This window comes from Pyrus communis, chromosome 14 (genome assembly GCF_963583255.1).
Source record: "Pyrus communis chromosome 14, drPyrComm1.1, whole genome shotgun sequence".
Taxonomy (NCBI): Eukaryota; Viridiplantae; Streptophyta; class Magnoliopsida; order Rosales; family Rosaceae; genus Pyrus; species Pyrus communis.
In genome coordinates, this window is record NC_084816.1 from 15269589 (window position 1) to 15334352 (window position 64764).

Genomic DNA, 64764 nt, shown 5'->3' on the forward strand with positions numbered 1-64764 from the left:
AACTTGACTATTACAGAGTTTGATAGCAGATTTCGGCAGTTGGCGAAACACCACCCCGTGGTCTATAATAACCTTTAGGAGATGATGGTACAGCTAGGGATTGCTTTGAACAATGAAATCTACGAGCTTTTGGCACCACAAACTTATGCATCCTATGAGGAGATGATTGAGACGACTTTAAGGTTCGAACAGTCACAATAGAATAGACTTAATCGAAACCAGCACTGAAATCAGAACCAACCTCGAAACCAGAATCAGCGGGGTTGTGGATTTCGATCTTAGAGCATGAGGAAGCCTTCTACTTCTTCTTCTTCTTCCTTCCACCCTAGACACTCTCAATCGTTCAAATGACGTGGTTAGGATTCTAGATCTTCCAGTGAGGGCTCAGGCAGTGAGATGGTGAGGCAATCTTTCAACCATTTTAATCCAGCAATCATGGATTGTGCGTATTGTGGTAGACATCATCGGGGTGAATGCATTGCAAATTTTGGCCCGTGTTTCAGGTGTGGTGGCATAGGACACTATGCCCGTGATTACCCTTTTGTGTGCCCAGCGGAGGATTATGCTTCTGGTTCAAGTTATGGTGGGAATAATAATCCGAATACTCAAAGTTATGGCAGGAGTATTAATACAAGTACTCAGGTTTCTGCTCAGATATAGCCGCTGTATACTGGTGTAGCTACAGGCAGTCGTGCTTAGGGGAATTGAGCAGGCCGTAATAGCCAAGGTGCTAGGACTCGTGGAGCCCGTAGCAATGGTTCTGGACGTTAGGCCCATGGACGTATCAATGCCATGACTCAGCACGAGGCAGAGCAAGATCCCAGAGTTATCACTTGTACGTTACTTGTTTTTGGTAATTGGGATCATGTTCTTATTGATCCGGGTCCTACTTATTCATTCATATTTCCAAAATTTGCACGGGTTGTGAACCCGCAACCTACATCACTTGGATTTGATATGTTCATACAATTGCCCCCTGTAGATTTATTTTGTGCACAATGGGAGTTTAGGGATTGCCCGGTTATGGTTGAAAGGGAATTCATGGAGGCCAATTTGATTCCCTTCAAACTTGTGGAGTTCGATATCATTCTGGGAATGGATTGGCTTTCTAAGCACAAAGTTTATGTTGGATGTAGAGAGAAACTGGTGACATTTGATCGGCCTGGATGACCAGTGATCACGTTTCAGGGTGGAGCGACAAATCCTTCATAGTAGTATTATTTCCACCGTCCGGACGACGAAGTTACTACATAAAGGTTGTGTTAGATTTTTAGCTCATGTGGTCACACTAGGTGAACCTTCCAGTGGTGAATGAATTCACTGATGCATTTCTTGAGGATTTGTTGGGGTTACCACCTGCTCGGGAAGTTGAATTCACTATTGACTTACTTCCAGGAACTAACTCTATTTCCTTGGCACCATACCGAATAGCACCAGTTGAGTTTAGGGAATTGAAGATTCAACTTCCTGAGCTTGTGGATAAAGGCTACATCCAACCCAGCATATCTCCTTGGGACACTCCTGTATTATTTGTGAGAAAGAATGATGGGTCGACGAGACTCTACATCTACTATAGGCAACTTAATCGGGTGACAGTGAAGAACAATTATTCCCTGCCTCGGATTGATGACTTGTTTGATCAATTGAGGAGTGTTCAGGTATCTTCAAAGATCAATCTTCGTTCGGGTTACCATCAGCTGCTAATTTAGGATAAAGATATATCAAAGACTACTTTTCGCACTAGGTATGGACACTATGAATTCTGTGTCATGCCTTTTGGGTTAACAAATGCACCTACAACTTTCATGGATCTGATGAATAGAGTCTTCAGACCATATCTTGATCGGTTTGTGATTGTATTCATTGATGACATATTGATCTACTCCCAGAGTAATGTTGAGCATGTGAAACATTTGAAGTTGGTGTTGGAAAGGTTGAGGAAGCATTAGTTGTATGCGAAGTTTAGTAAGTGTCAATTTTGGCTAAACTAGATCAGTTTCCTTAGGCATGTCGTTTCCTCTATGTGAATTTGTGTGGACCCACAGAAGATTTCTACAGTGTCCATTTGAACAATTGAGGAATGTTATTGAAGTGAGGAATTTTCTAAGGGTGGTTGGTTATCACCAACACTTTATGCAGGATTTCTTGGTGGTTGCCTTGCCTCTTACTAAATTGACCCCGAATGAGGTCAAATTCGACTGGCATGGGAATTACGAATGGAGTTTTCAGGAGCTTAAACATCATCTTACTCATACCCCTGTCCTTGCTTTTCCGGACGATGGTGATGAATTTGAAATTTATAGTGATGCATCCTTGTTAGGATTGGGTTATGTTCTGATACAGCATGGGAAAGTCATTGCCTATGCTTCTAGGCAACTCAAACTCATGAGAGAAATTACCCCACTAATGATCTGGAACTCGGAGCAGTAGTCTTTGCCTTGAAAATTTGGTGACATTACTTATACGGTAGGAAGTGCCGCATCTTTATTGATCACAAGAGTTTGAAGTATGTCTTTACCCAGAAGGAGTTGAATTTGAGGTAGAGAAGCTGGATGGAACTCATTAGTGACTACGATTGCACTATTATGTACCATCCTGGTCACGCAAATGTCGTAGCGAACGTAGTTAGCCGAAAATCCTATGGACAGCTCACCTCCCTTTGAGCTATCCATGTTCCGCTATTGTTTTCTCTTCGAGAAACCATAGTTGCAGTAATGCCAGATTCACAGGAAGCATTATTGGCGCACTTCTACATTAGGCCTGTTTTGGTGGATCTGGTTCATGAAGCCCAAGAGCTCGACCAACAGTGTGCAGACTTAAAGGAACAGGTGTAGAATGGTTTAAGGCGAGATGAAGATCCAGAGAGATGGAACCTTGATGATGGGAAATAGCTTGTTTGTGCCTAAGGACAATGAAGTGGTGAAAAAGGAAATTCTTGATGAAGCCCACATTTCAACATATGCCATGCGTCCGGGGAGTACTAAATTGTATCACACCATTCGTCCGTTCTACTATTGATATGGGATGAAACAGGATATGGTGAAGTATGTGAAGAGATGTATAATTTGCCAGTAGGTGAAAGCGGACAGACATAAACCTAAAGGGCTAATGCAAAATCTCTCTATACCAGCTTGGAAGTATAAGGGTATCACTATAGATTTCGAGTATGGTTTGTCGAGCATGCGGTCAAGGTTTGATGGAATTTCGATGATTGTGGATAGACTCACTAAGACTTCTCATTTCTTACCTATTCGACAAACTTACACATTGGAGAGCATTCCATGACACCATGAATACTTAATTGTTGTACATCACTACCTATAACCCACAGACTGATGGTCAATCTAAAGAGACGATTCACACTTTGGAAGACATGTTGAGGGTGTGTGTTCTCTAATGGAAGGGTAGTTGGGATAGTTATTTGCCATTGATCGAGTTTGCCTACAATAACAGTTACCACTTCAGTATCGGCATTACACCGTTTGAGGCACCGTAGGGGAAGCGTGCTGAACACCGTTGTGTTGGACTGAAGTTAGTGAACGGGTGTTAGTGGGACCCGAAATTGTTGACACCACTAACACTAACATCCAGTTGATAAGGAGGAATTTGAAGACGGATCAAGATCGACAAAAGAGCATTACTGACCGACATTGTAAGGATTGTGAGTATGAGATTAGTGATTTTGCCTTTTTGAAGTTGTCGCCCTGGAAGGGTGTGGTTCGTTTTGTTAAGCGAGGGAAGTTGAGCCATCGATATGTTGATCCCTACAGAATCAAGGAGAGAGTTAGTGCGGTTGCTTATAGACTGGAGTTACCACTAGAGCTGTCACAGATACATAACATATTTCATGCTTCCATGCTTCGGAAGTATATACCGGATCCCTCTCACATCAATCAGCTACAACCGTTAGAAATGAGTCATGATGTGGATTATGTTGAAGAACCAGTGGCAATTATTGACTGACAGGATAAAACGTTGAGAAACAAAATCATTCCGTTAGTAAAAGTGTTGTGGAGGAACCACGCAGTCGAGGAAACGACATGGGAAACGGAAGAACTGATGAGGAGTCGGTATCTGTACTTGTTTATTTGAGGTTGTAAATTTCGGGGACAAAATTCTCTTAAGGGGGTTAGATTGTGAAACCTCGTCCCTGATTTATCATATTTTGTATTATCAAACTTATGAAATTACCAAATTACCCTTATGTTAACATTCATTGATCATCTTATACGTTCTCAAATTGTGAACCAAGAAGACCCACTTAGGATTTTTATCCCTTTTCCCTATCCGGATATCCCTTTCCATTTTGGAGATTTCCCTAATCTCTCTTTTTCTCTCTATCCTTCACTTTTTCCCTTTCTTCCTTAAGGCTCTCCCGAGCCCTTTATCTTCTACAAACCTTCCCTCATCTCTCTCTCTCTGAGTTCACTAACACAACAACAACCCCAAAACTCATCACTTGGACCCAAAGATCTCGAACCTTAAGTCAAACGTGGTACCTCAACCGTGACAATCACCATACACACCTTCCCCGACAAACTCCAACGACTTTCGTGAATTTTCCAACATTGGTAAGCTCCTAGAAACCCTTCGGATGTGTTTTAAGGTTAGATTGAAGCTTGTTGTAAGTTTTTTAAGCTTGTTGGACGTTGAAATAACTCGGAATAAGTTTTTTCCAGATTTCAGGGATAGCCCATCCATTCCAATATATTTTTTGGCCAACTTTGGCCACCACATGTCTTGAAAGTGGTACAAACTCCTTCCTCTCATCCTAAGCTTCATTTCCATAGCTTGTACGTTGAAAATGGTGAAGAAATGAGCTCGAATGGAGCTCTACCCATTTTTCGGTCGACTCACAGCTTGATATCGGGTTGACCTGACCCGATAAGCTTAAACCGGATCCAAACCCAACTTGCTACCCTGCCTAATTATGTTACTCGACCTAAACTGATAACCTTTGGCCCAAGCCCAACTACCTAACCTAGCCTAGAAATAGGCCCAACCCAATTTCCAGTCATTGTGTGGGTCCTTGCATGGGCACCTATCTTGGTTGGCGTGTGCCTCACACACGCCTTCGCCGTCCACGAGGGCACCGGTGACTTTTCAGGGACCCAACTCGATGGGTAACAGCTCGTGCGGTGGCGCATAGCCTTCCTGGTACGTAGGGATACCCGAGGTTCCCTTTTAGGTTTTTTGACGTCCTGAATCCATTTATGACGTCCATTTTTTTTTTCAAATTCAATCATTTTAGTATAGTTTTGTTAATTGGTCCTTTTATTTGCTTAGTTGCATTTGTTAGCGGCATTTCTGTTCTTCCTAGTTTGCACGGCTCTTCGACAACGGAGTATCTATGAGTGGACCCTTTCCAAATGACTATTTTGATTGCTAGAAATGCATACATGAAAAGCATGATTTTATGACTACATTTTATGAAACGTTTATGAGTAAATCATTTTTACGCTTCATGAATTATCATGCTTTATCGAATTTACATTACTGAGATAGTTATGAATATGATTTATGATATAATGTTTGAGCTATTGAGCTCTGATGAGATATATATTTTGGAAATATTATGTTCATGATTTTACATGCTTACTTAGTGGTTATTCATACTATGTGCCTATGGGTGAATGATACTTATATATGGCTTCAACCGGGAGATGTAGTACCTACGGGTGGAAAATACTTATATTTGGCTTCAGCTGGGAGATGTAGTGCCTACGGGCGAAAGATATTTATATATGGCTTCGGTTGGGAGATGTAGGAGATGCAGTGCCTACAGGCAAAAGATATTTATATATGGCTTCAGTCAGGAGATGTAATGCCTACGGGCGATTGTGATACCACTAATAAGCACACTATATGATATATGTTTTACGAAGGTTTTATGGCATGCTAGGGTTTTCGGAAAACCTATGACTTATTATGTTGTTTGAGTTTTTAAAACTAGGGGTTAGAACGTTGATATATAACTGTTTTAGTATTACTATATATATAAAAACTTGGTCCACTCATGTTTTGTTTTACACCCACTTAGGATGTAGGAACGAGGCATACGATCCGAGCTATGAGGCATTGCCATATTAGTGAGCTTGTGTCATTTTCTCTGCTTTGGACATCTCTTGTAATAGCACATTCTATTATACCTTCCGATTGTATTCTGAATTAGTAGTATACTCTGAACATGTCATAAATTATCACTATTATTTTGTTGGTATTTGAATATTATTATTATTATATTATTTTAGAAGGTTTGTATTTGAATATTATATTGCATAGTTACGCACGAAAGTTTTATGCATGTTTCACATGTTCTCGATATGTGCATTCATGAAATAGCTTGCGTCACCTTCAGGTGTCGGCCAGCACGTGGCCATCCCGTTGTCCTTCGAACATCAGGATCGGGGCGTGTCACGTCTACTGAACCCCCAATTGGGGAAGGGCGTTTAGAAGAGGTCGAGACTTTTTTTAGGTTGCTTGAAGAGGCAAATTAAGATTTGTGGCTAGGTTGTAAGGAGTTTAAGAAATTGGAAGCGGTTGTAAGACTGTATCAGATCAAGTGTTTAGCGGGAAAGCCAAACAAGATCTTCACCACATTACTCGAGTTAATTAAAAGAATGTTGCCCGATGGGATTGTTTACCCAAATCTTGTTATAAGGCAAAAAATCTTATAAATGACTTGGGTCTGACGTATGTGAAGATTAATACGTGTCTCAATGATTGCATGAACGATTGGAAATACACTTCGGAGTTGACTGTGTGCTCAATTTGTGGTAAATCAAGATATGAAATTACCAACACAGAGGATAGCTCGAGGAAAAAAATCGCAACTAAGGTTATGTGGTATTTTCCTTTAAAAGCGTGATTGCTGTGGTTTTTTATGTGGAAGCATACAGTTGAACATATGAGGTGGCATGCAACTGAATGTCCTAAGGATGAGTTTATAAGGCATCCTTCAAATTCTCCAGAATGGAGCATTTGGATAATTTATTCGGAGTTTGGGTCAAAAATTCGAAATGTTTGATTAGGGTTGGCCAGTGATGGATTTAATCCTTTTGGGAAAATGAGGCATGACTATAGCACATGGCCTATGGTGCTTTCTGTTTATAATTTACCGCCCTGAATATGTATGAAGCAACCGAATTTGTTGTTGTCTCTGTTAATACCAAGGCTGCGCAATCCTGGCAAAGAGATTGATGTGTACATGCGTCCATTGATTGACGAGTTAAATGAGTTGTGGGAGGTAGGCACTCCCACTTATGATGCGTATTCCAACCAAAATTTTATGATGAAGGCTACCATCTTATGGACCATAAGTGATTTTTGATAAGCTCATAGTTATATATATTTTACATCAAATTCACTTGTCTTTTCTTAGTTAGTTCCTTATATTTTTGAGCTATTTACTTTGTTTTTGTGTTTTGTAGGATTTGTCAAGTAAATAAGAGAAAAATAGCACAAGTGGAATTTTAAGTAACAAATTCGTCAAAACTGCCTGTGCAGATCAGCTGACTTTGGAAGCAAGTTGCAAATAGCTCAGAATGAATTAGAGAATGAACCTTATATGCTTGGAAAGCTACAGATGTCTATTTTCTGGAGCATTTCATGGATTGCTAATACCATGCTTCTAGAAGAAGTTATGGCCGTTTTAACACTAAAAGATTCCCAAGAGACTGAACAGTTTGTAACTGTCAAGAAAGTATTGAAAGCAATAAATCCAATTAATATAGCAGCCAAGAACAAGCCAGCTGACACCTATTTAAATATCAAAGGAAATGGAAAATTAAGTGGGAGTAATTGGCATAAAGGCTACCCAAAGAGTTACAATTGTTTACCATTTCCTCTCACTTATTGTCATCACTAAATGGCTATTAGTGGGTGAGTTAAGGAGAAGAAAATGATGCAGCAAGAATTGATTTAAAAGCAGCGTTGGGGATGGAAGGAAAGGGGGGAGGCCTCAGTCGATTTCTTTCGGTTGTACCTTCTCAAACTCATGTCTATCTTTTGTTTTAACTGAAAGATTGTGTGTAACTAAATTTTTAGTAGTTAGGGGTTGTTTTGAAGCCCCAAATATGATTGCAAGTTTGTTATGACATTTCGTTGAATTACTTTTATGAAAGGATGAAAATTGCTTCACTACTTGTCTCATTGATGAATTCTTTATGTGTTTTCTATGGATGCATACGTAGTAAGCATATCTAGGATTCTAACGCTATGAATATGTGTGTGCCTACCCTTGTTGAATGAGGACCTAAATATGTTCTAGAGTAGTACTTGTTAATTGCGATTAGCATGTGAACCAATTTCTAGGATAAGTAAGACAACGCCAATACTTACGATGCCTTGTGATAACTCAAACTCTTTTCGTTCTTAATGATTTCTACTTGTTAAATCTATGAAAACGCCATTCTAGATTGCATGCTAGGGAGTAAGTTAAGTTGAAAACGTCATTCTCTTAACATACTACATAAGAATGAGTAATAGGTTGAGTTCAAACATTGAGCCAACTTGAGCATCTTCATCCGGAAATAAAAGGAATTTGAATGAAACATAACATGTTTGCATGATTATTGGTGGTGGATAGCAATTCCCCTAACTCATTTTTCTTAATTTGTGAACTACTTAAAATCTGTTTCTATTATATTTTTGTTCGATTTAATTTAAATAGCAAATCAACTCCAAAAATTCCAAACATTTGTGTGAGTGTAGATCTTTGTTTCTACTATCTTCATATAAAATTTTGTAGAATTTAGATAAGTATAAGTTGGTCTAATAATTATTTTTTGGTGGCAGGTCAGTAGGGACAGTAATCCAGTTGTTGTGACATTTTAAGTAGTTGGATAAAACAATCTTCTGCGGGAAAGACGCTTATTTTCATATGTTACAATTGACAAACCTTAGTGTTAATAAGGAAAATCAATAGGACATTTGTGTGCCACTTTGTGGTGTGCTTTTAATCCTATCAATTTTCCGGCTTATGAAATGTTGTCAGGATGGAGTACACATGGCTATAAAGCCTATCCACATTGCATGCATGATATATAATCTATTTACTTGTCGGTGAGTCGTAGGATTTGTTATTTGGGGCATCAACACTTTCTTGCAGATAATCATAGGTTTCGAAGGCAAACCACAACTTTTAATGGTTGGCGAAAGCATTGTAGTGCACCAAGGCAGTTGATTGGCTTACCATGTCTTGAAGAACTTTGTACATTGAGATTTACTTTTGGAAAACCAAACAAAGATGCTTCAGTTGTGCAACGTAGAAAAAGAACTTCCAGCAATAGAAGTAGTAACAGTCAATGGAAAAAGAAATCTATTTTTTATGAACTACCTTATTGGAGGCATCTGTTGATTAGACATAATCTTGATGTTATGCATATCGAGAAGAATATATGTGACAATGTGGTGGGAACATTGTTAGATATAGAAAAGTCTAAATATGGATTGGCTGCATGTGCATATCTTGAAGACTTAAACATAAGACGTAGTCAACACCCACGTAGAGAATGAAATAGAACATTTCGACCTCCAGCATTGTTCACATTGAAAAGAGAAGAAAAAACTGCATTTTGCATAGTGTTATCTACTATTCAGGTCCCCGATGAATATTCATCAAATTTGTCGCAATGTGTGCACGTGAAGGAATGAAAATACATGGGTTGAAAAGTCACAATTGCCATGTTTTAATGCAGTAGTTACTCCCGCTTACAATACGTCTGATTTTGCCTAAAGCTGTTGTCATGGTATTATTAGAGTTAAGTGTAATTTTCAGACAGTTGTGTAGTAAGAAGGAGTTTGAGGAAGGATTCAAGCAATTGAATTCAAGAATTGCCTTGACGTTATGTCGACTTGAAAAAATATTCCCTCCTGCATTTTTTGATATAATGGTGCACCTCCCAGGTCACTTGGCAGATGAAGCAGCTCTTGCAGGGCTTGTTCAATATAAATGGATGTATCTAATTGAACGGTAATTAACAAATTTTTATAAATTTTTTACAATTATAGTCATAACTTTAATTAATAATAATAATAATTTGTGTATCGTTTTATAATTGTAGGTATTTGCCAACATTGAAACGTTGTGTTCGAAATAAAGGTCGTCCTGAAGGTTCTATTACTTAAACATATTTGGTGGATGAGTGCTTGTCCTTTTGTTCCATGTATCTTATAGATGTCGAGTCTTGTCGTACCTGTAGAGGCCGAAATGAAGATGGTATTGGACATGGAGTATCTAGTGAATTATTAATTTTTAACTCCAAGGGATGTTATATGGGTTCAGGAGAAAATGTGGAGCTCGACCTAAATGTTCTTGATCAGTGCCATAGATACATTCGAAATAATTGTGATGAAGTTTTCTTGAAAACTAAACATCGTCGAGAAAGGTTAACTATGCGACAAATCAAGGAGTTAAGCAAAAAAGAATTTCCAGAATGGTTCAAGCAACATGTGAGTTGATATAACAATCACATTATTATTATTATTTTTTTTACATTTTAATTATAACATGTTTATAGTTATCCTGTCAACTTTTATCTTTATACTTATTACAGTTGAATTCAAGATGTTATGCTAATGACCCGTTGATATCTCAAGACTTGCATTGGCTAGCTAATTATCCTAGTAGGGTTGTGAGTAGATATAAAAGTCATATTGTTCATAGGTTCAGACTTCATATAAAATATGTGGATGATAAACATAAGAATCAAAATTGTGGTGTCTTTGTACCTGCAAATGTTCCTAGTGCAATTAGGCAAGTGAATTGTTATGGCAGAGTTGTAGATATGTTCAAGGTTAAATATTGTGGTCTGACTCAGGCAAGAGATAGGGGTCGAGCTGTGATGTTATTTAAGTGCGAATAGGTTAATAGTGAAAGTCCACGAGGAATGAAAACCAATCAATATGGATTTACTATGGTGAACTTCAATCGATTAGGATTTAAAGAGGATCCTTTCATATTAGCATCACAAGCTTTACAAGTATTTTATGTGGAGGACACAATTGAAAAAGATTGGCACGTAGTTGTTTGAACACAGCCGAGGGATTTGTTTGACTTATTAGAGGACAGCGATGCAATTGATGATTATGCCATACCTAATTTGGATGATCGGATACTTGCCAATGAAATTTTCCATACAAGGGTTGGCATGGAAGAGACTCCTTTTCATAAATCATTACTGTTGCCTACCAAGTTTGTTAATTATGCCAATGCTGACGACGGCGTAACAGATGATGACACGAAATAAATATATTAATTATTTTATGTATTTTAAGTATTAATGAGACTATGTTTCAATTCGTGTGTGATGATATTTTTTCACAAAATTTTATTTTTGTTTTTTATTTAAGTTAAATTTTATTTATTAAAATATTAAAATGTTATATGACATAACACAAAAAAAAAAAAAAAAAAAAAAAAAAAAAAAAAAAAAACAACTTGTTTTTTTTTTTTTTCTTTGGGTTAAACCTTTTTTTTTTCTTTTTTTTTAAAGCTACTTTCTATCGTTTCTAGGCGACTACATTGGTCATCTGTGTCGGATAATTTAAAATATTTAGGCGGGAATTTTCTCACTTGTTTTGCATGCGAAATGGATTGAGAAGAGGATTTAACCGACACCAAGTTCATTTAATTCGACGTCGCAAAATGTCAGGTGAATAGTGTCGGTTGTAGCCGACGAGAATGTGAATAGGGAAGAGGGATGTCAAGTGTGTCAGATGTGGCATCAGTTATAACTGATGGGACGTTGACTTGGGAAGAGGAATTTCAGTCAGTCACTTAGGAAGGGGACAGTCAATCAGTCAATCAAGTGTGTCAGACATCGTGTCGGTTTTAACCGATGCAAACTCCATTTAATTCAACGCCATATGCATTTCAGTCAAGTATGTCAGACGTTGGTGTCAGTTAGAACCGACATCGAGCTTCATTTAATTCGACGCCACATGCATTTCAGTCAAGTATGTCAGACGTTGGTGTCAGTTAGAACTGACACCAAGCTTCATTTAATTCAACGCCACGTGCATTTCAGTCAAGTGTGTCAAACGTTGGTGTCGATTTTAACGGACACCAAGCTTCATTTAATTTGACGTGCATTTCAGTCAAGTGTGTCAAACATTGGTGTCGGTTGTAACCAACACCAAGCTTCATTTAATTCGACGCCAAGGGCATTTAATTCGACGTCAATGCAATCACTGTTGGTGTTAACCAATGCCAACTTATTATCCATATTTAAACCCCTTTCTTCCCCATTTCATCTGTGCTTTCATTTCCCTTTCTCTCGTTTAATTCATTCTTCCCCATGAGTCCCCTTCTTCCCCTATTTCAGTCTTTTTCCTTCTCCTTCCCTATTTCATCCGTGCTTTCATTTCCCTTTCTCTCGTTTAATTACTTCTTCCCCGTGTGTCCCTTTCTTCCCCCATTTTATTCTTTCTCATTCTCCTTCCACTAACTTTTGCTATGGATCAACATATCGAAGATCAACATTCTGAGGAACTCCAATTCGAAGAGGAAGAGGTCGAAGCTAGTTTATTTTTAAATTATTATTATTATTATCTTCATTTTGTATTTTGTATTTTAGCTAGTATTATGCTGAAATTGAAAATTGATTTTTGTTTCTTGGTTTTTAATTGTTTATTCTCTATTAATAAGGAATATCTCAACGAAGAACGCGTAGACCCATAATTCCCAAATAGAAGGAACAGTCTTGTTCATTTGATTCGTCTGGAAAATGCATTAATGAAAATTCTAGTGCTTTTTCAAAATATGTAGTGGCAGAGGTTAGAGATGACAGAAATCTTCCGTCGATGAGAGATTGGCGGTTGATTAAGGGACAAGACAAGGAAGTGTTCTGGAATAGAATAAAGGTATAGATATTTTTTTTTTTACTTGAAAATAGTAGAATAAGTCAATGATTGTAATAATAATTAATTAGTTTGAATTTTTTTTTATGAATTTAGGGAAGTGTTATTTTTCAAGAAGAAGATATAGTGAAAATGCCTATGAACCGCCATATGACGCTTCAGATTGCAGAGCATGCGCACAAAAAGCATAGAAATAGATTTAAAAAAAAAAAAAAAAAAAAAAAAAAAAAAAAAAAAAAAAGATATTATACTAATAGAGCAGTTGAGGAGCACTACAACCTTCATCCTGATGTGGATCATGCATAGTGGGTAGAGTTGGTGACATACTGGAATAAAGAAAGAACAAAGGTAAACCTTTTATGATTTATTTTGTAATACCTTTAAATTTGTCTAATAAATGCTCTTAATTTTTAGGCGATTGCTGAAAAAAAAAATAAGCATAATCGGGAGTTGAAAACAATGAACCATACAACCAGTTCAAAATCGTTTGCAAGAGTGCTGGAAGAATATGTATGGGTTGTACATTTAATAAATGTAGTTAATTTTAAATTTAATATATAGTTGTTAGAAATTTTATTTTTAATATGAAGATTGCTTAAAATTGTTTGTTTTTTTATTGACATATAATTAAAAAGAAATAAGCATGGGAAGGAGACGGACCTTGTTTTTTTTTTTTTTTTTTTTTTTTTTATCATTGTCACTGTTCTAAAAATCCCCGCCTAGTGCCACCTAGGTGCTAGGTGGTTTGCCCACCGCCCCGATTAATGGCTAGGCGTTTGAAAATTAAGAAATGGTGCATAGACCTATTGAGGCACCCACCCAGACCTGCCTAGACACCCATCTAAGTTGCGACTCACTTAGACAGAAAATAGATAACTTTCATTTTGCATTTTATTTTTTCAATAAATTGTAAGAGACTTGCTGAATACTTAAAGGAACACACATTATATACTTGTTCTCCATGTTCTCCATGTTTTCATTATATTCCAATAGCTCATAATATATATGTCATTCCATTTTGTAGTTTATGATGAAATCATATATATTTTAAGTATAAATAGACACATAATTATACGAAATATAATAGATTTAATTAAATCCGCCTAGTCCACCTAGGTGATTGCCTAGGCCCCTCCTAACTCCCTAGGCGCTAGGCACCAGCATGCCGCCCGACTAGCGTCTAGCATCTTTTAGAACATTGGTCATTATCATACATGAAAAGATAGAACTTGGATTGATGAATCATCTTAGCGCACATCGGTAATTGATTTTTTTCGTGTTAGTCTTTCATTGTTATTAATTTTTAATATCTATCATTTTATTTTTCTATTTTATGATTGTTGATTTTTTATTTTTAAATATTGTATTGCAAGGCAACCATGAAGAGCAATATTCGATCTTTGATTGAGTCTGGTCAAGAAGACAATGATGAACTTAGAACCTGAGTTTATGTTGAGACGATGGATCGTGAGAATCATAATAGAGTCCGACGATTTGGTCATGGGGTGGCTCCTGATATGGTGTCGTATGCATCTTCTTCAGCTTCTACTTCGAATTCTTGAGGAGATCATCTAGGAGTTCAGTAGCATTGCTGATGACTGAAAACAATGAATTAAGAAGGAAGGATGAAGCAAATGCTAAACGGTGGGCGAAGCTAGAGGCTAAGTTTCAACAATCAGACAACAGGTAGCAATAGATGTTCGATCAGCAGCATCAGTTGTTGATGATGTTCATGAAATAATTTTAGTAGCGACCACTGCATAGCCCGGGAACCTAACAATCAGGCCAGAGTCAGCCTCCTCATCCTGCATATCCGAGCTCCAACAGTCGGGCCAAAGTCATCCTCCTCCTGCATATCTGTATACAGGCCATAATCAGCAACCTCCTTTGTATCCTATGTATCAAACGCTTACACAGCCCATGTCATACATGTAGCAGCCACCATATCAAATGCCAGTATATCAACCCGAGATGCCTACTCCTGATTGATTTTCTCCGGATGTTCCAACTAGTGGGTTTTCTGGAATGCTCGCAGGTGTTGCATTTGATGTGGACGTGATGAGGGCTTTCGGATCACAAAGAGGATCTCAAGAAGGATCTGGGGCACATTCAGGCTCTGGTTCTATTGAGTAATTTATTTGGTTTGCTTTCTTGGCATATATGTATGACACTTTGGCCAACATTTGTACTTTCCATCTTCGTCTTTTTTTTATGTTATATTTGTAATGTCGGATCTAGTGTTTGTTATGGCGGATTTATAATGTTTTTTGTGGCAGATGAGTTTTTGTATGTTATGTTTAATGTCGAATATAAAATGTTTGTTATGGTGGATAATTGTTAGTGTTTGGTACTATTGTTATTGTTAATAGTTATTATTAATGTTTGTTTTGGCCTATACATTAAATATGGTGGGAATTATTTTCATATAAATTTTTTTAATTATTATTAATTAAAACTGAGATAGACTTTTTAATTTTTTTATTATTATTTGTGGTGTCGCTTATGGGTGACAATATATTTATTATTTTATATATCAAGTGTTAGATAGTGTCAGTTAGGACCGACAATATACTAGTTATTTTAATTATGGAATTGTTAGGTGATGTCGGTTAGGACCGACACCATGTCAGTAATTAATGTCGGTTGTAGCCAACGCCAGCCTCGATGTCACTTTTAACCGACGATATGATCCTTTTTTATTTTATATGGCTTTCCTTCTTAGTGGTAGATTAAGGGGACTAACCGACATCAAAAGCCTTTTCATGACGCTAGTAGTGGCGTCAGTTCTACTATCCCACATTGCATGACTTGATGTCAGATTTTTACCAAATATTCGATAGAAATTATGCTTTCTTGTCGGTTTTTGGACCTCTAGTTATAGCCACTTTTGTAGTAGTGCTTTAGCTAGGTGGTTATTTGGGTTAGGGTGTGTCAATGTGACGATGCTTAAGTTCAGCAATCCTATTTTGTTGAAGAGTGTGAGGGCAATAGTAACGATGTTCAATGCCCAAATTCATGACAAAAGGTAGAAAAGATGGTAACAAACACAAGACATTACAGGGGACGAAATCGCTGATGCCATGTGGAAGAAAAATATGGTAACAAAAGCTTTGGGAACAGGGGAGGTGGCAGATGATAGGGTCAATAGATAAAGCCCATCCTGATAAAAGCCTTGAAAAAGTTAAAAACCAGTGCGTAATTTATAGATTTAATAGAAGTTAAGAGCAAGCACAAAAAGATTGGATTTTCTTGAGTGAAACGGGAAACTGAGAGAAGATTTTTACGGAGGTCAGAATGAGAAAAATATTACAAAGATGGAACTTAATAGGACCAAGAGTTAGAGGAATTGTACTAGTGTGGGTAATATTCATCAGATGACCATTACTTAAATAAACATTAAGCGGATCGAGATCGGGTTGAAGAGTAGGAAATGCAGAGGATTGGCCCGTCATATAATGAGTTGCATCGGTATCAAAACAATAGTTCAGATCGTATGGAGGAGTGAAGCATCTTTAACAACATGGAGGGCCTAAAAGGCCAACAGTAACAGGTCTGGTTGCCCTATGTCAAACGCTCTTGGGCCAAGCACCAGGTTAATGCATCTGGGCCGTTGAAGCAGGATTTTAGGGCTAGGGCGTAGGCCAGCATAGTGCTGGGTCTGTTGCTGACAATGGAGGAAGGGAATGGTGTTTGGGCCAAGAAAAGAAGAAGAGGATGACACCATTGTAAAAGAAAAACCTTGAAGAAACTAAAGGACAAAGGAGAAAGAAGCAGGAAAGACTAAGACCATTTCCAACCGAAGGGGTATGTTTAGTCCCCGTCCATCAATAATTTATTATTCTAAGTTTGTTCTTTAATTTTATAGGTTAATTGAATTAAACTACCATATTAAAATAAGGTTTCCAGACATATTTTGAGGCCACTTATCGCTAAATGTTGTTTAAAGTTTCATGTTATTATATATTTTAATTTTACTTGCAGTTAACAACTTAGACATTAAAATGAGGTCAAATAGCATGGAAGGGTGAAAAGGATGTGAGAAATGATGTAAAAATGATAAGTAAAAAGGCTACGTGACGTCAGCTAGCAGCACAGTTGGGCCCAACTTTCAGGGCTGGCTGGCTGGCTATGTTTACCTAGCCTCTAGCCATTTGGCTATATTTTGGCCTGGTGGGTCCCAAATTGGTTTGGCCCAACCCTCCATTAGAGATGAGTTTTGTGTCAAAACGGGCTATGTTTTGGCTTATAGCCATTTGGCCGACTCGATTGGAGATGGCCTAAAGAGACCAAAAGGACAAGAGGTTTGACTTTGTAAAGCCAAAAGAGACCAAAAAGATGAGAGGTTTGACCGAGAAAAGAGAAAAAGCAAAGCAGCCTAGCTAATAAGAGAGAGAGAGAGAGAGAGAGAGAGAGAGAGAGAGAGAAGCTTGCTTTCCAAGTAATACAAGTTGTGCAAGGAAAGATCATCTCGATCTCATAGGATTTTCTTATACATAATCTACTAGGATTTACACAATCACACTTCTAAAGGAATTAGGAAGGCAAGACTCCCCTTGAGTGTGTAAATACTTAACAAATGGCGCATTGGGTTTTCGTGTGATGATGTCTAAATAGTTGATGAAGCCATCTTGGCTACTTGGCATAATGAGCAAATACGAGTCTCAAAAATAAATGGAAGAATGCATACATAGTAAAACACACAAAACCTCGTTATGGTAAAATCCAAGGTAGCTAAAAAACACATAGTCTAAGGAGAAAAGTGAGAAATTGCATTAAGTCAGAACTAAAAGCCTTCAAAACACAAGTAAAACACACCCACAAAGGTATGACTAGCCCAAGATGGGCGCCTTGTTAAAACGTCATTAGATAACAAAAATCCAAAGGGTAGAATGCTCCTAATTGTAGGGAAAAAAAAGTATACTAAGGTCAAGTAAGTATAGTTCTAGATACTCCCTTAACTTTGACAAAACTTCCAAATGAAAACTACAGGCATTGCAAATGAGATAGTTTCGAATACCAAATCCTCAAATATTTGGAATACCAAATCCTCAGAAAAGATTCTTGGAGGTTGACTTTGGTAATGACTTTATGAAGAGGTCAGCAAGGTTGTCTTAAGATCTGATCTACTTGCCTTCGATCTTCTGATGCTTTGCTTATGTGATCATGGAATAATATGCTTGATGTTGACTTTGTTGATGTATCATGTCTTGGTCTTGGTATGGTCGATAAATGCAGCATTGTCTTCACGGATTGTCATCATGACCAACAATGGATGAAAAACTACAGGTAGTTTGAATATGCTCAACACAAGCTCTCAACCATTTTTCTCACACTCAACCCTTTTTCTCACACGTGGCATAGTGAGGCACATTAAGCTTTAAGGCTTATTTTGTGGACCTCCAAGATATTGCAATATCCCTAACGGTAAAGACTTAATAGTTGAGGAATGTGCCTTGTGCTGGTTTGATAAGTAACCAGCGTCAGCATAACAAATAAGGCAAGCATAATTCTGAGGAACAAGGGGTTGGATCTGCTCGGATGCGTAGGGATAAGGCCAAATCCATTGTACCTTCAGCATAGAATCAGTGGCTGTGTGTAGGTGCAATAATGTATCTTGTTAATAGATCAACATCAAAGGATATCATGTCTAATGCAATGAGCTAAGTATAACGAAACGCAAACTTGAACTTAGATATGGAACTTCGGGTTCCACAACCTCTTTGTAAACACGAAAATTCTGTAATGAATGAAACGAGAACACGTGTACAAAGTAGATTTGGATTGATGAATTTGTAGGGTTACAATCTTTGTTTACAATTTTCCTCTGATTCAGTCTTCAAATTTGATGCAGATGCATAGGTTGTTGATCCAAGGGTCACAATGACTTGATCTCGGACAAATGATTGAACGATTGCTTCAAAGTTTGAGCTTGAAACAATGCGTGGATAGTCTTCACCTCTTGGTTTGCATATGACATGCGGCAAAGGTGATGTTGAAGTGGGATTTTGTTGATTGAAGGGTCTAGGCAACTTGATCTTGAATCGAACGTCGTTACAAGTTTTAAGCTTGCAACAAAGTCTTGAAGGAATCGGCACAAGTTCTTGTTGATTCTTCAAGGGAATGTTTCGGCTTTGGTTGTACGTTCTTCGAAGAGAGCTTTGGCAGTGTATTAGTCTTCAAAGATTTGGCAGAGGTTCTCCTTTTGTGAGAATTTCGGCCCTTCAATGTAGAAATTGTCGACCCTTTGTTTGTCCTGGGACCTTATATTTATAGACTTCTAAAGCCATGCCTTTGGGTGGATTTGGCTTTGATTTGTGTCTTGTTTTAGCCACTCTTCCTTGCTTGGCTGAATTATAGAGCTTTCTTGCCTATTTTGTGAGCAATCTTTAATTCTTGCTTGTTTTGTGAAGATCCTTTACTTTCTTTCCGGTTTTGAGAGCAATTTGGACCCCTTGCCGATTTTAAGGGGTATTTCCTCCTTTGCTGCATTTTAGGAATGCTTTTGAGCTTCATTTACTTGATTTGTTCCACATGGCATTGATGACTTGTCCATTTGTGACAAGTCATATGCCACGTAGAGCTTTGTGATGCCTTATTTGTATGCAACGAAATTTACTTGTCTATACTCTTTAAGATCTCATTTGCATTTACTGTATAAATGATCATGGGTATACTCAAAAGATAACACCTTCAGGTGTAGTTCAATTGGTATACCAGAATACCATGAGAACAATGCTCGAACTTTAGGTCAAGACATAGACGAGTTTTTGTAAGATCTTTTATCTCAAATTCTGTCTTCAGGTGCAAGGCAGTTTTCTCAAACTCTTCCAGAGTCTTAGATATAATGTTATCGATGTAAACTACAACTTTAGTAATTCAGAAAACTTCTTAGTTAACACACAAGGGCATAGTTTATTCTCATATCCTTGATTGATCAAATAATTGCTTAAAAGAGTATACCACATCTACCTGGATTGTTTTAATCCATAAAGTGAACACCTTGTTTGAATTGAAAGGGTGTTATGTGTCTAGAACTATTTGAACCAGTCCATGTAATTTTTCAAAAACATACATGTAGATCTACGTATTAGTATATCCATGGAGAAACACTAACCACATTCATAATGCTGCAATCAATCACAAAACATTATGAGAGAAACGTTGCGCCATAAAGCATGGATCATATTACACTATTTCATTCCTCTCATTACGCTTCCTTTTACACTTGTAGCACAACAAGTTTACCTTGAGTGGACTAGGAACAATAGGTTCAAACATAGTTTGGTAAGGAATCTAATTTGACCTAGATTTTTTATTTCAGTTGGCCAATTAGTTCTACGTTATCATTAATAACGGAACTTGGTTCGATATCATCATTTTTCATTTATGTCGATAAATACCATATAATTGAAACATTGCCGATGATAATCTCATTCCAGTTCTATATGTTACCAAACTAGTATACTGGACTAAGAACTTCAAGTTTTGGGATAATTTGAAATAATCTCATGAGAAGAAAATGGTTGAGGCAGTGATCGAGTATGGATTTTTTTTTTCCTGCCATATTCTTCTTATTCTAGAGAAGTGAATTCTACGAACTGAGTGATTTGTCGCGCTTCATGCCAAAGAGAGATTTATTGGCTAGCCGTCGAGGTATCAAGCCGGCCAACAAAGGCGGTTAACCATCCTTAAGGGGTGGCACGTTCTTCGAGTATGTTAACTTAACGTACGTTAGGTATGTCTATCTTTGTAGGCATATTTGCAGCTCGTATATGATCTCATTACTTAAACTAAATCATGGAATTATGCCTGGAGCAACATTCTGAAAGTTAGAATACATCGCACTTTCTTATCATACTTGTGAGGTATAGGGATCGAGATGAGACAAAGTAGGCAACGTCCATGCTAATTCGCGCTGTTCTTCAGGAATGTTGATGTTCTTATCTCCACCTAATAGTGGGAAGATTGTCTCATCGAAGTGACAATCCGCAAAATATAGCGGTAAAGAGATCGCTTTCAAGGGCTTTAAAAAGCTAATTCAAAAGAGAATCATAATTGACAAATATTCACACGCTTCTTTAACGACCCATATTGGTCTTACAGTTGCGTAACTTGGTACATAAAATGCACACCCAAATGCGGAAGTATGAAACGTCACCTAGTAACCAACTGTAACACCAAAAATAGGTTAAGTGTTGATAGGCCTCAGACAGACCAAAATAGCTGCATACAAGAAAGATGAGATTAATGCGTCGATAAATCAACCAATGTGAAAAAAGGCCATGTGGTTAGCAGCAATGTGTGTGGTAAGCCCTACGACCAGTGTATTGATACATCAACCAAAACCATAAATATTTACATGGTCCGTATTTTGGTTGGATTAGTCCACAAGTATTCCCTTGAATTCATCGTGAAAATAGGTCTTTTAGTATCTTTGCAAAATTTGATTTAGAAATCAAATTTTCTTAACGAGGAGGCTTGGGAAAGTGTGCTTGTAAGCACAAGATCCTGACTTTGAGTAAAGAGATGCGTCGTATAATGCATGGCATCACTAATCGACCTAAGTGTCCCAAATGGTCATGTTGAAGCAAGTAAACTGCTCGACTCACTCGACTCCAGGCTGGCCTTATGATGTGTCCCAATTGGGAGTTAGCTCATTGGCCCCAGAAATAGCTTTAGGCTTCACATTTTGTAGGTGGTGCAAAGATTTCTTCAGTTGTTTTATTCATGATCATTGTTCTCTCGAATATCCTTAAGATTCGATGACGTTCTTCTGGAACTAGGAGAATATAAGGCCCTTTAATGGTAATGTCTACCATTCATACAACTATGAGCGGTGACAATACCTTTAATTAAGTTGGATAGATCGTTGTTAGCAAGTTGCCTTAGATATGAAGTAAGTGTGTGTAGTAGCACATTTATCTAGACAACTAACTTCCTACATTTATGCCTAATCAAATGTTAATTGAATTTGCCACATGAATACGAGAAACAATATTCAATTAACTCATATTCACAGACAATATCCATAACAAAAACAAAACACCAAACTTGCCTCTAGGAACATAGAAAATTGTTCACAATGTAAACCAAATTGTGCTCGAGGGATACGAGTATTAAGGGCAATCCATGTCAAAATTCTACTTATCTATATGTAAAAGTTGGAGCAAAATTAGTATTACAGATTGACTACAGAATGGTACTTCTTAACAACATTGGTAGAGGCACAAATAGGTGCATAACCAATGATCTCTTATTGCAAAATAGGGATAGATTTTGCAGGTTTAAGTTTCGGGAATATTGTTCCTTATTCTTGAAGTTTTGGGTCTTAGGTGCCAAGTATCATACTTATGGTCATGGTGCCACCCCTTGGCAGACCCTGATTCTATCATATGTTGTAAAACAGACCCTAAATAAGGTGAAAGAGAGAGGCAGACCCAAACTTGGGTTCAGAAGGTTCTAGCTAAACCTAGGCAGGTATGTTTGGTACTCTCCAGTCGAAGTAGGATGAGCAGCTTTGATAAGTTTCTACCGAAGCAGAGACTTCTATTCGTACATCTGTTGAAGCAGAGCATGTCTTTCGATACATCCATGTCGAAGCAGGGTCGGTGGGCTCCAACCAAAATAGGGTTAGACTATTCGGTAAACTCTAGTCGAAGCTAGGTCTATGCCATTCGGTACCTCTCAGCCGAATCACTAGGTACCTTTCTCTCACAGTTTTGGTAGTAATCAGATTAGAGAATTTGGTAACTTCCATTCTCTACACTGCTACTTTAGGATTATGTTAGAGGCATATAAGGATGAGAAAAATCTTCTCCAATCGAAATTCAATAGGATTCTATAAACTTCAAAATTGTACCTATTCATGGACGTAAAGGTTTCAATCATATTTTTCTTTAGGCAAGATCATCTTTCATGATTGTACAGTCTAGAGAGTGAGCCAAAGAGTCATGGAATCCTCTTTAAGAGGTACTTCCATTTGTAATGCTTTAGGCATAAATCTTCGAATGAAGAGCATGGTGGTGGCTTATTCAGCTCTTCCATGTCATTGTTGGCTCAATGAATTCTCAGCTTCTTGATATCTAGTAAAGTTTCACGTCTTGTACATACATAAAGTAGTTTCTATCAAAAACTTTCATGTCAGTGAAATCGAACTTGTGACGGTTTGGCAATACATTGAATGGGGTGAACAAGATTGTGGTTGGTACTATGGAGAATAAAAATTGCTATAAGCATCAAAGTTAGAATATTCGTGTTCTAAGACAGGGTTTGGTTTAATTTGCATGAAAAACTTCAGGTTTTTACGTAGGTGTACTGTTTATGAAAACTTCAGGTTTCGAATGCACTAAAGTCACAACTATAGGTTCAATCTAGATGAACTTCCAACTTAAAAAGGGTACCTAATAAGATATAATATACAACTAGTGTAGTGAATTTGGGTTGCTACGGGACCAAGTGTGAGTAGCTTTGGTGCTACGAAAGGATGTCATTGGTCCAAAGAATAATACTAAAATATTGAATCGTTAATTTATAAAAGTGGATTGCAGCCAAAATTTTTTTTTTTTTTTTTTTGGGTTTATGGACTACGGGCACAAAATTAATTCCATAAGCTGGCCCAAACAATGGTCAGTCGTGGAAGGTGTGGCTAGGGGCGCTCTAGGCACGGCTCGTCACGCTTCAACATAATAATATCGAATAACAAAATAAAATGCAATTTTTGCATAGCAAAAACAAACATAATAAAATATTTTCTCAAACAATATGTATAATTGAGAAATATATGTTGTATAAGCAATATATAAGCAAAAAATAAATTCAGGGTTCATGCATCATGATAAATGTTTTCATGATACCAAGGCTTAAAAAATATTAATTTCATGTTTTATAAGAAATTGGATTGGATGGAAAGAATAAAAACTTTTGAATGTTGTAGAAGACCCATTTTCAAAATTCTTCAATTCCTTAGCGTAGCAACAAGAGTGTGCTAATAATATATTGTAGGCCTATTTGACCGAGGGAAAAGAGAGGGAGAAACCGGTGGCAAGAAGAAGAGAGAGAAGCTTGCTCTCCACATAATACAAGTTGCATAACAAAAGATATCTAAATCTCATAGGATTCCTATACATCATATAGGATTCCTATACATAATCTACTAGAATTTACAGAATCACACTCCTAATGGAAATATGACTGCAACAAATCTCTATTGATCAATCAACTTCTTCAAAATATCCGTCATTTTAGAGGTATGTAACTCACTTTTGACTGCATAGTCCTCACTTAAATTGTGCACCTTAAAGTTCCTCTTCAACACTTCATAATAATCTTAAAAAAAACGCATATTTCTGTGAAGAGGTGAAAAGACTGTTTAGCCCTCAAAAGTGAGTCACATCTCTCTCACAATACGCCCATTGATTAAAAATTAAATGAGATTGGTTAAAATATAACGTTAGGGATATAAATTGGATATTTCATGCTTGTTTAGGAGATAAATTAGCAAGAAAAATAGTCTAAGGGTCAACTGAACTAGAGTGTGGGGAAATAAATTTATAGGAAAAATAATGAAAATGGCTTGAAAACTTTGAGTTTTAATGATAAGGACAAAATAAAGGGTAAAGTGAATAGTACCAGGATTGACTTTTTAGTGTAAAAATATGGTTTTTTATTAAAGTGAACAGTACCGTGGACTTTTCATTAAAACTCCCTAAATTTTTTTTGTACTCTCAATCCACGAGATTTGAATCTAAAATGTCTCACTTACTATTATAGAAGAATACCACTAAACCGTAATACTAAGTTGTATAAAAGACAATTTACTATATAATTAATATCGATATTCAAATTCATCAACCGAATGAGTATAACAAAGGGAGTTTTAACAAAAAGTTCACGGTACTGTTCACTTTAATGAAAAACCACATTTTTACACTAAAAAGTCAATCTTGGTACTATTCACTTTACCCTTTATTTTGTCCTTATCATTAAAACTCAAAGTTTTCAAACCCTTTTCATTAACTTTCCTTATAACAAAACCTTTCAAGGCTGAAGACCCAAAAGGACGAGTAAAAGCCCAATAGAAAAAAAGGCATTAGGTTGATGAAATGAACCCAAATGTGAGGGATACGGATCCGGTCATAAACATTGACCGCATTTTTTATATGCGACAGCGTAACTACACTATGATTTCGTTTGGCACCTCGAATTGTATTGATTATTTAGGTCGGATATGATAAATAGTCATCAAATAGTACTAACTAAATTAATTAAGCGTTTGGTGTAATATCGGATAAATAACCGTATTATTTATACCATAACATATATGAATTCAATGTAATTATCTAGAAACCCAAATACTTGTCAAATCTTAATCTTCAAAAATAATAAAGTCCCAAATTAGAGCAAAACCTAATTTTAAAATAAAAAATAAAAAATTTGCCCAAACTAAATTTTTCCTAATTTTCAAATTCTTTCATCGATTCTCAGCCAAGATGCGTAGTTTAGAAAATCCCAGACCTAGATCACAAAAAGTAGCCAAGATGCCCAGTTTGAAACCCACTACAGAACTGAAAAAACCTAATTCGAATTCAACTGTTGAGAGACGAGAATGAAACTCTCTTTGTGTAGTGGTCAGGGTGAGACAGCTAGACGGCCAGTGAGATAATTTGCGGGCGTCTTCAATTATTAGACGGAGAGAAGACGACGAGGGGAACGACAACGGCAAGAGGGTCGAGTTTCCGCGAGAGAGAGAGAGAGAGAGAGAGAGGAAAGTGAACCGACTATAATCTCAATGTTTTGGACGGTTTTATTAAGCAGGTGTATAGCGTATTAAATAAGCAGACCAGTTAATTTAATTTGGCACCTATTTAACGCGAGATGATGTTTTATTAGTCCTTCCAGTCCCTTATATGAGCAGCCAAACGAGGCCTATGTAACTACATGTAACTTGGTAGCGTATTTGTTCCTCCATCGTGACATTTAAGATAATGTAGAAACAAGTATAATTTATCCTATAAGCATCACAATCATGATTTGTAAAATTCTGCCGAAACTAGACATCCAGAGCTTTCTGTATGTATATGGCACAACACCCACTTTGTCCTGATGAATTTCTAACCACCCAACAAAAATGACAGTTTTGCACAGCACCTTCCAGCTCTAGTTACAATTTCCAACCAGCAACCATTAAATTGCGGATTGAGCAAATTTGCATCTGATGATCGTTGGAATACTTCTTGACTTCAGTTCTTCCCAGCTTTGATCTTTTTTAGCCTTAAAATCACCAAAAGACTCCAAAGTCTTCTCTACGGTCCTTTATCTATAAAATATGCACTAGACACATCAAACAACCAATTTCACAAGAAAACATAACATAAAACTTAGGAAATAAGGGCATTATAAATGTATAAATATTGTGTTATCAAAGGCCACCCACAAAATTCAATAACGATGAACGCCATTGGCGCAGAAAATGGGAGTTGGGTGTGGGAGGGTTTTACGGCTCACTGGATGAAGAAAATGACTTACTGGCAAATAATTTCTTAGCTCGCCAGAAGGCTAGGGACCAAATGGCAATTACTGCAAGAAGAGACAAAGCTCCTGTTATCTTTCCCGCCACCACTGCACCTAGCACTTTTGTGCCTACAAACATGATGACCTCCCTTGTCACCCCTATCGGGATAAACGAGGTTGTTGACCAACACATGTTCTCACGTTCTAACCTCTTTCCAGATTATGGTCATCCATGGCACCCAAATAATTTTGGCATGCAATTTTCAAATGGAACATTTACCAAAGCCATTAATGGTCTTTCCCTGGACAAAGACTGGTGCGACCCCAATAAACTTCCACATTAGGCTTTTAAAAATGTAAATGGGCTTCTTCAGGCCTCTGACATGGTAAGGGCTAACCCAACGATGTTTTCTATAATGGATTTTGCTTCCCCCCCCCCCCCCTTTGGCACCAATATTCTTGAGGTGGATGAGGCCTCTTTAAGTCAAGCATCACAGATGGTTAACCAATTCAACAGCTATGAAGCAACTAACTTTGTTTCTCCTCCTAACAAAAGAGCCAGGCTTGCCATCAACCCCAAAAGTGGACGTCCACTTCATCTGTCGAATCTCAAAATTTGGGGAACAAAAGCCAGGGGGCGTGGGGGATATAGCAACTCCATTGCTTGATCAAATTCTAGAGGTGCTGCAAGTGAGGATTAATTTCTTAGTGATGTCATTATCACTCCCTCTAAGGATGTGGTAGAAGCAGAAGTATGCGGATTGTTTGGTCGAAACAGAGGGTCAAAGAAACTCAAATTGGTGGCGGCTGACAGGGCTCAATCATGCCGTCAACCATGAAAATCTTACTTTGGAACTGTCAGGGGCTGGGGAACCCTCAACGAGTTCAAGCACTGCAAGGCATAATCAAGCAGCAAGATCCCAATTTGGTTTTTCTCAGTGAAACCAAGTCCTCATGCTCTTCTGTTACCTCTTTGAAAGTTAAGTTATAGTTTGATAGAGTTTTCAAGGAAAGCTCTCAAGGTAATTCTATAGGGTTTTGCCTTTTTTGGAATAATGAGATGAATCTTCAAATCTTCTCTTCTTCGGACAGATTCATCAATTCAGAGATTTAAGGTATAGGGGATCCTGTTCATTGGAGGTTCACAGGCTTTTACGGATATTCGAATACGTTTTCATTCATGGAACCTGTTTTGCGATTTAACTTCTCGATGTTCGATCCCTTAAGTCGTAAGAGGAGACTTCAATAAGCTCTTACATGTTCATGAAAAGGAATAAGGCCCTGTTCGTCCCATTAATTAGATACTTGTGTTCAAAACTGCGGTAAATGATTGCAATTTTTTTTTCTCTAGGCTTTTCAGGGAATCAGCACACCTGGGTCACGACTTGCTTAGGTGGAATAAAGGTGCGCCTAGATTATGTTCTAGCATCCTTGAGCTGGAAGAATTTGTTGGAGATGTTAGGGTCACTCATTTGGATCGTAGCACTTCTGATCATGTGCCCATTATTATCTCCCTGGATGAAAGGTCAACACTGAGGAAGAAATGTTGTCACGGATTTCTCTTTGAGGAGTTTTGGGCTAACCATGACAACTGTGAGAGTGTCATCAGGGAAGCCTGGGAGCGTTCTGTAGTGAGGGTTCCTAAGTACCAAGTGGTCCATAAGATTAAGGCCACAAGGGTGGCTTTATTAAAATGGCAACAAGTGGTGTTCAAAAGGCGACAAAATGATATCACAAGGGTGAGATCTAAACTTGGCTTCATTCCTGCCTAACCTTTATCTGATAAGTCCATTGTCGAAAAGGCAAATTTGCTTGACCAACATAAAAAGCTATTGGGCCAAACAAAGACCTTTTGGCGACAGAGATCCCGTATCCTCTAGATGCACCGAGGCAATAGGAATACCAGGTTCTTTCACCAACGGGCCAATATTCAATAGTCAAAAAATCACATAAAGAGGCTAACTAATACTAACGATGCATAGGTATCGGAGGATAATGGCATTGAGGATGTAGTTTTGAAGCACTTCAGGGACGTGTTTCTTTCCTCCCCTCAGCATGGCAGTGAAGAGGTTCTCTCATCTGTTGGTTCTAGAGTTTCAGATGATATGAATAAAAGACTTGATTTTCCCATCTCTGCTGAGGAGGTTAAGGCTGCCTTATCCTAAATGCACCTCTCCAAAGCCCATACGCCTGATGGAATGCCACCTTTCTTTCTTTTTTTTTTAAATTATGGGGAATTTTTGGGACTGATGTCACCAGGGCCATCATTGTTATTTTCCAATCTGGGAAGATGCTCAAACAAGGAATTATACTCATGTCTCTTTGATACCAAAAGTCAAATTGCCTAATGACCTCTCCCATTTCAGACTGATAAGCCTCTGGAATGTGATCTTCAAAATTGCCTTAAAGGTTTTGGCCAATAGGTTGAAACGTATTCTCAACCAAATCATATCCCTTAACCAAACCGCCTTTGTTCCAGGAAAACACATCTCAAACAACACTCTACTTGCGACAGAGATTGCCACTTGCTTGTCCAAATGACGAAGGGGAAATTGTTTCTTATCTTTGAAGCTCGACACAAGCAACGCTTATGACCGTTTTGAATGGCACTACCTTAGGAGCATTCTTATCACCATGGGGTTCTCTTTGAGATGGGTGAATCTGGTGATGCAATTTGTGATAACGGTCTCTTACTATTTTATTGTAAATGGTCGGCCAAAAAGGTTATATCCACCCTACTCAAGGTCTCAGACAAGGAGATCATTTGTCCCTTATCTCTTCCTTCTCTGCTCTAAGGGCTTGTCTAGTCTTATTGCAAAATAGGAGCGAGAAGGACAATTGCAAGGGATCTTTATTTACTCTAGTGCTCCAAGCATAAACCATCTCATGTTCGCTGACGGCGATCTTTTGTTCTGTCGTGCAACCGAGGCTGAGTGTCATCATATCTTCGAGCTTCTCCTCACCTACGAGCTTGCTTCGGGGCAGAAAGTAAACCTCACAAAAGGTGAAGTGTGTTTCAACAAAAATGTAAAAAGACCTATGTAATTGAGGCTTGCGAGTTCGTTAGGGGTTCAAAAGGTGGATTAACATGAAACATATATGGGAATGCCAACCTTGGTAGGGAAAAATAAGAGTGCGTGCTTTGCTTACATAAAGAAGCGTCTTTGGAAACGGTTACAAAGCTGGAAGGGGAAGCTTCTGAGTGCGGCTAGGAAGGAAATTCTAGTCAAAACTATTGCCCAGGCTATCCCTACATATGTGATGAATTGTTTCCTTCTACCAAAATATTTTTATGCCTGCTTGAATCAGTTGGTGGCCTCCTTTTGATGGAATAACTGCAAGGGTGGGAAGCGCATACATTGGTATTTCTGGGATAAAATGTGCCTCCCCAAATTTGATGGTGGCTTGGGTTTCAAGAACCTTTATGCCTTTATCTCGGTTTACTTGCTAAACAGGGATAGAGGCTTATTTTGGATCCACAATCCTTGGTGGCTTGAGTTTTCAAAGCAAAGTACTTCCCTAACTCTAATTTTCTTAATGCAGTGGCTTCCCCAGACTCTTCGTACTACTGGAAAAGTATGTGCACTGCTCCTAGGATTATCGATTTCGGTTCAAGATGGCAAGTGGGATGCGGTGAATCTATCAACGTTTAGGAGGATCCCTAGATCCCTCTCCTGTCCACCTTCCGCATCTTCTCTCCAAAACCTGTAGATTGTAGCCTCCAAAAGGTCAGCCAACTTTTATCCCCCTTTGGTGAGGGCTTGGGATGTGGACTTATTAGTGTCTTTTTTTTTGAGGGGGGGGACCGAAGTGGAAGCTATTTGTGCTATACCACTGAGTCTCCAACGTACCCCTGACCATTTAATCTGGCATTTTCAGAAAAATGACAAATTATCGGTAAGAAATGCTTATCATATCGCCGGGAATGGTTGAATCCAATAAACAATGGGGCGTCACCTCTGCTTCCTTGGGAATCAACTCCAAATTTTGGGCTAAAGTTTAGCAGGCTAATGCACCCTCTAAGGTGAGAATTTTCTTCTGAAGACTCTATAAAAACATCGTCCCTACAAAGGAAAACATGAGGAAGCGCCATGTTTCTATGGACTTGGCCTGTGTGATGTGTAACTATCAGACGGAATCCATTCTCCACCTCTTAACGGATTGTCCATTTGCCAAGTATGCATGTACGGCTTCTCACTTGGGGATTCTACTACGGGGTTCATCCCTGGTTTCCTTCCTTGATTGGGTTATAGAGGTTGCTGCTTTACTCCATACTGCTCACTTTAAATCGGTCATGATTATTTGTTGGGCAATCTGGAGAGCCCGAAATGGGAAACTTCGGAACGAACAAGGGGAATTACCTGATGTGGTGGTGGCGCAAACACTTCATTGGTGGCTGAGTTTTATTACTGTTAATGGGGACATCCGCCAATCTAACCCATCCCTGCGTATCGCACCAAAATGGGCAACTCCACCCTCGGGCCAGCTAAAATGAAACATTGATGGTGCCTGGAATGGCGAGAGCAAAGTTGGGGGGGCTTCGATTTCATTATCAGAGATGACTCTGGAATTTTTGTGGCAACTTCTTGTGGAAATGCTCTGGATATTTTCACTCCCTTACAGGCTGAAGTTGTGGCAATCAGATCTGGTTTGATTTGGGCAATGAATAAGGGTTTTACAAACTTACTTTGTGAGAGCGACTCGCTTCAGATTGTGGAAGCTTTACGTGATTCTTTGACTAACTTATCCTAGATTGGTCAAGTGGTGGAAGACATCAAGGTTCTAGCGCCCTCAAGTCACCAAAGTGCCTTTTACCCACATTTGCCGTCAAGCCACACGGCGGCCCACAGGCTTGCTCACTTGGGAGTTGGGACTATCAATGAAACATTCTTGTGAATGGATGAACCTCCCTCCTCATATCATAGCTAATGTACTTTTGGAGGATTGTGCCTCATCCTAATATGTTTTATCTTTGTTCCACAGTAATGTTTTATTTACCTTAATGAAAATACTATCGTTTTCTTCAAAATAAATAAATAAATACCCACCAACCAATTATGGGTTGCTCAGAATTTGCTCCTCGCTCCCTGCTCACCAGTTTCGTCGACGGAGTGTGACTGGGCTTGGGCGGGATGGCGTGGCAAATGGGCGGAGGCGGCGAGGCAGATGTCGTTGGGCTTTTTTTTTTTGTTTTTATTATTTATTTGGTTTCTAATTGTTTTTTAAACTACTAAAAAGTGAATTCTTTTAGGTATCATCCACATGGCATCAAAATATTGGTTGTGTGACTTTTCTACGTGACATGTTAGCAAACCAACGGAAAATTTACCGGATTCGTACAGCAGGCACTACATTGATGTGCAGTAGTCAAATTTAGAGACAACGTTGATTGATTTTCAAATTGAGGGACCAAAGTGATGAGATAGGTCAATTTCAGAGACTATTTGTAATAAAAACCCGTTTCTTTATGTGCAAGAAACAATGAATAAGTAAAGAGAATCGTCCTCCCTTCCTGATCACTCATCCCTACAGGTATAACGATGGATAGTCAGGAAGGTTGTAACTATGGCCTGAAATTTCAAATCAGTAAATAACTTCCATTAACACAATCGGTACACAGAAAACTGCCCCAAAAAAGCAAGATCATGCAATCAGTAAACTATACCTTTCATTTTGCATAAGTGCGCAATTCTTATTTCAAATGCAAAAGAACCCGTAACTGAACGGAATTTCTTCAAAAAAAAAATGCCTGTGGGAGTTTAATGCATCTTCCACCAAAGCAGAAACAATAACAGCTCAAGCTATGAGTCTAAGACAAAACATTTCACTACTCCAAACCTGATTTGACAATAAAATTCTGGCGACTAATGGGGTTCATCACGACCGGAGGTCCTGCAGTACGTGGCCAAGCCTGGAACTTCTTGTCAGTTTCTTCCCCCCATTTTTTGTTTGAAACGGTACCGGGAGTACTACCTGGTTATAATTTAATAGTGTTAAATTGCACAGAAATTTACTAGGCTAAACGACTTCACCAAGCAGTTTTGTCATCAAAAGTACCTCCAAATATCTTTTTGTCAGATATCATAGTGTCAAAAACATACGCAAGCCCAAAGGTCCCCACAATAGATCCTACAATGTACTTTGCTGCCATTTTTCAACTGCAATAAGTACGAACATAAAGTCAAACAATAAGCAAATGGAGAAACACGCAAAGAGAAGAGCCAGTTATCTCATTGTGAATCATTTCGGAATGAGTTAACTCAATGGATAGAAAGTAGAAAACAGATGCATACAACAAAACGGAAGTGAAGGTTCTACATGTCACTCATTAGCCTTTAACGTACACAAGCACAAGGTCACAAGGAGTAGCATCACTTACAATTTTTTACAATTTTTAAGAAGTTAATGAATCTACAAACACTGGTCAAACCAAGCTTCTGAGAATATTACCATAAATGAAGAAAAATACTGAAAACTAAAATATGACAAATTTGAGTTAAAATAACATTTCTAACAAGTACTAATTTGAGCCTATGTACATAAACTTCAAAGGGTTCAAATCAGCTAAAGCACTCTTTCACAAATAAACCTATGGTTCAATTTTTCAGGGATGAAGTAATGTGTGAATCTCATTCAATACACCCTAGAATATAGTTTTCTTTCAATCGGATAATGGAGTACGGCTTGAAACATTAAAACCTAGTTGAAACAGTAAAACCATAAGATAATGGTGATTTACAAGGTAACAACCCAAGAGACCATTGGCTCTACCCACATAACTTCAGCTGAGAGAGGAACCCACAAATTCACAGCCAACAAATACACAAATTCTTAGCCAAAACCCATGAAGACAAGTTGTTCAACCCCAATGCAAAACCCAAACAAAAAATTATCAAAATACGAGGCCCATTGTTTGAAAAGATAATTACATTCAGTCGTTGCTGCTTGGGGTGAAGTACAGTTGAATCTTTGGCTTTGGGTTTGTTTTGGGAGGTAGGGATTATAGAATTAAGAAGATGTAATGATGGTGAACAGCCGAGGAAGGGGTCACTGGTGGGGCTGGGGTAAAGAAAAGCTGCGAACTTCTTTTTTATTTTGTGGTATAGGGCTAGGGAAGCTTTTTTCTACACCTTCCTGGAAGTCACGTTGACCACATTCATGCCTAGTTGAGCTTGTCTAGAAAGACACACACACACACACAAACACAGAGGTGGGTGTGCTTATGGCAGTAGAGGGCGGGGAGGAACCAATAAATTCATACCCAACTCCATGAAGTTCCAAGTTTTTCTGCCCAAGTTCAAAACCTACACCCAAAATAATTCACATAAGAGACTCAATTGCCCAAAAAGAGACTTGTATTACGTCATTGTTGCTTTGGGTGAAGATAGAGTTGATGATTTGGTTTGTTTTGGGAGGTAGGGAATTATAGAATTAAGAAGATGTAATGATAGGTTCAGTATCTGAGACTAGGTCGGGGAGGTCTGTTTAACGGCTGGTGAGGGGATGGTGGGAAAGGAGTCACGGCTGGGGTGGAGGAAAAGTGGTCATGGCTAGGGCTGGGGATGGAGTAAAGAAGAGATGCGGAATACAAATTTGTAATCCGGTGGAAATGTGGGATTTAACATTAGTTTCAGGGAGAACTAGAGGAATTAATCCTAAAGCTTATCACTCTATAGTCCCCATCATCCCCACCGCAACAACAAGGTTGACACCGAACAGAACAAATTAACAACCAAAGAGAACTACAAGGTACAGTTGAAAACTAATATTGATAAAGGAGCACGTTCGTGCAGTGCGTATATACCATGCATATAAGAGATGACCAAAAACCTTGAACCAAATATATAGCAACTCAGTTTCCGTATTGTCAAACATATAAACACGGGAGCATTGTTCAAAGTAAACAAATAATACGGTGACCCGGCAAGGCTAGAAAGAACCTAAATCATGTCACAACGAAACAAAATACAGCAACTAATATACCAAACGCACGACCATATGAAAGAGCAAAAAAATGGTGGAGATTCGCATAACCAAATAGCGGCTAGACAGGGTCGTTTCCAATGTAAAATTTAAGTTCTTTCGATGTATAAAGTTTCTAGATTTCTCAATCAACAAATGAAAATCTGCTAAAACATCAACCTGGAATCCAATTTATCAAGTCTATGAACCCACATTTTCTCAGAAACCAAACATAATATACAAATATAAAATCAATAAAAGTAATTCATCTGGTAAATTGTACGAATCTGAGAAAATCCCAAGCATAATAAACGAAACCCTAGATCTATCAGCAGATATGTAATTCAGAGCGCGACATTGCGGATATAAAAACTGATGAAACGAGAACTCACAGATGAATTGCAATGGGGAGAGATTAGAAGACGGCGTTGAGAGCAGAGCGATGCAAACGGTGGGTGGGACTCAGGTAACGGAGGCACAAATTGTGCTGCATCTGAATTTATAAGAGTAGTTCTCTCCTGCGCATATGGTGGGTTGTGCGCGTGAGATGCGCATGACCCGGTTAAACTTAATCTCGCCCTCTCATTTTTGTAACTTTAAACCAGCGGCTGTGATGCGTTTTTAGAAGAAACAGAGGAAATGCTTTGTCATCTATTTAGAGGTGCGCTCGGTTTCATTCGGTTTGGTTCGTTTTTTTTTCGGTTTGGTTTCGGTATTGTTTTAGATTTTTTTTATTTTATATAATAAAACTTAATCTTTTTTTAATATAGAATTTAGTAAAGAGGCTTGCAATTATCAACTAATAATAAGAAAAAGGAGAAAGTGAAAAGTGGGAAGGTAGTTATGTATATACAAGATTATATAAATCAATCATATTCTATCATTAACCTCAATTGCAATGAAAAATGATCGCTATATTCCATTCAAAAAGCAAACAAATAGAGAAGCTCTTCCAAGTTCCAATGTCTTCTGAAACTTTTATCTATTACTAATGAAATATTCTCCCTAATTAAAACAAGTATGTTCCTTGAAAAAGCCTTATGCTTAGTTTCAAACTTGACAACAAAGTTTCACAAAAGAAAACATCATGGGCATACATTCATACAATATAAAGGGATTCGGTTTAGTTTGGTTTTCGAACCTCCAAAATCAAAATCAAACCAATAAGGTTTGGTTCGGTTCGATTTTTTTTCGGTTTTCTGTTTTTCGATTCGGTGGTCGATCCCTTTTTTTCGGTTTTCAGTTTTTTAACCCCTCTACTTCCATCACCTTAAGATAGAAAAAAATTTCATCCATTTTGATGTCAATACTAGAACTCAGCAAACCCGACAAAGCATGGAGGATCTACATTTTACGTTCCACACTACCGGAGTTCTGGCCACCCAACTTGACCACCAAACCATACATGCTAGTTGAACATTAATTATTTAATCTTCCTTCTTCTAGAATTTAATTGTATGCGCATTTTTTTATTTGTGTTGCGTTACTAATATACAGGTTATAATATATACATGAATAAATTGGTAAATGTGAAAAATATTTAAATGACCTTATGATCTTAGTTTCATTCAAACTCTATGTTTATCTAAACTCTCATTTCTCAAGACTGTCGACGAGAAATCATTTCATGAGAGCAAGTAAATATAACTGATCATACTTGTTGGCATATAATTGATGCAATAAGTCAAAATCCACAACAAACATGAAAAAGATCAATTCTGATGGGCTCTAGTTCGTTTAGAAAATATGGTTAGAGGGACTATATGCGGAGCAAGTAAGCATAAATTGATACCGACTCCTTAGAACTTAGAATCCAACTCACCAACCCTCTTGAATTAGAACAATGGGCCGTACAGTTAACATGATTAGAAAAGGACTTTTCTATGTCTTGGAAGGTTGAGGGTAATGATACGGGAAGACTGCTTTGCCATTCTGCCTCTCCGAAAATGAGGAGTTTCCGATGTTTTGAAACGGCGTTCGCTTCGGAGCATTAGGTGTTCTGTTGATGTATGTGTCTGGTTTTTTCCTTCCATCGGTTAAATCCTCCCTTTGCTTGCGGCCGTCTTCTTTGGTACGCTGATTTTCCTTCAAGTGACATATCAGTACCCGCTTTTCCATTTCATTATGTGGATTCCGGGGAATAAGTGGCGAACCGTTGGCCTTCATTAGTCTTGTGCTTTCTTCCTTCCTCAACCTATCAAGCTCTCCGTGGAGCGTTGACACTTGCACTTGTAACTCCCTTCCTTTGCTTTCAGATGAAATGGCTTTCTGTCTCCATTCTTGCACCTGCAGAAGAAATACGACTTTCTTTAGAGTGCGCATTCAAGAAGAAATTGAAAAGGAATCATCTAAACTAAGTTCCAGCCTCCAGGCCTTCTAACTTCGAAGCATCATAAGAAACCTGTCAATCCTGTTGCAAAATCATGCAGAAAATCAAGGATATTCCAGCTATTCCGAACATATTGCTTTTCGGTGGATATTAGATTCTCCTAAAACATCGAAGAGAGCAATGTAGCCCAGCCAAAAAGAGCTGAGGATATCCCTCTTCCCAGTAGCAGCTTGGTCTAGATAAATTTGTATGCTATAACTAAGCATAGGATAGTAAAGGACGAAATATCTTACAGCTGAGCGTAAGGATTGAATCTGATAATCAGAATCTAGAGCTCGATCTTCCCAAAAGTCCCTAGAAGCCTGCAATTCTTCCATCTCCTCCCTCACCTGCCCCAGCATCTCCTGCATCTGAGACCATTGCTCTGTCTCAACTCGTACTTGCTCTACAATTCTTCGAACTATTGTCTTGCAACGTCCTGAGCACACGTCCTCTTCACGAGACTGTTTCTCCTGCAGAGCAAATTGTCCAAACTTAATATTCCTTCTAGTAACAATGTTTTCTTTATTCCATAAATAAGTCAACCTTTTGCAAGAATATACCTTGTCAAATTGTTGTATCAAGGAAGAAGACAGATTTTCAGCTTCAATTCTCTGGAAAGAAGAGGCAGAACTGGCAACCGAACTATTGGCTGTAGACAGCATTGAACCATACTCTTCCTTCATCCTCTCTAATAACATCCCGTTCGACAATCCCTCCATTTTCCTTCTCAGAATCTCTGCCTGCGTAGTATTTTTTATAGAACCGATAAGGCAATCATGCAAATCATGAAGTAAAAAAATGCACGCCTGGTTATCGTGAGTCTCCTCACTTTATCAATTTTAAAGTCAAAACTAACATGATCCAGTTGAGAGGTGCCACACACACATTATAACAATATAAATCGTAAGAGTCAAGATCATCCGTGTCTTCAAATTTAAGTATCGAAGCAAGATCGATGACACTAGTTTGCACGAAAGGAAGATAATGCTCACATTGCTTTTCCCACCCGAAACCAAGTTCTCATTTACTCGAGAGCTTGATTTGATCGACAAGCTTGCTTCTGCCATCCCTTGGATCTCCTTCACACGTATCTCATCTGATGTCGTCCTAAACTTCTGAAGCCGTCTTTGGAGAAGATAGGCTTGTTTATCAAAATTACTAGAGTTCTTCCCAACCTCCGAATCCTTAACTCGTAAATTTCTTTGCAACCTCTGTAGTTTCTCTGCCAAGTGTTGAATCTCTTCCTCCAAAACCTTTCCGTTGCAAATCTTCTTTTGCCCCTGAAAACCAGTCACAACATCAAAATTTGTCTCACACAAAGCCGTTGTCAATTATTCTGAAGAAAAACTTGCTGGAATATAATAAGAATACAAGTAAGAATGCAGAAGAAGCACGGCTTAAGATTCCAACTTTTCCTTGATTTTAGTTCAATGTAATTTCTTCTTAAGCAAATGGAAGAATTTACCGAGCAATCCAAGAAACTGAAACGGAAACAAAGTTTCAGATTTGAGCAGTAAGACTATCTCCAACTCAAGGGTGGGAAATCCAAAAATTTAGCCCCGTATTTTCAACTATTCGTCTACGTATGAGGTCAGTTTACCACCTTCTTAAATCTTATATTTTTGCTTAAACACTTTCATTTTTCAATGCGTTCAAGTCGTGATAAGTGAATTCAGATACTAGAAGAATTCAATATAAAAGAATTGGATTAATTAATAATATTATTTGATCGTTGAATTTCAAATATTAGGCCGCTACATTATTTTATTACCGTTAAAATTGATTAAATTAAATTTAAGCCGTTGAAATATAAAAGTTACCGTCGGAAAATTTTCAAACTGATAGTTGGATTGAAACGGTAAAGAAATCTAGGCCGCACAACACAGTTACTGTTGGAAAGTCTGAGCACGTCTCACTGGATCACATGACCTAAGAGCGCGCGACAGCCGATGAAATGACAACGGCTAGCGCATCTGAGCCGTAAAAAATGGGCTTGTTGTGACCCTGGCAGCAGGGAATCCCTCGGTCCACTTGCGCTTGACGAGTGGCTCCGCCCTTTCCTTCCCTTTCACGTGGTGCTGCTGCTTGCTGGGGCCTTCCAATCGCTTCCTTATCCGTCCGGGGGCCATTGGAGACTCAAATACCCACTCCAAACTCAAAATTCTTTTTTTTTTTTTTTAATTCCACCCTCGCGGGAGACGGTCTAAAGGCATATTTTTCAAAAAAAGAATCTGCAATATTCAAACTCTCTCTCTCTCTCTCTCTCTCTCTCCCGATAAAACATGAGAAACGATAGAACAGTTCTGCTTTCAAAACCAAATATAATCTTTCATTCAAAACTTGAGCAAGCACGGTAATTTCAATTCGAGGTTATTATAATTTCCCCATGTGTTTAAAAACTTCAATTTTCTTTGTAATCTTACATTTTGGTCAATAACTATCACCACGAAACGAACTTGAAATTTCTCAGCAACCAAACAGAAAAACCCTGTTGGGGTTTTCCTTCTCCTTCTAGCATTTTCTCATCAACCAAACAGGCAATTCAAAACCTACGTAAACAAATACAAAACGAGAGAGAGCGAGAGAAAGGACTTACAGAAACAAGAGTGTGCACAGCTGATTTAAGAGTCCTCTCCATCTTAACCTTCGTCCTCTCCGTTTTCCTTTCAGCAATCTCCCTCTCCATCCTCAACAAATTACACTCCGCCTTCAACATCTCAGCCTGAAACCTCCACCTCTCCTCCTCCACCACTCCACCACCCTCCCCCTCCTCCTCCTCTCTAACCCTCTCTCTCCTCCTCTCTCTCTCCTCCCCATCCCCACACTCAAGAAGCACAACCGGTGAACCGGTTCTCGAAAAAGCTCTCTCTTGATCAAACAGAGCCTCCAGCTTTCCCTTGTGGTCCTTCCTGGCCTCCCCTGAATTGTGTTTTCCGCCATGAACGTTCTTGGTAGCTCTCCGGCGAGGCCTCCGCGGGAGGTGGAGGATTCTTGGTGTTGGTTGGGGTGGTGGGTACTGCCATTTAAATCTTCTTGTTGCGGTAACTGCAGTTGCAGAGGAGGATGACATTTGCAGTCGAGTCGATTAAAAAAGGCACGAACTTTGTGTTTGTTTTTGGGTTTGAAAATGAAAGGAAGAAAGAAGCTAGACGTTAGGCTTCATCTTGTTTGTTTGTATAGTGTAGGCTGTAGCTTAACATCTGAGTTGAAAGAGAGAGAGAGAGAGAGAGAGAGAGAGAGAGAGTGTGTGAGTGAGAGAGAGCGTGCAACCTCTTGCAGGGATTTCAAATGAAAGCTGCGCTTGATGTTAATTTTGTTTGGGCAAATTTATTGGTATCTACTTTGGTCCCTTCGTCTTTTATTTTTTGGTTTTATTGGAATTTGAATAGTATTTCATGGTTTTTTTTTTGTTGAGTATAATAATATATTTTACACTAGGGGAGCAATATATTTTACACTAAGGGGAGGAGAGAGTTCGAAGAGGAGAGAAGAGTTCGGTTAAGCCACACAATAGACAACCTAATTTAGTATCAAATTCGCTATTCACGATATTCGAATCTAAGACTTTGATGAGATTTTTACCGTCTACATAAATAGGGATAAAAACACTTAAAAATACTTGCAAGAATACAAGGATGTTGTAGTATAGATGTTTATGCATGGTCGTTCTCCTCAAAGACTATTTTACTAATTTATGTAGAAACAATTCCTAATTAACTACTTAAAACTAAAAATTGAGAAAGGTGATTTTGAATTTAGGTAATATTAAAAACGAATTTTAATTAAAATCAAATATGATAAAATATAAAATCTACTTATCAGACCTTACAAGTGAAGAGGAATATCACCAGATCGTAGTATTGAGTGGTGTATTTCATGGTCTTAGTTTAATAGTAATTTTTGGCTTTAGGCATATTTTATGAACCCAGAGAGAAAAAAGAGGGAAAGGGATCATCGCTGCATCCTTTTCTGAGGGATTATGTGATCATGACTGTTTATCGTATATCGTGCGGTTAGTTTTCGTTAAGTACTATTTATATTTAATTTTAAAATGATTTATGACCACACGATATATAATGAACGATTACGATCAAAGAATCCTTAGAATCTATAAGAAAAGGATCCGGTGATAGATATCTTAACGTTTGTTCCTTATGTCTGACCATTTTGATCTTGATAATACCTAGGCATTCACTGATAAGTCTTCCATGTATTTGCTTTCTGATTTAATTCAATAAAAAAAAATACTACATGTTTTATTTTTTTAAGTTCAAGAAAAATTAAATAACATATCTATTATTTTTTTAAATAATAAAATAAAGTGTTAATATATTATCAGACAAAATAAAAAATTAACTCAATATTAAAATTTAAAAATGATGTTCCGGTTTAGATTTATTATTATGTTGGTTTGTTTGGATCCTTGCTTTTAGTTGTGTTTTTCAACGAAAAAAAGAGAGGTGTCATCAGCAAATAATAGAATGCTAGTAAAACTACATTTTTAAATGATCTTTGAAATTGAACATTTCCACTAAAACGTCTTTTAAAGTTTTGAATCACTAAATAAAATTCAAATTGCAGGGTGTTAGTAAGATTTTCTTTTAAGTTGGTTGGTTGTCATATTCTAACTGATTTTTAGTTTTGAATCCTCCTTGGTGCTATTCTCTTATTGCAAAGTCAACAGATTTTATGCCTAAAATATTTGTTAATTTGAAGTGTTTTTGTATTTTAGTCTAATGTCTGAACTGATTCATATGTTTATTAACAGTGCACTTGAATTGTAAGTGATGAATCGTTCATGTCATATAACCTATTGCATTTTAAGTTTAAACATGTCCCATCTTTCAGTTTAGATTGAATATATCATATTTTAATTGAGCATTAAAAAATCAATTTGAATAGTACGTAAAACGGCCTTCTAGAGAGAGAGAGAGAGAGAGAGACGTTGCAGTTGGTAACTTAAGGTAGGTTTAGGAACCCCTTATCTTCAAATATACAAATAGTAGGATTAGACGTGCAAAACATGCTTAAAATTTGAAAATATTTTAACTTAAGGTAGGTTTAGGAACCCCCTTACCTTCATATATACAAATAGTAGGATTAGACGTGCAAAACATGCTCAAAATTTGAAAATATTTTAATTTAAGGTAGGTTTAGGAACCCCCTTACCTTCAAATATACAAATAGTAGGATTAGACGTGCAAAACATGCTTAAATTTTGAAAATATTGTAAATAGTTTCTGTGACGAATCTGGCTAGGGCTGGGTTCGGTTCTAATCGGTTCGGTTTTTTCTCAAAACCGAAACCGAACCGAAATTTCGGTTCGGTTCGGTTCGGTTCAATTTTTTTTCGGTTTTTTTCGGTTCGGTTTTTTTTCAGTTCGGTTTTTCTCGGTTCGGTTTCGGTTTTTTTCGGTTTTTTTTTTTTTTTTCTCCCTCCAAAATTATTAAAAAAAAAAAAGGAAATATGAAAGTTCACATTCATATTAAGAGGCCAGGCGGAATGAAAAATAAGGAGGAGGAGGGTTAGGGTTACAGTTAAGGGTTTTGTTAAAAGATTAAAAAATTAAAAATAATCTCACAAATCCTAGAGGCATGAGGGTTCGAACCCATGCCTCCATGCTTGTAAAGTTTCACTGAAACCAACTTGGCAACAAGTTCTGTTTTGTTATGATTGTATGACTAAACTATTTATAAATATTCAAAAAAATTATATATATATATATATATCGGTTCGGTTCGGTTCGGTTCGGTTCGGTTTCCGAGCCTCAAAAACCGAAACCGAACTGGTCAGATTCGGTTCAGTTCGGTTTGACAATTTCGGTTCGGTTTTTTTCGGCCTCGGTCCGGTTCGGTTTTCGGTTTTTTGAACCCACCCCTAAATCTGGCCTCATTCTCCCCGGTGTAAATGTTTGTAAACTAAAAATGGAATGATTAAGTGAGAAGTAAGTAGATTAGGAACTAAGGTAAATTATTAGTTATTTATGAATAAAAAATTCATATTTTATATTTCTAGATTCCAATAGAGACTCAAGTAGTTAGCATTGGTTGATCGAACGAGATTTCCATGCTTTAGAACGAGGATTTTAAATCGATGAGATACAGTAATTTTATTTTGATAATCAAGAACAAGTTTTGAGAAAAAGATTTCGTTCGCATTTCCGAAGTATCAAAAGTACGTACCAAGCACTGTTCATCGCTTAATCTACTATTTTAGTTTTTATTCAAATGTTCATAGTCAAAAACTCAGTTCTCATTGTTTCTCGTTTCTCTTTTGGATCAATCAGCTACTGTCATTTAGAACTTTTAACTCAATACTTCTTTCAATAAACGGCGACTAAATGTCAAGTTCAAATCTTCTGCACCCAAATTCCTATGTGGCATATCTCTTAGAGTTTGACACATGTCCTCAAACATAACAGAGCGATGAATTTGAGGGATTAGGAACTGAGATTTCGTTTTTGTTTCTCTTTCCAATTTCGAGTTAGTTTCACAGGGACACGAAATTCTTGAATCTTAGGCGACGGGAGGAAGAGAAAGAAAGGAAGAGAGAGAGCTTCTCTGGCAATCCAACCACCGCCGACTGTTCCTGCCCCAAACTCCTCCGTCAATCTGCGACCTTCTCAATGACTCTATATCGGCTCTGCACCTCAGCTTGATGAACCCGTTCCTATCCAAATTGAACGATATCCACTTCTTCGACGACTTGGATCGCGTACAACCCTTTCCACTTTAAGCCTCATTTCCTCAGAGGTCACATAATCTGCAACAACATCCCATGCTTTGTTGGTGGTGGCATTGAGTGTAAGAGTGCGAGTGGCAGGGAGGGTTGGGCTTCCGGGTTTCACGTTCTATTTTTAGTTTTTATTATTGTTATTTTTTAAGAGAGCTAATAGCGCTTAAACACAGAGTTATGGTTGAACAAGGCAAATTCTGAGATCAAATTTAGACCCTTTGTGGTGAAGTCTGCTAAGATTTATGCGCAAAATTGAAAATTTTGTCATTCATTTGTTAAAAGTAAACACGACCCTTTCTCTCTCTCTCTCTCTCTTCCCTCTTCCCTTCTTTCTTTTATCTCAACAACTTGCCAAACCAGAACTAGAACAAACACAACAATTTCATCTTCTTGGTTAGTTGATTCGATTCCCCCTTCTTAAATGGAAATTGTGGAAGCTACTCTTTCCACTCTCTCTACCCAAAACCCATAGCCATCTCCTCTATATAAGAATTGCGCTTGATAGTTTGAGCGTATTGTATTAATGTTTAGAGATTACAAGTAGAGTTTAAGTGAAGATCAAATTCTTCAAAAACAAATCAAAGATAATTTACAGATAATACAATTAACAAATAATCTATTTGAATTCAAAATCATTCAACAGCCAAAGGATTAGACTGTTGAGAAGTTTTAGCTAAGCCTTCATGTTGACTGATTCCGTTGTGATCTCCAGTGAGTTTTGTGGCGGGAAGCTTTGATTTCAAACTTGGTTTATCACAAGCCCACAAGCTAAGAAGTCGCCGGCGAACGGGAAGCTTGGACAGAAGATAATTGAACCGATAAGTGGACAGGCCTTTTGTTAAAAAATATGCAATTTGATCTTGGGTAGCTACGTAGCCCACTTAAATTTCACGTCGAGTTACCTTTTCTCTAATATAATGGTAGTCCACTTCAACATGTCATGTCTCGTGTCTGGGCATGGAAAACTGGGTTAGAAGCCATAAAGATCGCATAAATATTGTCACACCACACCTTTGGAGGAGAAAGTTGGAGATGAAGATCATTGAATAACTTTTGAAACCATGAAATTATGGCGGTAGTAATGGCAAGTTGGCAATACTCGGACTATGTGCTTGAACGAGAAACACCTTTTTGTTTCTTGGAACTCCAGGACACAACATTAGAACCAAGAAAAATACAATATCCTCCTGTTGATATGCACTCATCTGGGTCTTCAACATAATCAGAATCAGCAAAGGCAATAAGAGTGAGAAGTCTAAATTTATACACAAGACCATGATCAGGTGTGGATTTTAAATAACGAAGAATTCTCTTGACAGCAATCCAATGTGTAATGGTAGGTTTGTGCATGAACTGGCAAACCTTGTTAACAACGAACGCAATATCTAGACGTGTGAATGTGAGATATTGAAGAGCACCTACCACACTTCTAAATTCAATGATGTCTGACAATGGTTCGTCATTATAAAGGCTAGGTAGTTTGCCACTGATTTCAAGTGTGGAAACTGGTTTGCAATCAACCATATTTGTTCGTCTCAGTAAGTCCATGATGTACTTAGACTGAGATAAATGAACCCCTGTAACATCCCATGTCGCCCAAGGGAGTGATCCTTATATGTATATTCTCATCCCTACCTAGCACAAGGCTTTTTAGGAGCTCACTAGTTTCGGGTTCCATCGGAACTCCAAAGTTAAGCGAGTAGCTCATGAAATGACTCCCATGATGGGTGACCCACTGAGAAGTTCTCGTGTAAGTTCTCAGAAAGAAAATCGTGAGAGCATGGTCGGGGCCCAAAGTGGACAATATCGTGCTACAGTGGTGGAGCGGACCCGAGATGTGGTGGACCCTGGGCCAGGATGTGACAACCTCATTGCTAGAACAGTGAACTTCCATGCCCATAAAATAATTCAAAAGACCAAGATCCTTCATGGAGAAAGTTGTGCCCATGTTCTTGATCAAAGTGTTAATGCACTGGATGTTATTGCATGTGATAAGGATGTCGTTAACATAGATTAGTAAATAAATGTGAACTAAACCATGACAATAAACAAAGAAAGACGAATCTGCCTGAGAAGCCACAAAACCGAGATGTTCCAGGTAGTTGGAAAAAATTGAAACCACGCCCTTGGAGCTTGTTTAAGACCATATAGAGAATGTTTCAATTTGCAAACATGTGTTGGAAATTGAGAATTAACGAAGCCTGTTGGTTGTTTCATAAATACTTCATCAGACAAAGAGCCATTGAGAAAGGTATTTTGAACATCCAGTTGCCTTATGGGCCAAGAAAACTGAACTGCAAGTGCAATGATCATGCAAATGGTGGAATGAGTAACCACGAGACTAAACGTTTCTCCATAATCAAGTCCAGGTTATTGATGATATCTATTCACAACAAGCCGAGCTTTAAATCTATCAATTGACCCATTCGGTTTTCGTTTAATTTTGAAAACCCATTTGTTAGGAAGCACATTCATTGAAGGATGGTAGGGGAACAAAGACCAAGTGCCAGGCCGCTAGAGGGCATTAAATTCATCTGCCATTGCAGTTCTCCATTCCTGAAATTTATGTGCCTGACTATAACAAGTAGGCTTAGGTAAAGCGTTAGTGGTGGATGTATGGGCATACTTAGGATTCAACTTGTTGATGCGAGATTTATACGCGCACAAATTAAACCCTCTTTTTGACAATTGTAGTAATGATGTAAGTAGGGATCGTTCTGGACCGGGGATTAGGAGGGATTGTTAATCACTTGGATTTTGACTTAAAAACGTAAAAACACAATATAAAACACTATACTAAACTCGAAGAATTCAAAACTAAAAATAAGAAAGATTAAGACTAAGACTTAAACGAAATATGGGGGGATTGATTAATAAAACTAACTTTTAAAACACTAAGACAAACTAAAAGACTCAAAACAAGTTCAAAAGACTCCAAATACTTAAAAACATAAAATAAGACAAATCAAATGGTTAAGACTTAACAAAATAGGGGGGGGATTGTGGTTGGACGAGATTAAACTAAACGAACAGATTATAATTTAAAACAGATAGTAAAGATGAATGTGATGAAAATATGGATGATGGAATAGCTAAGGGGTTCATCTCCATACATGTTACACTTGCATAATAAAATGATTTCTAATTGTATTTCAATAAACCATGAATTCTCAACACCCCGGGTTAATTAGGTCCGCTTAAATTAACCGTCAAGTTTTCCTTAAGTTAATGAATTGGATGATTGCATACGACAACCCAAAGCATTCCTCACAAGTTCCCTACATGAATTGCATAATAGAGATACAAGCAAGAATCATTAAGCATCATGAAAACTATAAGTGTTGACGAGGCATTCGTTACTATGATTGCATGAAACTTATGCCAAGAATTTGTTTAACGCGATTGTTTATAAGCAACCTCCACTACTTGTGAATATAAGTTCATAACTATTACGTGAAACTCACTTATATTCTAGCGTCAAATTCATGCATGAAAATTAAGCGTTCATTCTTAATAAACATACATAAATAGGTTATCAATCAAACAGTTAAACAAATTGAATTCACAATTTATGAAACGTAATTAAAAGTAATCAAATCATATTACAAACATAAACATAATTTCGAATCACCCCCAAGCTAAAGGGGGGTTTAGTTCCTCATACAAAACAAAGAGAATTGAAATTAAACATTGAAATCAAAGAAACGCCTAAACATTCCAACAACTCAAACTTGAATTGTATGAACGTTTAGGCCCTCTTCTCTTCCTCTTTATTGTAGCATAAGGTCTAGGGATAATTGGTTTGGGGGATGGAAGTGTGGAATGGAAAAATGGTGTTTGGATTATAAGGGGAGAGATGGGAAGCTCACGGCTAGGGAAGGGAGAATGTGTTTGTAATGTGTTGTGTATGAAAATGAGATGTCCATGAATGAATGAATGCAAGGGTATTTATAGGAGTAGTGGAGGGAACATATGGCTATGTCATTTGTAGGTGAAGTAGGTGGATGTTATGTGAAGTAGGTGGATGTTGTAGGTGAAGTGGATGTTGTAGGTGAAGTAGGTGGATGTTGTAGGTGAAGTGGATGTTGTAGGTGAAGTAGGTGGATGTTATGTTAAGTGATAAGTGATAAGTGATATGATATGTGGTTATGATATGATAAGTGGTTAAGTGGTGATGATAAGTGATAAGTGATTAAGTGATATGATATGTGGTGATGATAAGTGATAAGTGCATGTGGGTTAACTAATGAAGGAAATGCATGTGCAATGACAATGTGTTAGAATGGATGTGTGTTATGCATGGCATGATTGGGATTAGGAAAGGTTTAAATGTCCTAAAACTAAAGAGAACAAGGTTCCAACACTTTGGCTCCAATTAGGTCTTCAATTTCGTCCAACACTTTGGCTTCAAGCATAAGCTATCCGTCCTTAGCCCAAAAGTGCTCCAAAAGTCTCCAAAATGCATCTTTTTGCTCCTTTAGCCCTTTGGACCTACAAACACACGAAAATAGCTTAAAGTACTAAAATAACTAAAGAAACATAACGTAAATGTACGAGAACAAGCCATTTAAGTCGCATAAATATGCTCCTATCAAATACCCCCACACTTAGCTTTTGCTAGTCCTCGAGCAAAACAGAAAAACAAAACAAAAAGAACAAAACACAACCTACACCTTCCAACAATCGTATCAGGGACTTCCAATGCACATGACAAATTAAAAATCATTATTCTCACAGATTTGAGCCATCTTTACACTTAAGTACATTCTTACTCATAGTCATCACATACTAGTTCACAATTAAGCATTTAAAACCATGTTTTGAATGTAGTAACATGCCTTAGAGAATTCCCTCAATTTCTTACTAGATGTACTCTCGTTTTTCACACAGATTTTCTGACTACACACCCTACACTAGGTATATGTGAGAAGATTGATGTAATCATAAAAACGAACACTCACATATATGTATTTCAAAGGAAGCAATTTCTGGAGTTAATAAGCATATTTAGATATGATCTCATGAATGGAATGCTACTACTTAGACGCGAGAACCAGTGATACCATATGCTCATACCAAGTTCAAACTCCACAAATTGAAATACACAACACTCAAGATAGAAGTCAAGGGTTGTAACGGGGCTTGGGGTATGTGGATAACAAAGAAGGGATATGGAAAACAAAGGTTTTTAAAGAAATAGTGAGCAAAGCATTTGAATCAACTTAGAATTCACTTTTGAATGAAAACTCAACTTTTGAACAAAAAGGGAGAATTTAGACAATTTACGCCCAGAATTGGTGTTTTGGAACCTTTCTTCAATCACTTATTCTTTCAATTTTTCTTTCTTTCTTTCTTTTCTCTTTTTTTTTTTTTTTTCTTTTCTTTTTCTTTTCCTTTTCTTTTCTTTTGAATCTCAAAACATAAACACTTAAACATTCTCTCCCCCACACTTATTTTCTTTCATAATGTAACTCAAAAGGAATTCAATTAAGTCATGCTCACTATCTTTTAAGAACAAGGGTGGGGATTGTCCTAAACTAGGCTAGGTGAGGAAAATGTGGGTAAACAAAGAATAAAGGCTAAACAAGGCTCAACGGGGTTAAAACTTACAACATATACGAAGTATGGGAAGTAAGGCTATTTGGCTATGGTGGTGGTCACTACACAACTTCTTCTTGAATATGTGTTATGCAAATCAATAACATGCTTTGAATGAAATGGGCATGAGTTCTAGCATTTAGTTCTATCATGATACAATTGCATTCTAAGTAGCAACCAAGCAAGGAATAATGAGATCATGCAACAACTTTAGAAAATAAAGAATCACAGAAAATAACTCTCCAAAGAAAGTAATGGCTCGAGTCTCACAGGGATGTAGCGTTTGTTTGAGTTTCTTCCTTCAAGCATGTTACAAAAACGAATTTTTCTTTTATGATTGCATGTGAAGTCATACATTATAACCATAACCAAGCATATACCAAGAGTAAATCAAACTTTTCTCTATGTTTATAACTCTTTCTAACCGTCATGCAATTATAAACCAAATCCTTATCATTGTGTTGGAAGGTACCCTAAGACACAAACACACAAAAACGACTTTTAAAACAACTCTTTTTGGGTTTTTCAAAACAATTTTTCAAATTTTTATGGGATTTTCGAATTATAAAACAAAACACACTAAAACACTCTAAAACAACTTAAAAACACCTTAAAACAGCAAGGAACAACATTAGAAGTTATGGTGGATAAAACCCTACGAATTTGCATCAAAACACTTTAGTTACCCCCCCACACTTAAATCAAACATTGTCCTCAATGTTTTAAGCATAGATTCACACAAAACATAAGTAAACACACAAAAAGCAACTAAACATATTAAACATGGCATAATGTAATTAACAAAGAGAAGAGTTTAGGGACGCAAATCTGGTTATGGAGTGTAAATTCCCTCTTCTCCTTGGTGATTGCATTGAGGCTTTGATCTTTGTGATTCCACAGGCTTACTCTTGAACTGGTTTCTGCCCATCGTTGATTTTCCTTTGTGCTACTTCTTGAACTGGGCAGCAGGATGGTTCTTTTGGTTTCCCCCGAAGGTCTGAGCTTCCTCCTGTTATCTGTTTCTTTGTTCAATCTTTGCAGGAGTGGTCCCTTCTCTGGAAGTGTAACAACCGTTGAAGATGACTACTCGAGAGCAACGCTAGGTAAGCAATCAGGAATAGATTCCAGGCAGTTGGCTCCAGATCGGAAGACTGACTCCAAGTGCCGGCTGATTGCTTCTTTTACTTTGCCATGCAAGTAAGAACAAGGACAAAGAAAAAGACAGGGAAAGAGCATGATATGAGATACTTTTGCTTTTGACCTTGATGATATGAGATACCTTTGCTTTGAAGAAGCGGTGAATGAATCAGCACATGCTTCAATCCGCCGTTTCCTCCTGGGTCATATGTACTCCAGGCATCTGGTATCATCTTTGGGGAAGAAGAAAGAATTGAGTATTTTGAAAGGCTTTGCTGGGAGTGCGCCCTCAGAGGTGAGGGAGAGTTGGGCATTTTCTTCAGGTTTGCCCTGCCATAAAAGACGAAGGTCGACATATATAGAGATAATATCAAGTGGTGGTACTTTTTACCCTTGTCGACAAACGTTTTGATCCCGCAAATCCGGCTCTTTGAAATAGTGGCGCCTCTTCGATCTTTGAATACGCCTCTTCGATTTCTGAGCAGGCGCCCCTTCGATTTCTGAACGATGCCCCTTCGATTTCTGAACGACACGTGGTAGTGCAGATGCGGCTCCTTTTGACAAAGCTGCACGCGTCTTCAGAAAAGCAGAGAAAGCGAGCCGAACTTTGCGCTTGTCGGCTAAAGATGTGTAGTTGCGATGATGGGCTCCACGTGTTTTCAGCTTTGTCAGAAATCTTTTGACAAAGTTGAACGCGTTTTCTGAAAAGCCGAGGGAGCGTCGCCTAACTTACGCCGGAAAATCCGGCTCTTTGAATCGGTGGACGCGTCGCCTTGGCATTTTATAGAGCTATCGATCACCGCCAACATACACACTCTGAAGATTTCCCATTCCTGAAACTCGACTCCGGCCCTTTGTGAAATTTTTAACTCCATCCACCCCTTCTCTTTGAACACTTTTGAAAAAAATGGCAAACTCATCGAACCTTAGCTTAGATTTGAGTCTCAGCAGCGATCCGGTTGCGCCCCGTCAAGGTAATGTATGGCGCCCTTCTTTTTTATCTTCTAACGGTCCTCTTTCAGGTGAAGACTCTGTGATGCAGGACGCCACAACAGCTACAATAGTAGCTAAAAACCTCCTCACTCCAAAAGATAGTAGGCTGCTGTCAGGACGGTCCGATGAGTTGGCCGTTCAAGAGTCCCTCGCACTTAGTGTTCAGTGTGCGAGTTCTGTGTCCAACATGGGCCAACGCCTGCTTGCTCGGTCCCGCCAAGTGGAATCGTTGATGGCAGAGGTGGAAAGACTTAAGCAAGAGATCCAGCAGCTTAAGTATGAGAATAGAAGTTTGCATGTGCTTGCAAATAACTATTCGTCGGGGATGAAGAGGAAGCTTGATGAGCTGCAAGAATCTGAGGGTCGAATTCACAGTGACCGTCAAAGGCTTGCGTCTTATCTACAGAGGCACCTTTTTCCTGGGTCATCCAGCGCTTGGCCAAGTATTGAGGCCTGGAATGCTCTAGCTCCGATGCCTCCCGCTCCGATGGCTTCCGCTCCGATGGCTCCCGCTCTGATGGCTCCCGCTTCTATGCCTCCCGCTTCTATGCCTTCCGCTTCTGCGGCTCGTAGTGGGGCTTCACGCAAACAACCTTTGTGAAGCTCCACCTTTCTCCATGTTTAGTATCTTTCTTTCTTTTTTTTTTTTTTTTTTTTATTTTTTATTTATTTTTTATTTTTTTTTTATTAACATAAATAAAATCAAACGGCATGGAATTGGTCCTTGAATGGAAGGTGATACTTGAAGTGAACCGGCATTGGTTTGAATTCTAGTGTAGGTGCCTGATTCATAAAAAACAGCAAGTTAGTATAAAATGTAAAGGAATTTGAAAAAAACTTACTTGTTTTGTCCGACAAGAACTCAATGACAAACACCACTCCTTTGAAAGTTTCAGGGATATTGGACTTGGCCAGATTGCAAGTGATGGTTATGACTTGTCCAATGTCATCAAATTTAACTTCTTTGGATTTTGTGGTTTCAAGAACGTCCTCTTTGATGAATTCATGACATTCCCTACTTGTCACCTTTGAGAGGGCTTCCAAGATGTCTTTTTCACCTTCTTCTTCCTTGGAAGTCATGAATCTGCAAGGAATAGGGATACTTGTTGGAACGGGGTTAAAAATAATGAAATTTGGAACAACCATACCTGTATTAGATGGCATAGGAGCAATAGGAGCCTCCGGTAAAGGTGTTTCCACCCTTTCCATGGGTTGGGTGTATTCCTCTTCCTTGTGATTTGATTTTGATGGTTGAGGGTCCGTTCCAACCTCCTTGTCACTTCTCAACATGATTTCCTTGGCAGTTTCAAATTCTCCCTTCTGATTTGCAATGGTTGAACTAGGGAGTTCGCCTTGGTCGGAAAATTGTCCTTCGAACTCCGCTATCTGCCCAATTTGCTTTTCCAGAGTAGTAAGTAATTGAAAAATCGTATCATTATCATTTGAATTACCTACATTACTTTGGGCAGGTTGTGGTGGCTGCATAGGCGTTGAATAGAACTCCTCATACGGCTGCCAATATCCTTCTTGTTGAGCCTCATTGTCTTGATTTTGTAAGCCCTGCACCAAACAAATTAATTCATCAAGCTTTTGGTTATAATTTATTGACGAACTTGAGTTTGGTTGGGCATATTGAATATGAGGTTGTGGTGGCTGCATAGGTGTTGTATTGAACTCCTCATATGGTTGCCAATATGCTTCTTGTTGAGCCTCCTTGGCTTGATTTTGTGACCCCTGCGCCAAAGAATTTATTTCATTAAGAATTTGATTATAATCTATTGGCGAACTTGAATTTAATTGAGCATATTGCATATGAAGTTGTGGTGGCTGCATAGGTCTTGAATAGAACTCCTCATATGGTTGCCAATATGCTTCACGTTGAACTTGTTGATCTTCCCACCATATAGAGTTTGAATGATCCCTCTAATCTCTTTGTGGACATTGATTGGCTTGAAATCCTTGCCTATATGAAGCACCAAATGTAGGGACACTCTGCATTGTGGTCCTTTCGGCATACGGCGACAATTTAGAAGTAAGATTTGCCAATTGAGCTTGAATGCTAGCAAAATCCATATCTTACTTCTCTAGTACCTAAAATCAAAGAAAGAGAACTAAATCAAATATCAAAAGTAACAACAAACAAAGAAAACAACACTAAGTTAGAAACTAAAACGAAAACAACTAAACAAAAAAAAAAGAAAAGAACCAAGGGATTAGCAAAGTTGCTAATCCCCGGCAACGGCGCCAAAATTTGATGCGAGATTTATACGCGCACAAATTAAACCCTCTTTTTGACAATTGTAGTAATGATGTAAGTAGGGATCGTTCTGGACCGGGGATTAGGAGGGATTGTTAATCACTTGGATTTTGACTTAAAAACGTAAAAACACAATATAAAACACTATACTAAACTCGAAGAATTCAAAACTAAAAATAAGAAAGATTAAGACTAAGACTTAAACGAAATATGGGGGGATTGATTAATAAAACTAACTTTTAAAACACTAAGACAAACTAAAAGACTCAAAACAAGTTCAAAAGACTCCAAATACTTAAAAACATAAAATAAGACAAATCAAATGGTTAAGACTTAACAAAATAGGGGGGGGATTGTGGTTGGACGAGATTAAACTAAACGAACAGATTATAATTTAAAACAGATAGTAAAGATGAATGTGATGAAAATATGGATGATGGAATAGCTAAGGGGTTCATCTCCATACATGTTACACTTGCATAATAAAATGATTTCTAATTGTATTTCAATAAACCATGAATTCTCAACACCCCGGGTTAATTAGGTCCGCTTAAATTAACCGTCAAGTTTTCCTTAAGTTAATGAATTGGATGATTGCATACGACAACCCAAAGCATTCCTCACAAGTTCCCTACATGAATTGCATAATAGAGATACAAGCAAGAATCATTAAGCATCATGAAAACTATAAGTGTTGACGAGGCATTCGTTACTATGATTGCATGAAACTTATGCCAAGAATTTGTTTAACGCGATTGTTTATAAGCAACCTCCACTACTTGTGAATATAAGTTCATAACTATTACGTGAAACTCACTTATATTCTAGCGTCAAATTCATGCATGAAAATTAAGCGTTCATTCTTAATAAACATACATAAATAGGTTATCAATCAAACAGTTAAACAAATTGAATTCACAATTTATGAAACGTAATTAAAAGTAATCAAATCATATTACAAACATAAACATAATTTCGAATCACCCCCAAGCTAAAGGGGGGTTTAGTTCCTCATACAAAACAAAGAGAATTGAAATTAAACATTGAAATCAAAGAAACGCCTAAACATTCCAACAACTCAAACTTGAATTGTATGAACGTTTAGGCCCTCTTCTCTTCCTCTTTATTGTAGCATAAGGTCTAGGGATAATTGGTTTGGGGGATGGAAGTGTGGAATGGAAAAATGGTGTTTGGATTATAAGGGGAGAGATGGGAAGCTCACGGCTAGGGAAGGGAGAATGTGTTTGTAATGTGTTGTGTATGAAAATGAGATGTCCATGAATGAATGAATGCAAGGGTATTTATAGGAGTAGTGGAGGGAACATATGGCTATGTCATTTGTAGGTGAAGTAGGTGGATGTTATGTGAAGTAGGTGGATGTTGTAGGTGAAGTGGATGTTGTAGGTGAAGTAGGTGGATGTTGTAGGTGAAGTGGATGTTGTAGGTGAAGTAGGTGGATGTTATGTTAAGTGATAAGTGATAAGTGATATGATATGTGGTTATGATATGATAAGTGGTTAAGTGGTGATGATAAGTGATAAGTGATTAAGTGATATGATATGTGGTGATGATAAGTGATAAGTGCATGTGGGTTAACTAATGAAGGAAATGCATGTGCAATGACAATGTGTTAGAATGGATGTGTGTTATGCATGGCATGATTGGGATTAGGAAAGGTTTAAATGTCCTAAAACTAAAGAGAACAAGGTTCCAACACTTTGGCTCCAATTAGGTCTTCAATTTCGTCCAACACTTTGGCTTCAAGCATAAGCTATCCGTCCTTAGCCCAAAAGTGCTCCAAAAGTCTCCAAAATGCATCTTTTTGCTCCTTTAGCCCTTTGGACCTACAAACACACGAAAATAGCTTAAAGTACTAAAATAACTAAAGAAACATAACGTAAATGTACGAGAACAAGCCATTTAAGTCGCATAAATATGCTCCTATCACTTGTGAATACCATCTTTGGCATGGGTTACCATGGGATGTATTTGGGTGGATACCAAAGGTTGCAGGTTAGGGTTGGGAAGGGCTATAGGCGAACTAAGGGGTGATGGGTAGGGTAGGATAGGTGAAGGAGGAGATAAAGGTGCTGACATATAGGAGTTTGAGTCATGGATAATGTTTGATTTTATATAGGAAGTGGTGGATGGAGAAGGTTGGTTGTGGGGTTGGATAGGGATCGAGTTTGGTGGGGATGGTGAAGGGAAAATTAATTCAGAAGTCCCAAGTGCAATGGGAGTACTATTATGCAAGAAGGATGCATGAAAAGTAACATTGGATGTTTCATGAAATGGAAAACAAGTTTCATAAAAAATAACATGCTTAGACATGAAAACACGACCCGTTGACTGATAAAGACACCTATACTCAAGTTTATTTTGAGAATAACCTAAAATATGCATTTCTTGGGAAATTGTAGCTTATTAGACATGTATGGACATAAATAGGGAAAGCAGGCACACCTAAAAATTTTGAAAAATTCATATGATGGTTCCCGTAGAAATAATTTTGTGTATGGAGAAATTAAGTTTGAAACTTTGCTTGGCAGTTGGTTTATTAGAAAATTGGTTGTATGAAGAGCCTTAACCCAATAATTTTGAGACATAGATGCATGAGCAAGAAGAGTGAGTCCTGTTTCAACCAAATGTCGGTGTTTTCGTTCTGCCATACCGTTTTGTTCAGGATGGTGAAGACATGTATATTGATGATGAATTCCATGTTTTCCAAGTAGGTTTTGAAAATTTTATTGATATATTCTCCTCCGCCATCCATTTGAAAAGTTTGAATTTTCCGTTGAAATTTATTCTCCATTTCAGTTTTAAATTTAATAAAAGTGGGCAACACATCGGATTTTAATTTTAAGGGATATAGCCAAGTATATTGCGAATATTCATCAATGAAAATCACACAATAACGAAATCCTGAAATTGACAATGTTGAGGATGTCCATATATCTGAATGAATAAGTTGTAAAGGAAAATGCGAAATTGAATTTGATAAAGGAAATGGCAATTTCTTGCTTTTGCCTAGAGGGTATGAATGACATACAGAATTCAAATTGTGGCTAGTAAGAGGCACTTTACTAGTGGACACTAAATGCTTCAAAATAAATGACGATGGATGACTAAGTCTGGAATGCCAAACATCATCATGGACTCTAACTCCCATGTACGCAAAAAATCCATGGCTTTTATTTGAATTGAAACTTGCATATGGATATAGCCCAATGTTACTCCAACCTGATAAAAGGATCTTCCCCAATCAGATATCCTAAACACAAAATAAATTTGGGTAAAGTACGAAGAAGCAGTCATTATCATAAGAAAATTGATTGATAGGTAGGATATTTTGAGAAGCATTTGGACATTATAAGGTATTAGAGTGAGTATAAGATTTAGTGGAAGAGTGTATGTAGGATGTTCATATGTGAGAGATTTGCAAGCCTTGGCCACCATTAACACCATTGACATTATTTGTGCCTGTGTACTACTGTGCATTTGTGAATTGACCAGGATCGTTGGTTATGTGGGCATTGGCTCCAAAATCTAGAAGCCAGCTTGTTGGAGCAGTGGGTGTTTGGGATACACAGTGGGACTGAGCAGCAAAAGTCGTGAGGTGAGCACTGGGAACACGACCTTCATATGAAGTGTTCATGCGATTGTAGCAGTCGATCGCAAAATGCCTATTTCGACGGCATATTTGGCATTTGAGTGATGGATGGTCAGTAAAGGAGGGACCTGCACCGAGAACACCTGGACGTTTTGATAAGGACCTACAACATTTCCATTAGGGCAAGGAGCAAAACCACCTCGAGGAAGGACACCGGCTTGTCCTCTACCACATGCAAAACCGGCAGGTGCATGAACCCTGCGTCCTTGGTTGGCAACCATGGCAGTCATGGTAGGTACGAGAGTATCTCTAGACAAAGTGAATGTAAGATGGTGAGTTTCAACACTAAGGAGCAATGCTTCCAAAGCTGCATAAGAAATAGGGGTTTCTCGGGCTTGTATGGATGCCACATTATTTTCATACAAGGGTTTAAAAAGAGGGTTGATGTTGTCAATAAGTTGACCTTCATCATCCAGTAGAAAAGCAGGTGGACATTTTGACATTCCGTCAACAAAAGGCATCAGACTTCGACTTTGAAGTAGGGGAACAAACTGTGCTCACCACAAAGGGTAGTTCTGACAATCAAGTTTCAAAGGAAGGAAGGCAGAAACATTAGTGAGAGGAGTGGTAGCGGAAGAGGCCATTGCGTTTGAGAAAGAAATGTTGTCGTTAGACTATTAAGAGGTTAATACCATATAAGAATTGTGCTCAATAGTTTGAGCATATTGTATTATGTTTATATAGAGATTACAAGTAAAGTTTGAGTGAAGAACAAACTCTTCAAAAACAAACCAAAGATAATTTATAGATAATACAATTAACAAATAATCTATTTGAATTCAAAATCATTCAACAGCTAAAGGATTGGACTGTTGAGAAGTTTTAGCTAAGCCTTCTTGTTGACTGATTCCGTTTTGGTCTCCAATGAGTTTTGTGGTGGGAAGCTTTGATTTCAAATTTGGTTTATCACTCTGACTAATTGAGGCTTTTGAACCACCTTTCCCAACCCACGAACATGTTCTGCAGAAAGCTCCTCCTCTTTTGGCAGCAGTTTGCTCTCACTTCTCTGATTTGAATTCTCATTTCCAAGGCCTCCAAATAGCTCCCAACCAACGCACCGAGTTCTGAATTCACCGCTCATCTTCGGAGAAAATAGCCCTCCACAATCTCAACATCAGTCTTCAGAATCTCAGCCTCGTCACTCCCTAGTATACTTCTTCTCTCAATTTGGGTTTTTGAAATTTGGGTCATTTAATTTTTTTTTTTTTTTCCCATTTTAGGTATTGCAAGTTACATGTCCATCCGCTATTCTATTAGCCATTTATGTGGCTATTAAAACACGAACTAATTCAACCTTTCTGATTTCAGTCAAAGAATTATGTTTGTGATTTCATGGCTTTAGAATTGGGAATGGGGTTTTAGTTATGAACTCTAAACTAATTGATGAAATTATCATCTTAGTCTCATACTAACAGAGTTATAATGAAAGTTTCAATTTAGAATATAAATCCTAATAAACTTCACTATAAATATTTAAATTCGAATTTTTTTACCATAAAAACAATCTTCTAAATATTTACAACTACGATTAACATTTATCCGATTTAACCTATAAGTAAACGTTGGATTGGAGTCGCACATACCAAGGAAGGTTGACACACACTCATACACACACTATCACCGTCTGAAATTAAATGATTAATGAATGAAGCGGTCAGTGGCCCGTGCCGTTGAAGCTGTTATATATAGGCTTAAATAAATGACCGAAATTAATGAAAAATGGCTACTTTTGTGGGGGAGCTGGCTGGGTTTATTTTTTCAAAGCTGCTGAGACACAGACACTGACAACCTTATTCCAAAGGCTTCTTTCTCTGCGCTGCAGATTCCGCAACACTCAACTCAACCGTCAGAAAAAATAGTACTGATTCCCTCGGTCTTAACGTACCCTTTTCTGTCGCTACATCTAATTAATTATTTTTTCGAATGAAAACCCAAACACACATAAGCTTTGTTCATTGGAACCCTCCATTTTATTAATGTTTTGGATCCTTGGCCAAGGGAGAGAAACATGCACCGTGTTCAATTCAAACATTGCCCATGCCCAGGTCCACTTGCCCAAATTGGAAGTGTGATTGCTTACAAATTTTTTATGTGTACATTTTTGTTTCTTTTTTGTTGGTTTATAATTGGATTGCACCTACTACAATTTTTTTTTTTTGGGAAAAGATATAACTATTTACTAAACCGTCCAATAATAATCATCTCAAATAAAGTGTAACGAATTCGAGATCTGATTATGGTTATGAGATATAGTAATTCGACGTAAGGATATACTGATGAGGCTTTTTAGTCAAAATGGTCCCTGAAATTTACATAACACATCACTTTGGTCTCTGAGATTGAAAATCAATAGAAATTGTCCCTGAGATTGTCTGCCATCCATTATTTTGGTCATTCCATTAAAAACACTCCGTTAAGTGCCCTTGAGCTCTTGGCCGAAATTTGGACAATTTTCAAAATTTCGTAACTCAATTGTTTTTTAACCAAATTTGACTCATAATATATCAAAATGAAGATAGGAAAGTGTAGAACAAGATTATACCTATTTGGAAGCCCAATCATTACCGAAGATGGTAGGAAAATAGCCTGAAAGGTGACTAGTCCGTGGGAAAACTGGAAAACTCGCCGGAAACTGGGTAAACTTTAAACGTTCATAACTTCTTCAATACTCAACGAAATCGAGTGATTCAAAAATGAAAATCATATGTCTTGACAAGAAAAAGAGAATGATGCCTTTCTTGACGGCTAAATCGCCGTGGTTTGGCCAAAAAAGGGCTCGAAAATAGCTGTCTTAATCTCGAGTTAGCCACTTTCGAGCTGTTTTTCGGCCAAACAAGGGCTATTTAGCTGTCAAGAAAAGTACCATTCTCTTTGTCTCGTTGAGAAGTATGATTTTTGTTTTTTAATCACTCAATTTTGTTGAGTATTAAAGAAGTTATGAACATTTAAAGTTTACCCAGTTTTCGGCGAGTTTTACAGTTTTCCTGTGGACCAGTCACTTTTCAGGCTATTTTCAGGCCATCTCTGGCAACCATTGGGCTTCCAAATAGGTATAATCTTGTTCTACACTTTCCTATCTTCATTTTGATATATTATGTGTCAAATTTGGTTAAAAAACGATTGAGTTGCGAAACTTGAAATTGCCCAAACTTTCGGCCAAGAGCTCCGGGACACTTAACGAAGTTTTTAACGGAATGACCAAAATAACGGATGATGGACAATCTTAGAGACCATTTTGGCTAAAAAGCCTATTGATGAAGGATAAACTTTTTTTTTCTTGATGTCGGATGATAGCTTGGACAAGGTTCAAATCAATGTGCTTCGAGTGGATATATTCACTCTATGACTCCGAAGTATACCCTTGCTACACACTATAAATTGCATCGGTATCCAAATTGTAGAAAGACCTCATGACAAGGAAAGTCCGTGATAGGAGAAAGGTGAAACGTGAAAGCTGAAATGTCAAACTACTCAAACATGATTTTATTGACTTGAAAATATACCTGTTTACTTCTTTTGCTGCACTCGCCAGATTGCCAGACATTAAATCCTAAACAACTAAACCCTTTGGCCTTTGTCGCATTTCCCAAACAAACACCGAATCCTAAACACCCTTATTTATTCTATTCGGTTCTCTTCTCAAATAGAAAAAACTGTCGTTTCAATATAAAAAGATTATATGAAATTTACTCTTCACCAATTTTATCTTTCGGTATCCTTCCATTGTGTGTGACCTTGTAAATTCGAACTAAGTAGTGAATAATTTGAATAGTACAACTAATCATAATTTACATAATTAGAAACCATTCTAATTTAACCTTATAGGAAGATCCACAAACCGAATAGTAATAATGATTATCGACTACCCACATTAGTCAGAATATGTTTGAATTCATATAACACATTTTTACAACCTTATTTGTGGTTACAACGCAATTTGGTGCTTCTGTCTGTTATATTCCGATCATATATTTTAGAGCATGCAACTAATTGTATCTTCTCTATGTTGCATTGGCCAATGACTTCTGGAGATAGATCATCAAGGGGATCTAGGAGTATCTGCCTACGTGATTACCCAGAAGGTGATAGATTCCTTCTTGTGCATTTACGTATCTCCATATAATGCGCATGGTCCTGTACCTTAGACTATGAAGCTCCACTATTGATTGAGAGTTTCAAGGCGAAGCCAAAAATCACATTCATTAACATGAGAAGTTGTAATGTCTCAGGTCAAAGAAATAATTGCATACATAACTCAGAAGTGTGGTACAATTAACAAGGTAATTTTTCATTTTTACACTTTTATGGTTGATTAATATTCAATGAACTTTATCTCATAAATGAGCACGTTTATGTGATTCCATGTTACTACATACCTAAGTCTTAGACATACAAATGAATACAACATAAACCAGCTTGTATAGATATTCAATAGTCTATTCGATCATCCTAGGCTAAGAACCTAATTTAGGACTTGAGATACGTACGGTACATATCTCGAACTTCTTTTCAATCTTGTCCCTACAACTTAGTGTATTCCTTAACTCACCCTAATAAACAACGAACCTTCCAAATTTGCTATTAGGTCACATGTTCGATTGACGGATGTTCTCACTTGGACTTATTTAACTAATTACGTGTTGGCATGTCAAATGCTTTTCGAGCATACTTCAACAGAATTAACCTTGTTAGACCTACTCTAACCCTTGGAGTAAAACTCAATTTTAGATTCTAAACTTATTATCCCAACTTGCTCCAACCCATGGGGCATGAGTTTTAACCAAAACTCATCTATGGGGCAAATTTAGGTTAGGATTCCCCCTGGGTTAGTAGGGCTGGCACCATATATGTGTATATTTTTTAGTTTTATATTTATAAATTCATTGAATCCAACGGCTAAGATCTAATATGATTAAATCCAAAGGTAAAAAAAGGAGATCTAACCGTTCAAATTTAAATCAAACAGCTAAAGTAATTAAAAAAAAAAATTTATGTGTTTCATGTTCTTTCATAGTGTTCCACAAGTTTCATGGTATCAATTTAGTTTTTTTTTTTTTTTTAATATTTATCGGAATCTAAATATTTTTAGGTTAAAATGTTCATATAATTAAATTATAATAGCTACATAACTTATTTATTTATTTTAAAAGTTACTTTAAGAAAAAAATTATCCTAAATTCATTCTTTAATAATCTCGAACCAGTAAAGATTGGAGGAGAAAAACTGTTTCTGGGTTAAAACCTAAATTTTCTGGGTTAAAAATCTTAAGTTTTAACCCAAGTTGGAGATTGTCTTAGTGAGCACCAACAACTTTGAGGCGAGTAAGACCTCATCCCTATAGGCAAATGCATTGAGGGGCAGGGGGTTAGTTGACCCCCCGAACTTCGGTGAATGTTTATGGATAACTTGGGTGCTAACCCCTTGAACATCGGTGAATTTCCATGGATAACTTGGGTGGTGCCCCTTTGAAGATTGGAGTTAGCTTTATACATGCCCTCCAACTGTAAGAGTGGCTCTTCTTATTATTTTTTTTAATAAATATTACTTTGTCAAAATGACATGGTTTTGGACCCTTAGTTTAATTAAAAAGAATAAACACCAAGAGCCAAAAAAAATAAACGCATGGATGATGGATATGTTACTCCAGGGAGATCACGGCGTGGAGCTCAAAGAATCACAAACTTCCATCATTATCATGTGGAACTCTTTATTGCTATCGTTGATAAGCAACTTGTGGAAATAAATAGTCTCCTTGATGAGGTAAATACAGAGTTGCTTCTTTGTTTGGCAAGTTTGAGCCCGGATGATTCATTCTCTGCTTTTGTTGAACAAAAACTTTTTTTTTTTTGCTCAATTTTATCCGAATGAATTTACTACTTGTCAACTCTTGGCAATTGAAGATCAACTTGGGCATTATATTTTTGATATGTGTTCGAGTAGTGAATTTTCTCAATTGAAAGGATTTGGTAGCCTTGCAAAAAAATGGTGGAGACGGGGAGGAATAGAGTATATAATCATGTGTATTTGCTAATTACATTGGCTTTAGTTCTACCAGTTGCTCCTGCTTCAGTGGAGAGAGTTTTTTTCCGCTATGAATATTGTGAAAACTCCATTGCGTAATTGAATGAGAGATCAATGGCTGAGTGATAGTATGGTGATTTATATTGAGAACAATGTTTTTTCTTCCATTGACAATGAAGCTATAATGCAACATTTTCAAAATATAAAAATGCGTATGGGATTATTGTAACCTGTATTGATATTTGTTCTATAAGTTATGAATGATGGAACTATGATTTAATTTTTAAGGTTATTATATGTCTAGGAAATGTTTGTAAACTTTTACATACCCCTGGAAATATTTTTCTTGAATCCGCCACTGCTCCTTCCTATAAAAAAATGTTGTATATAGCGAGTTTTTGTTCAATCCTTTATTGGTGTGTAATTATATTTTCATTTGTGTGTGTGTGTGTACGAGATACAGAGGTAAAAAAGAGGTAGAGATGTTACTTAATTTTGCAATAACTCTATTTTCACTCTTTTGACAAACTTCAGCGGAAATCTGTCAAAAAGTGAACAAAAGAGTAACATATTTAGCACAAGGATGTGCTTTCCTACTAACCGAAAACGTGTATATTATCCTTGCATGCGCTTGGCACCTACTCACGTCAACTTTTCGGCCCTCATTGACCGATCTGACAGGGGGGAGCTCATTACAAGTTTACGTAAACTATATGGCTTTATTCAAAATTTAAAAACTCCAGGTACATACGTACAAAATCAAGAACACACACACACACAATATCTGTATAAGAAAATCATATATTTGTATGGAAGTTGTATCTTTATATGGATGTCACGGAAAATTCATATCTAGTCATTGAGATTCAATCCTAGAGATGATATCAAGCATTTGTCAAGGGTTGTTTGGTTTAGGAATAAATGACGTTAAACGAAATTGACTAGATTCTTTGATTTGGACAACTCAAACAATTGACGGTGCATATATTATATATATATATATATATATATATATATATATATATATATATATATATATATATTTTTTTTTTTTTTTTTTTTTCTCAATTTTGGTATCTGACTTCATTGTGGCCATATCTAGGTAGATGTAAAAATAAATGAGCCATCGCTGTTTAATATTATAAGAGAGATGTAAGGCTTCGTGAGAATTTCGTTCTTTTTTCTGCGAGTGATCAACGAGCCTTCTCTTCTTCTATGGATAACCCACAAGAGAATGGAACTCAACCATTTGATCAAACATGGTTTGACGTGGTCGATCTTTGCGGGAAAGAGTTCCAACTCCCCATTGTTTCTACTCCCATCAACCTACGATGGAGTGACTGCAACAACTTGGTTTTCTTTGAAGACCAGCAGCCTGATATATATGAAAACTTCTACGAATCCGAGATGACCTGCTCGTCTTGTGCTGGAAATGGATTGGATTCGTTTCCACTCATGGAAATCGTGTTTTCGCTCACCAACTCTGTTACGACAGTTTCTCCGTCCGAAGGTTGTTCCTTAGGTAACCATAAAGTACATTTTCCTCAGGCTAATCAGTATGTTTTTGTGCCCACTCCTACCATCAACCCGTTGGTTAGTTCTACTAATTCATTGCGTTTGAGGAACAATCCAATCTATGCTTCTGGATTT

At 37.6% G+C, this 64764-nt stretch overlaps 2 protein-coding genes across 2 annotated transcripts; both read right to left on the minus strand.

Annotated features, from left to right (window-relative positions):
- Window positions 1-31995: 31995 nt before the first annotated feature.
- On the minus strand, window positions 31996-34864 carry LOC137715774 (uncharacterized). Its single transcript, XM_068455121.1, has 3 exons — window positions 34725-34864; window positions 32428-32528; window positions 31996-32343 (listed from the first exon to the last, which is right to left on the minus strand). Exons 2-3 carry the CDS (start codon window positions 32519-32521, stop codon window positions 32198-32200), a joined length of 240 nt encoding a protein of 79 aa, XP_068311222.1. The 5' UTR covers window positions 32522-32528; window positions 34725-34864; the 3' UTR covers window positions 31996-32197.
- Window positions 34865-36213: 1349 nt separating this feature from the next.
- Window positions 36214-39773, minus strand: LOC137714416 (uncharacterized). The gene is made up of 5 exons (XM_068453641.1): window positions 39300-39773; window positions 37696-37983; window positions 37264-37443; window positions 36955-37173; window positions 36214-36618 (listed from the first exon to the last, which is right to left on the minus strand). Exons 1-5 carry the CDS (start codon window positions 39771-39773, stop codon window positions 36214-36216), a joined length of 1566 nt encoding a protein of 521 aa, XP_068309742.1.
- Window positions 39774-64764: the final 24991 nt, after the last annotated feature.

Excerpts from the sequence above, each read along its gene's own strand:
- LOC137715774 (XM_068455121.1), bottom strand. The coding sequence starts at position 32,521 with ATGGCAGCAAAGTACATTGTAGGATCTATTGTGGGGACCTTTGGGCTT. Across the intron at positions 32,344-32,427 it reads TGACAAAAAGATATTTGGAG|GTAGTACTCCCGGTACCGTT; the intron begins GTACTTTTGATG and ends AATTATAACCAG.
- LOC137714416 (XM_068453641.1), bottom strand. The coding sequence starts at position 39,773 with ATGTCATCCTCCTCTGCAACTGCAGTTACCGCAACAAGAAGATTTAAA. Across the intron at positions 37,174-37,263 it reads TGATACAACAATTTGACAAG|GAGAAACAGTCTCGTGAAGA; the intron begins GTATATTCTTGC and ends TTTGCTCTGCAG. Across the intron at positions 36,619-36,954 it reads TTCAATCCTTACGCTCAGCT|GTGCAAGAATGGAGACAGAA; the intron begins GTAAGATATTTC and ends TTTCTTCTGCAG.